The following is a 65,768-nucleotide window of genomic DNA, read 5'->3' as shown; positions in this document are numbered from 1 at the left end:
CTAAGGCAGGAGGATCACTTGAGGCCAGGAGTTCGACACCAGCCTGGGCAACCTAGCAAGACTCCATCTCTACAAAAAATAAAAAATTAGCTGGGTGTGGTGGCACACACCTGTAGTCCCAGTTAATGGGGAAGATGAGGTGGGAGGATCACTTGAGCCTGGGAGTCGGAGGTTGTAGTGAGCTATGATGACACCACTGCACCCCAGCCTGGGCAACAGAGTGAGACCCTGTCTAAAAAAAAAAAAAAAGAAAGAGTTTTCTATATATGCTGAATACAAGTCCTTAGTTGGATAGGTGATTTGTGAATAGTTTCTCCTCATCTTCAGCTTGTCTTTTCATTGTTTTGACAATTTCTTTGGCAGATAAAAAGTTTTTAATATTGATAAAGTCAAATGTGTCAACTTTTCTTTTATGGGTTATGCCTCTGTTGTCATGTCTAAGGACTCTTTGCCAAATGCCAGGTCACAAAGATATCTTTCCGTTTTCTTCCAAACATTTTATAGTTTTATATTTATATATGATCTACTTTGAGTTAATTGTATAAGGGGTGAGGTTTAGGTCAAAGTTCAGCTTTTTGCTACAAATGACCAATTGTTCTGTCACGAGAAAGAACTATCCTTTCTTTGCTGACCAATTGTTCTGTCACCGTTGTTGCAACGACCACCCTTCGCCCCGATTGCTTTTGCACTGTTGTCGAAGCTCGCAGGGCCACACGTGCGGGTCTATTTCTGGACTCTGTTCTTATCACTGCTCTGTCTGCCCCTCTGCCAGCACCACGCTGTCTTGATTTGTTGTTGCTTTAAAATAAATGTTAAAACCGAGTGATGTGATTCATCCAGCTTTGTTCTTTTTTAAAAGATTGTTTTAGCTAGCTGCTTTACCCTTCATATAAATTTTACAATCTTTTTATGTATATCTGAAAAAGTCCTTCCGGGATTTTTTTTTTTGGAATTGTGTTAATTCAATATGTCACTTTGGGGGAGACTGGCACCTTGGTTGGCTAAGCGGAGGCTTCCAGTCCATGGGTGTATTGTGACCCACCATGCATGTAGGTCTTCTCTGATGTCTTTCATCAGCACGTAGTAGTTTTTAGCACGCAGATCCTATACATGTTTTGTTAGATTTATGCCTAAGTCTGCCCATCTGACTCCTCTCTCTTTCTCTCTCCCTCTCTTTCTCCCTCTCTACCCCCACCTTCTGTCTTTTAAGGGGGATATTGTGTTTTTAATTTCAGTTTCCACGTTTTTTATTGCTTGTATATAGTAATAAAACTGATTGCTGCATGTTGTCCTGTGATTATGTTAAACTAACTTAGCTCTTAGGAGGGTCTTTGCTCTGGCTGCTGTTGTTTGAGATTAGTCTGGTATTTTCTACATGGCCAGTCATGTAGTCTGTGAATAGGGAAATTTTGTATCTCCCCTTTCAACCTAAATTATTTTTATTTCCTTTTCTTGCTCTATTGCACTGGTTAGGAATTCCAGTACTATGTTGAATAGGAGCAGTGAGAGGTGATAGCTTTGCCTTGTTCCTGATCTTAGGGGGGAAAGTGCTCAGCATTTCATCATTAATCATTACACAGTTCTGCGTGTGTTAAAATTCATTGACTATACATAACTAAAAGAAAAAATCTATTTTAGGCTGGGCACGGTGGCTCACACCTATAATCTTAGCACTCTGGGAGGCCAAGGTGGGAGGGTCGCTCAAGGTCAGGAGTTCAAAACCAGCCTGAGTAAGAGCAAGACCCCGTCTCTACTATAAATAGAAAGAAATTAATTGGCCAACTAAAAATTTATAGAAAAAATTAGCCGGGCGTAGTGGTGCATGCCTGTAGTCCCATACTCAGGAGGCTGAGGCAGCAGGATTGCTTGAGCCCAGGAGATTGAGGTTGCTGTGAGCTAGGCTGATGCCATGGCACTCTAGTCCAGGCAACAAAGTGAGACTCTGTCTCAGAAAAAAAAAAAAAGAAAAAGAAAAAATCAATTTTAGCATATAATTTAAAAAAGAAATTTAAAATATAATATTTGTGTTTTTTCAAGCTATTAAAAAATTAAAATTAAACACAACAACCAGCAATGAACAATTGGAATTTGAAATGAAAAATACAATATCATTTACATTAGCACAAAAAAGAAATGAAATACTTAGGTATAAGTCTAATAAAATATGTACAAAATCTATTAGAAGAACAATATAAAACTCTGATGGAAGAAATCAAAGAAGAGCCAAGTAAACGCAGAGATATCACATATTCGCAGATAGGAAGACTCAACATTGTCAAGAGGTCAAGATTGTTCCCAACTTGTACTGTGGTTTCCACAGGATCTCAATAAAAACCATAGCAAGTGAGTTCATGGGTGTCGACAGGCTGGTTCTGAGGTTTGTAAGGAGGCAAAAGACCCAAATGGCCAGCACAGCCTTGAAGGGAGGAACCAAGCTGGAGGGCTGATGCCCCCTGCCCTCAGGACTCACTGCAGTGCTCGGGACATAAGGACCAGATAGAGAGCACAGGTGCAGCCAGCTGATCGCTACAGGGCAGCAAAGGCAGTTCAGTGGAGAAGAGAGAGTCTTTAAAACAAACTGTGCTGGAATAACAGGACGGTCACATGCAAAAAAAAAATGGTTTTTTTAAAACTAGAAACATCTTACACTTTTCACACAAATTTAGTCAAAATGATCATATTCCTAAATGTAAAACACAAACGATAAAATTCGTAAAAGATAACACAGGAGAAAATCTAGGTGGCCTTGGGTCTGGTGATGACTTCTTAGATACAACACCAAAAGCATGATCCATGAAAGAAAAAAATTGATCAATTGGACTTCATTAAAACTAAACGTGCTTGCTTTGTAAAAGACACTGTTAAGAGATTGAAAAGGCAAGCCACAGGCTGAGAGAAAATGTTTTCAAATCATATATATGATAAAGTCCTGGTAGCCGAAATATACAAAAACTCTTAAAACTGAATAGTAAGAAAACAACCCAATGAGAAAATGGGCAAAATTTTTGCATAGACAGCTCTCCAAAGAAATACAGATGGCAAATGAGCAGATGAAAAGATGCACAGCGTCATGTCATTAGGGATTTGCAAATTGAAGTAACAAGAAACCACTACACGCCTATTAGAACAGCTAAACTCCAGTCGCTGGCACCCCAGATGCTGGAGGGGACCTGCAGCAGCAGGAGCCTCGTCCTTGCTGGCGGGAATGCAAAATGGGACGCTTTGGAAGAGAGCTGGGAAGTATCTTACAGAATTAGACATCCTCGGGCGGGCGCGGTGGCTCACGCCTGTAATCCTAGCACTCTGGGAGGCTGAGGCGGGCGGATTGCTCGAGGTCAGGAGTTCAAAACCAGCCTGAGCAAGAGCGAGACCCCGTCTCTACTATAAATAGGAAGAAATTAATTGGCCAACTAAAAATTTATAGAAAAAATTAGCCGGGCATGGTGGCGCATGCCTGTAGTCCCAGCTACTCGGGAGGCTGAGGCAGCAGGATTGCTTGAGCCCAGGAGTTTGAGGTTGCTGTGAGCTAGGCTGATGCCACAGTACTCTAGCCCGGGCAACAAAGTGAGACTCTGTCTCAAAAAAACAAAAAACAAAAAAATGAAAAACAAAACAAAACAGAATTAGACATCCGCTTACCATACAATCCAGCAATCACACTCCTTGGTATATACCCAAAAGGGAGGAAAACTTATGATTCACACAAAACATTTATAAAAAACTGTAAGTAGCAGCTTTATAGTTGTTATTTATAGTTATCAAAACCTGGAAGCAGCTAAGATGTCCTTCAACAGGTAAGTGGATAAACAAATGGTGGCGCATCCAGGCAATGGAATATTATGCAGCAATAAAAAAAATGAGCCACCAAGCCATGAAAAGACATGGTGGAACCTTAAATGCATATTGCTAAGTGAAAAAAGCCAATAGAAAAAAGCTATAAATGGTATGATTCCAATTACATGATATTTTGGAAAAGGCAAAACTGTGGAGACAGTACAACATTCCTGGTTTCCATGGTTGGCGGGAGGGCAGTGACACTGCTCTGTTGACACTGTAATGGTAGATACATGTCATTAGACATTTGCCTAAACTGGTAGCATGTATAGCACCAAGAGTGAACCCTAATTTAAACTATGGACTTTAGTTGACAATAATGTATCAAATTGGCTCAGTTGTAACAAATGTGCTACACTAATGCAAGATGTTAGTTAATAACACAGAAAACTAACTGGCATGGGGGGGAATGAGGGTGCATATACAGGAACTCTGTACTTTCAGCTCAATTTTTCTGTAAATGTAAAACTGCTTAAAAAATCAACTCTAGGGCCAGGTGTGGTGGCTCACGCCTGTAATCCTAGCATTCTCGGAGGCTGAGGCGGGAGGATTGCTCAAGGTCAGGAGTTCGAAACCAGCCTGAGCAAGAGTGAGACCCTGTCTCTACTAAAAATAGAAATTAATTAGCCAACTAAAAATATATAGAAAAAAATTAGCCCGGCATGGTGGCACATGCCTGTAGTCCCAGCTACTTGGGAGGCTGAGGAAGGAGGATCGCTTAAACCCAGGAGTTGGAGGTTGCTGTGAGCTAGGCTGACACCAAGGCACTCTAGCCTGGGCAACAGAGTGAGACTATGACTCAAAATTTAAAAAAAACATCAACTATATTATAATTTTCAAAAAAAGACAACAGCCCAACTTTTAAATTGGACAAGAGATTTGAGCAGATGCTTCTGAAAGGAAGACACACGATGCCCCACAAGCACATGAAAAAGTGTCCAACTTCGTTAGTCATCAGGAAAATGCAAATTAAACCCACAATGGATACAGGTACAAACTCACCAGGATGACTGAAATGTTAGAGACTGACACCGCGTGGTGGGCAGGTGCTGCGCGCTCGGTCACATATTGCTGGCACAACCACTTTGGAAAACGGTTTCTTGCAAAGCTCGGCGCACACCAACTTGTGAGCCAGCAACCCACAGCGAGGTGTCACATGCACCCGAGGGGAATGGAAACGAAGGTCCCTGGGAGACTTTGAACAGAAAATGGCCCAGGGCCCACGACAAGGGCCGGGTCACACACATCGGTGCTGACTCGGCGGAGCACTGGGCGGGGAGCTCTCGGAAACTGCCTAGCGGAGTGTGCAAAGGACGACACGCTGCACAGCCCTTTGATACGAAGTCGAAGAACAGGAAGACTAACTGGTGACAGGAATCACAACAGCAGTGGCTCCTGAGGGGGAGTTAGGACTTTCTGGGGTGATGGGAATGTTCCACGTCTTGACAAAAGTCTGGGTAACATGAGTTTTATCAAAATCCACCAAACTATACGCTTACACTCTGTGCATATTTCCGTACAGAAATTCTTGTTCGATTGTTAAAAAGCATCAAATCAATGAAACTACAACAACATGATGTTCCAGTGTGTGGCAAGCCCCTGAGTCTCTGTGACATTCTCCCATCCTCCAGCATGTGTGTCTCACCAAGACGTCCAGAGTGCCCCTCCCCTTGTCGCGGGTCTGTCTGATGTGATGTCCTCCCTGCGCGGCCGGAGCGATGTTCTGCAGCGCCAGCTGACCCGGGCCTGCCCCAGACCTCACCGTAGCAGAGAGGCGAGCTCACGCTCACCAGCATACGCCCCGGGCGCAGGCGGCCCCAAGCTGCTCCAGGGGACGCACGCCGCCTCTGGCCCCTTCCTGGCAGGCGTTGAAGAGAATGCATTCACCAGATCGACAGCTGCACCCAGTGCCAGCAGCCACGCTGGTCTCTGCCAGCGAAGAGGCCACATCCAGCTCAGAAGGTCCCTGGGTTATGCCACTGTCACCTGCTCTGTGAGGATCTGGTGAAGAGTCCGAGTCTGGAGGGTCCTGCCCCCTTCCCCATAGGCTTCCCGCACTCTCCCATCATCTCCGCGGACCCCACAGGCCACCTTCCACGGCAGCCCCTACCGTGGACTCTGGCCACCCACGGGTATCTCCAGGATGCCGACACCCTCGTCCCCAGCCCCCTCGTTCACTGAAGGCCGTGTCCTCAGGCTCTCCTGAGGGGCACGGGCGGGGCAGGTTCTGCAGCTTTGCGTCTTAACCCAGTCCAGCACTCTCGCCTCTCCCAGCCCGGGAGCCGTTCCTCGGTGTCCGGGGAGGCAGTTCCTGGGGAGGCAGTTCCAGCGTCTCTGTCTTGTCTATAGCAGTACCTTAATTTTTTCACACAAATTCGAGGTGTCCATCCACACTGCGGGACTGGCTCCCAGAGTCCTTCCAGTACTGAAATCTGGGCGACCCGGAGGAGTGCCTGCACCAATAGGCTCCTCGTCTGCACATACGCCCCCGCCCCGTCCGGCGCCCTCGGGACCCCTCCCAGGCCCTCCTGGCTCCTGCTGATGCACATTCAGTCGGTCCTGCCGCTTATCATGACCCTACCTACTGGGCTAGCAGCCACGAGAAGGGGGACAGCCATGGCTGGGCGAGGGCCACCTTGTGTCCCATCCACCCTGTGGCTCCAGGCAGAGGGAAACCCCGTTCTCTGGCAGAGGAGGGGCTGCTTCTTCATGTCTTCTGCAGGGGCGTCGAAGGGGTCTGGTCACGTGTTCCATCCAGACACTTCCATCTGGTTCTCCAGGTGAGATTCTCCCAGATCAGGACCTGGGAGGGGCCTGCTAGGCTGCTCCCACAGCCCAGGCTGGTGGCATCCGGCCCTGGGCTCCAGCTACAGAAGGGGAGAGACTGCCTGAGGCCTCCTGGCTGTCACAGCAGCCCCATCCTTGTCTCCCTTCAGGATGTTGGTGGCACCAACAGCAATCAGCTGACCATGTGTCCTCACCGTTGTACACTGCATGAGCTGGTGTCCCTCCTGACTGGCCACAGTGACAGAGGTAGTCAGTCGTTGGGTACCATCGCATGCCAGGGGTCACTTTCCCACCTACCACACTGGCCCTGGGTCCCTGCCGCCACCTGGCTAGTGAGCAATTGATTTCAGGTCCCGTCCCCAGGGCCTGCTTCCCTAGACCACTTTCGCTGTGAACTGCCTTCACTCGTGGTGCCCCAGAAGTCTCCCCAAAGACAAAGGCGGGTGCCCACATCCTTTACCTGGAGGTGCAGGGACCGCCTAGTAAGGGATGGGAAGCAGGACGTGACTCGGGGCAGGAGGGCAGTGAGTGAAAGAGAGACCAGCAGCCCTGCCTTCTGGGAGCTGGCTGGCACCCTGGCTAGAGCTGGTGCTCCTCTGTTGAATGAGGACAGTTTCCCAGAACCCTGTCACCAGACACAGTGCTCTGTGGTCCTCATAGATCAAGACGGAAACAAGAGCATGTTGTGACCATGTCTGGACACAGCCAAAGTGTGAACGTCATCTGAGCCACAAAAATGAACAGACGTCCCCTGTCCTGGCTAACCAGAATGGCAGGAGCAGCCCTAGCTTGGCTCTAGGCTCCTCCCCTCTGGAAAAGACACAATATAAGGTCCAGTTGCTATAAGGTCCAGTGACCTAACCTTTTGGAGGCTTCAGGTGCAGATGACAACACTTGTCCTCGCTGGGCCTCAGTCCTCTGCCCGCGCCCGTGGAGCCCGATCGCGTCGACTGACCAGAGTCCGAGAATTCTCCGCTCCAATCCCATCTGGACTGTCCCCACCCCAGCTTTCTATTCTTTGAAAACAGAATAATGTCCCTGCATCAGTTTTTATAAGTTATAAGAATAATGTCCCTGCATCAGTTTTTACTAGAGCCAATCACCCGTCATGCCTGGAACAGGGATCGTACTCAAATTGCCCTTAGCCCCAATAATCATGAAGTGCACATCTATAAGAAAAATGGGAGCCCGTGGGTGAAAGCTCATGAACTCGAGGAGCACAACGGACACATCACAGGTCTTGACTGGGCTCCCCAGAGCGACCGCATCGTCACTTGTGGGGCAGACCGCAATGCCTGTGTCTGGAGTCAGAAAGATGGTGTCTGGAAGCCAACCCTGGTGATCCTGAGAATTCATGGTGCAGCCACTTTTGTGAAGTGGTCCCCCCTAGAGAACAAATTTGCTGTGGGAAGTGGAGCACGGCTCATTTCTGTTACTTCGAGTCTGAAAATGACCGGTGGGTAAGCAAGCACATTAAAAAGCCAGTTCGCTCCACAGTCCTCAGCTTGGATTGGCATCCCAACAATGTTTTGCTGGCAGCAGGATCATGTGACTTCAAATGCAGAGTGTTTTCTGCCTATATTAAAGAAGTGGATGAAAAGCCAGCCAGTACGCCCTGGGGCAGCGGATGCCTTTTGGTCAGCTGATGTCAGAGTGTGGGGGCACAGGCGGCTGGGTCCGTGGGGTCAGCTTCTCCGCCAGTGGGAGCCGCCTGGCCTGGGTCAGTCACGACAGCACCGTATCTGTTGCTGATGCCTCGAAAAGCGTGCAGGTCTCAACTCTGAAAACAGAATTCCTGCCACTGCTGAGCGTATCGTTTGTCTCCGAGATAGTGTTGTGGCTGCTGGCCATGACTGCTGCCCAGTGCTCTTTAACTATGATGACCGCGCTGCTTGACCTTTGTCTCCAAGTTAGACATTCCAAAACAGAGCGTCCAGCGCAACATATCTGCCAGGGAACGTTTCCGCACCACGGACAAGAGGGCCACAACCGAAGACCGCAATACAGCCTTGGAGACGCTGCACCAGAATAGCATCACTCAAGTGTCTATTTATGAGGTGGACAAGCAAGATTGTCGCAAATTTTGCACTACTGGCATCGATGGAGCCATGACAATTTGGGATTTCAAGACCTTAGAGTCTTCTATCCAGGGCCTCCGGATAATGTGAAGCTGAGTGAGCCTCTGCCATCCAGCACGACAAACAGTGGCTGAACACAGCTCTGCCATGGGATGGTGAGCAAAGCCAGCCCCAAGGAAACACTGAAAACACATATCGTGCAAATAGTGTGTGGTTTTGTTTGAGTAGAAAATTGGTGAAAGTGTTGTTTTTGGTTTTTTTTGAGGCAGAGTCTCGCTTTGTCGCCCAGATTAGAGTGAGTGCCGTGGTGTCAGCCTAGCTCACAGCAACCTCAAACTCCTGGGCTCAAGTGATCCTCCTGCCTCAGCCTTCTGAGTAGCTGAGACTACAGGCATGCGCCACCATGCCCGGCTAATTTTTTCTATATATATTAGTTGGCCAATTAATTTCTTTCGATTTATAGTAGAGATGGGGTCTTGCTCTTGCTCAGGCTGGTTTCGAACTCCTGACCTAGAGCAATCCTCCCGCCTCGGCCTCCCAGAGTGCTAGGATTACAGGCGTGAGCCACTGCGCCTGGCAAAGTGTTGGTTTTTTAAAAGCAGCAGTGATTTTTTTTTTTTTTTGGCTATTTCATTCCATTCTTGACCAAAGCTTCTCTTTAAGTAGTTTATTATGGAAAATTGTCACACTAACTTAAAGGAAAGGGTGAGGGAGATATGTAAATTGTCCACTAGAAAATTAAATTAAAATGCTGAATGTGGAAAAAAAAAAAACACTTGTCCTGGAGCCTCCCCAAAGCTCCCCGCACAGCCCGAAGCCCGTATGAGGCCCGTGCTCACTGACACACCAGCAGTTCCCAGGAGCCCACTCTTTCGCCCGATGCGTGGCCAGCCCAGCGTGTTCCACTGCGGTGTTCCTGATGTCTGTGGCTGGCGGACGTGGACACAGAAGGGGTGCCCCGAGCCAGCCTCTCAGCTGGCCGCGGGCAAGCTGTATTGGGCAAATGCACGCCTTGGGAGTGTCCCACTCTTTTCTATTCCAGGGTCAAGATTAACCACCAGTCTGGTCCATCACTGGCCAAGGACCAGCCCCAAGGGCCCCCTGGGATCTCTGCCACTCACAGGAGCAGAGCAGTTCTGGGCAGAGGCCTCAGGAGGAGAGGCAGGTACCGGCACCAGGAAGGGACAGGTGACCGAAGCCATGAGCCCCAGGCACAGGCAGTGCTGACTGTGCCTGCGGTGATCACAAATGGCACTGGACGTACAGAAACTTTATTTCGCCACCTTCTTTGGACTTTCTGTTTGCTTCCCTTTCCCCCTCATGCCCTAGAGATGAATCACGTTTCCCTCATTCCTCTATTCTTCTGCCAGTTTGTGAGTTGTGCATACATATTTATATTCTATTCTTTCAATGATCACTGTTCATTTTTCAACCAATTTATAATGATTTATACTAAACAGACTGTAACTGCACTAGTCCAGTCTGGCTCAACTCTTATGTAACAAAGTCATGAGTTGATTTTCAGTTGCTGTGGAGCCCCAGGTTGAGGTCTCCAGCCTGTCTGTGCCCAGAAGAACCAAGCATGCAACCATGGGCAGAACCTAAGTGCTGGGAACGAGGAGCAGGGACTGAATCAAGAGGTGGACGTCACATGGCAGGATACAGGATCCAATCAGATCAAGCCCTGGTGTCATCCCATGGCCAAATCCAGAACACACTTCATTAGCCATGCTTATAACACCCAACCCAGTCCCCAGCTCGGGGGACAGCTCTGAGTGTGGCCTCCTGTGTCCTTGCCATTTGACTTGCAGTAAAGCTTTTCTTTTCTCCAAGGCCAGTGCCACGGCATTGGCCTCTATGTGTATCGGGCATCGAGCCCACGGCCTGCTTGGTAACAATACAGCAGTCCATGTTGATTTCTTCTCTGCCCCACGGATGATTAATGAGTTTAATTTCCAAACATATGAAGGTTTTCCGATTACCTTTGCTGTTGGTCCCCAGACTAGCTACCCTAGGGGCTGGACGGCACAACCTGTCTTATCCTGATCACACGGAGTTTGGCAGGACTGGTTTATGGTCCAATCAGCAGTGTTTTTTTGGTAAATATTCATAGGAACTTGAAACGGTTGTGTACTTTGCAGCCGAGTACAGAGTTTTATGTACATCCAGCAGATCCAGTTTGCTAATTGTTTGGTTTGAAGCTTCTGCATCTTGTCCTGACTTTGGCCACATGTTCTATGTATCACCGAAGAGATGTATTAAGTGCTCTCCGCTGAAATTGCATCTCCTTGAGTCACGCTTTCTTTCTCTCAGAACTCTGAATCCCACTGCATGAATGTTCTCACCATGCTCTGTTGTTTCCAAGCAGGGCCCTCTGACCATGTTTGCGCTCAGTGCCGCGTTTGGTCGCCTTTCTGGTCGTCTGGTTCTTTCGTTTTCTTCATGCTTGGATACCTCTGTTCAGAATTGCGCTCCAGCCTACAGCATTGTGAATTGTGACAACTCTTTTTCCGCCATTTCTGAGACAAATTTACTGTTTCTTCTGCTTTGGGTAGGAAGGCCTAGGCTTTGGGGGAGTCTCGCACTTCTCTGTGGCCTGAGCGTTTGGCCCTGGGCTGGGGATGCTCAGCTGGACCCCCATCGGCTCTCCCTGCGCTTGGCTGAGATGGTGTCAGGCAGCCTGGCCCGGTCACGCCACAAAGCGGCACTGGTGAGCAGGTGCTCTTCGTCACTCCTGGGTGCCCTCCAACCCCTAAGACGTCAGCCCGCTGTTCTCTGTCCGCACCTACCCTGTTTCCCACAGCAGTCAGAAGGGGAGGGATCCAGGAGAAGCCCAGTCTGTCCATCCTGGGGGGGGGGACTTTGGGCTCTGCTGGTACGGACTGCTTAGGGGCTGTCTTCCTCTCTCCTGTGTCTTGCATTAGCTGCTGATTTTAATATTAATTAAATTGGACCATCCTTTTCCAGGTGGTGAATTTTTTAAGGAAACATTTAATTTTTAGAACAGTTTTAGATTTGCAGAAAAATCGCCAAGACAATACAGCATCCCTACATACCTGCACAACTTCCCCTATGCCTAACATCTTACTTTAGTGTGACACACTTGTCACAATGAATGAACCCACACTGATGTGTTATTGTTAACCAAAGTCCACACTTTATTCAGATTTCCTTAGTTTTCACCTGGTGTCCTTTTCTGTCCCAGGACCTTTCCCCACCCCAGGATCCCCCATGACATTTCCTTACCACATCTCCGTAGGATGCTCTTGGCTATGACAGTTTCTCAGACTTTCCTTGTTTTCGATGACCTGGACAGTTTAAGGAGTGCAGGTCATTTGTTTGCAGTTGGGGTTGGTCTGATGCTTTCTAATGATTAGACCGCAGTGAATGGGCTTTGGAAGGTCACAGAGGTGAGGGCCCTTCTCGTCCCATCACGTCAAGGGTATACGCTGTCAGCAGGACTTACCACTGTTGGTGTTGACCTTGGTCACTGGCTGGGTGTGTTGGCCACAGGTGTCTCCTCTGTGAGGTTAGTCTTTCCCCCCTTTATTAAAAAGGGCACAAATCAGGACATCAGTGAGATTGGGAGGGGGCTTAAAAAGGTCAAAATAAAGCCGTAAAGATCTGAACCATTTCCATTCCAGATTTTCTCTCACAGAATGTTATTTGACACCTCAGTGGAGAGACGGATTTCCTGGTTCTTCTCAACAGCATCCCAGGCCACCAGCCACCTCTGCTGGGGCAGCACCTTGCAGCCCTGGGAGCCTGTGCCTTTCACACACTTCCGATTGTCTAGTTTGCGTCTGTCTGTTTGTTTGGTTTGTTGCTATTGCTGTTGCTGTTGCTGTTTGAGACAGGGTCTCAGGGAAGATTCCAACTCCTGAGCTCGAGATCCCCTGTCTCAGTCTCCTGAGTAGCTGGGACTACAGGTGCCACCACTGTGCCCAGCTTATTCAGTCATTTACTGGTATCACATGGACTGAGGACATCTCCTTCCCACTGTGGGTTATGGTCCAACTCAACTTTGTTCTGTTGCTTGAGTCACTCTAGCTTTGGTCATTGAGACATCTGTCTGTGGCTACCTTTCACATACCCATCATCGTGGGTTTATTTATTTATAAAGTTTTTATTTTAAGCATTTCCTTACTTCCAGGCTCACTGCATATATTTCCTGCCCCAGCCCTAGGTGAATCTCTCCTGGTTGGTGAGTTTTGATTATTTCTTTATTTCTGCTCATTGTATTAGGAATTGAAGGAGAGAGACTCTGAGCTGGAGTGTCAATGTGCTTTTTACCTGGAGTCCCAGCCTGGTGGCCACTCTGTTCCCAGCTCCAGTCCTGGGTGGCTGAGGGGAGGGCAGCTGAGGGGCCCAGGAGATTCGATGGGACATGCCCCCACCTCTCGGGGCCCCCAGCCTGGGCCCAATAGACATGTGTGGACAGAGGCTGACAAACTCTGTGGGAAAACTGAGACTTTGGCTGCCAGACAAAGGGCGCAGGCACCCCTGTGGGCTGCTCCCTCTGTGGCTGCACAGGGAGGGGACAGCTCTTGTGGTCACCCACAGACCCTCAGCAAAGGGCAGTGCTTGGAAAGCCTGGAGAGGAGCGGCCTCCCTGTGCCCATGCCTCCCGCAGGGACAGCAGACCCTCCCTGCCCCCGCATGTCTGCCAGGCCCCTCCTCAAGCGAAGTCCTTTGCTCTCTGTGCAGCTTAAATTTCAATGGACCCACTCAAGGGGACAAAGTCTTCTCTTTTGTTGAAATCAACTAAATTTCAATTCTGATGCTGGGTCCTCTGGGGCCTGCAAGAAGTCATCCTGAGCCCCACTGGGGCCTGGCGGGCTGGGCAGGGAGGCCAGGGGACCTGGGTACAGGGGGGCCCTAGGGCCTGGGGACTGGGGTGGGGGAGCACTGCGACCTTCCAGCATCCGGGACAAGCAGTGTGGTGGGCACAGCACTCTGACACCTGGCCATGGGTCTTCCCCAAACTTCAGCCCCCACCAACCAACTGATATAGCACTGATGGCAGAGTTAAGTGCCGCTACCAGAGCCTGCCCTGCCCTGCATAGCCCTTCTGCTTGGCTGACTCAGGGTCCACACTGAGCCTCACAGCCCGACATGAGCCTAGGGTGATCAGCCCAGCCAGGCCCTCTACGCTCGTTCCCACCACCAGTAGTGGGTGCCTGACTGTGTCCTTAGGAAAAGCCTGTCCCAGCCCAGGAGGAGCGCCCCTCAGCAGGGTATAATGGTGACAATGGAAAAGAAGCCAAACTCTGTATAATAATTTAAAGAGGTTTATTTTGAGCCAAATTTGAGGACCACAGCCGGGAGCCACGCCCAAGGAGCCTTGAGCAAGTGGACTACTTGTGGCCGGGTTACAGTTTGGTTTTATACATTTCAGGGAGACACGGATTACAGTTCAAGTCATAAATCAATACATGGAGGCATACATCTCAAAGTGGGGGTTTTCAGGTTTCAGGTGGGTTTAGAGACTCTTTGGTTTGTAATTGAGGGAGTCTATTCAGTCAGCAGGGGGAGCTTAAGAGTTTGGCTTCTTTTCCGTTGTCAAGGGAAACGCAGCAAGGCCTGTCCGTCCAGGTTCTTCCCGCCTCCGGGTCTGGGGCGGACCCTCCGGAAAGGGGTCGCACGACTGAAGTCAGACAAGGCAGGTCGGAGAGAGGCGCGAAGGTTACAGTATTTCCAGGTTTACCGGCGGCCCGGGGCCGGCTGAGGAGGGCAGAAGGCCTGGGAGAGAACTGCTTCCGGGCCTTCACGGCGGCGGGTCGCTGAGCCCCAACCCCAGGCCGCTCGTGGGCTACAGCCGAGGGGGGCGGGACGAGACACCGGCCCAAAGGCGAGGAGGGTTCACGACCTGCGGGAAGGGCCTGGGCAGCGGGGCCGGCGAGGCAAACCGGGAGAGGCCAGCATGGGGGCGGGGCCTGGCGAGGGCAGGCGGGGCGCGCGGAGAAGCTGAGCCGCAGCGGGCGGAGACGCGCACGCGGCGGCCGGGGCGCGGCCACGTGGGAGGGGGCGGGCCGACTGGGGTGTGTCGCCAGTTCAGCCTCCCGCAATGGCGTCTCTCTGGCTCTGATTGGCCAGACATCCCACGTGGCCTTCTCAGAGCCAATCGCGGCGGCCTCCTCTGGCACGCGGTGATTGGCTCCGCCGGGCTGCACGGCAGAGGACGGAACTGGGGGGGCGGGCGTTGTTCCGCGCTGCCTGGCCTGAGCGCAGGGGTCTTCCTACCCTGAGGCCCCTGCCATCCTCGGGGCGACGTAGGTGGGGCTGCGTCGGGCTGGGTACAAGCATCCGTCCCGGCTCCTGGGTCGGGGCACCACGCTCTCACCCACACCGTCCCAGCTTTCAGACCTGACAGCGAACCCGCTGACCACAGGAGTGGGGCCGTTTCCACGTTGTGCGGGCAGGTGGCCCAGACCCGGAGTTCACTGGCCCCCGCTGACTTCGTGGTGGACAGCAGCATTTGCCTAGCTGCGCATTAGCACAGCTAGGCAAAATGGTCCTTAGTTGCTGGACCTTTAAAAATCTCTCCTGAGAGCCCGGATGGTTAAGTGGCTCAGCAGGTGCAGGTCACTGGAGAGGAGGGTAGAAAAGAAATCAAAGCAGAGCCTGGCCGGCCCATGTGGGGCTGGCTGCCTGCAGGGCCCAGGGAGAGGCGGCAATCAGAGCCAGGAGACTGAGGGACCTCCCTGCCTGGGCAGTGTGGGATGTCTCTGGAGCATCCGGAGCTGGAAAGCATGCTCTACTTTGTTCAAATACAGTTAAAGTTCCAGAAAGTAAGGAGACTCAGCGAAGAGGGTGGTCCTCAAGCAAGCACCTGTGGCAAGGCCACATCAGATGGACTTTGTCACCACTCTGCAATGTGCAGGGCAGCTTTGCCTCCCAGAACTTGCATGGCTGTTTCTCTCTGCCTGGAATCTCTACCACCAGACACCCACAGGGCTTCCACCTCCCTTCAGGTCTCTGCTAGTCACCCTCACAGAGGGGCCCCCTGACCATTCATGAAATAGTAACCCCTCACCATCCCTCTCTCATCAATTTTCCTGCAAAGCAGAAATCACCATGTAACTTATATGTTTATTATCTGTTTCCCATCACTAGAAAAATCAGTTCCAGGGTAGGGACCTCAATTATCCTCGGTGCCTAGAACAGAGTGCCGTGTGTGTGTGTGTGGGTGTGTGTGTGTGTGTGTGTGTGTGTATGTATAGTAGGGGCTCAGTAAACATCAAGTGAATGGTATGTCTCTTTGGAGGCCTCACACCCCATCACCTGAGGGTGAGGGATGGGTCCAGGGTGGGCTCAGGTCTGCCCCATCAGTTGCTGGAGGAAGGGCTGGCCAAGTTTCTGAGGAAAGGCTGTCTGGGTCATGACCTAGCACTGCCAGGTTCCCCCTCAGGGCTGACAGGGATCCAGAGGGCTATGTGGTTGGGGTGGTGGGTGGGGGAAGAATGAAGGCTGAGCAGTGGGTGGACTTTGGGGAGCCCTTCTAAGAGCAGCCATGCTAGGGGCAGCATGCAGCGGCCAAAACTGCACAAATGGCTGCAAAGACTGAGTTGCAGCTCCAAGTGTGAACTAAAATAAAATCTTGGCTGGACACCGTGGCTCACGCCTGTAATCCTAGCACTCTGGGAGTCCAAGGCAGGAGGATTGCTTGAGGCCAAGAGTTTGAGACCAGCCTGAGCAACATATTGAGACCCCCGTCTCTATAAAAAATAGAAAAATTAGCCAAGTATGATGGCGCATGCCTGTAGTCCCAGCTACTCGGGATGCTGAGGCAGGAGGCTTGCTTGAGCCCAGGGGTTTAAGGTTGCAGTGAGCTATGCACTCTAGCCTCAGTGACAGAATAAAAGAATAAAATCTTAAGCCCCACAGCTGACTGAATTGACCCCCCTCTTGGCCAAGAGGATCCCAGAAAACCCTAAAGTTGAGTCACTGGCCATGAGAAGGGAGGTCAGATACACCTGGTCATGCCTCTTCCTTCTTGGCAAGGTCCTCTGTAACTCATTAACAGGCCTAAGGCTATGCAGGACAAAGCTTAAACCATACTGGCAAGCCTTCAATTTACTCAACAGATCACTTGTGTTTGTGTAAATGTCTGGTGGCTTATCTCTAATTAACAGGCATCCTTAAGTTATTAATAAAACATTCCAAGCTTTTAGACAAAGTTTTATTTCTTTAACCAATTATAAATCAAAGAATCTTTAAACCCACCTATAATCTTTAATGCCCTGCTTCTAGATGTCACGCCTTTTCAGGCCAAACCAATGTATACCTTCCATGTATTGATTTATAGCTTTCCCTGTAATTTCTGTCTCCCTGAAATGTATAAAATCAAACTGTAACCCAACCACAGTGAGACCACTTGCTTAAGGCTTCTTGCGTGTGGCTCTCCGGCCCATGGTCACACATACTTAGCTCAGAACAAACATCTTTATTTTACAGAGTTTGGGTTCTTTTCCGTTGACAAGGGGAACAGGAGACACTCCTCCATGTCCTTGGGAGACAGCACTCTCCCTGCTGGCCCCACCTGGCGTTCAGGAGGGTTCTGGAGGGCCCCCGCATGCAGGCAGGACACATGTGGCCTTTCCGCCCACTGAGGCCTGGCAGGTTTTGCTGGAAGCTCTGCTGTGCATTCCCAGCCATCAATGTTGGGTCACAGGAGACCCAGATAGGCCACTTCCCCGGAGGGGGCCCTGACAACGATTCTTCACTTGGTCAAACTGTAGTCAGGCTTTTGAATCTTCTGCTAGGTCCATTTGTGTACTTCCTTGTAAAATCCAGTTTTAGCAAAGAGCCCTGCTTAGTTAGTTTAATAAGAACTGCCCCTATCCTGGGTATCTGATCACCTTCCATATCTGACCAGGTGACATCTGGGACTCTGGCCCGTCTTAAGCTAGAACCTCCCTGACCCTGAAGTGTCCTCTTAGTAATTTTCCAACCCGACACCCACCCTGCTCCTGGGCTACACGTTCGCACTTGCCCATTCTGTTGGGAGTTGAGCCCAATCTCTCCCCCACACTGTAAGACCCCACAGCACCTAGGGGTGTGGCTGAGCATCTTGGGTCGACTGGAGTGGGAAGGACATGGAGGACCCCCAGAAGGGAGGCAGAGGGCTGTCCTCTGGGCTGGGGTCAGAATGGGAGGTCCGGTCCCAGGCCAGGAAGCCAGCAAGTCCAACCAGCAGCTCCTCTGGCCTCAGCCTAGATGGGCAGCATTCCCTGCAGGGTGTGGAACACAGCTGCAGTGGGGGCACAGGAGGATGGCCCCCAGGATAAGAATGCCTGGGGACACCTGAGCTAGGGCAGCAGTGTGAAATGGGCTGGGTCCCCAGGGCCTGGTAGAGTTGGGGGGATGGAAAGGCTAAAACTGGGGTCTGGGGGCAGGGGTAGGGGCCTGGAGCCCTGAAGGGGCAGGTCTGCATTTAAATGGAGACTACTCAGGCTAGGGATGCCTGGGGAGAATGGGTGAGAGGGGAGAACCTGGGTCAGGAGAGGGGAGAGAGCCTGGGGGGTTCCAGTGAGAGGGCAAGGTGCTTCCTGCCAGGCAGGGCAGGCCGTTCCACCCGCAGGCGGGCAGGGCGCACATCTCTGAGGGCCACCCTGGCAGAACGGAACTGCGGATGGAAGAGCCACGCGGTGTGAAATCACTGTAGTGTTTATTGGCTGTGATTCCATCCAGAGAGAACACACGCGAGGGCCCCCGACATGCAGGAGGGCGCAGGGACGGACGGACAGACAACATCCACGGTCTAGCTAAGCTCGGCGGCCCCGGGCGCCCCAAGGCTGGGAACGGGATGGCGGTTTCTGCGAGAGGACGCCCTGTCTGCGAGCTGGCTTTTTAAAGTGTGAAAACAGGCATTTAAAAAAGACGCGGACCCGGAGGAGTGGGAGCGGGCGCAGGGCGAGCGGGCGCAGGGCGGGCGTCGGTGGTCAGTATTGCAGTCTGGTGTTATGGCTTCTCTACAGCTATGTAAGGTTGTGAGGGTCGATGCCGAGCCGCGCCCCTGGCCCGCAACGCGCGGACACTGAGTGCGTTTTCCATGTGGACAGAAAGGGCCGGGAACCAGGCGGGGGCCTTTCCGTCAGGACAAAACTCATCAAAAACAGAAGACCTCATTTACCTGAGATTCAACATATTGTGATGCAAATTAACACGGACAGAGGAGGAGGGCGCGAGGGGTGGGGGCGCTCGCGGGCTTCTGCGGGACTCTGCGCCGGGACACTCGGGGGCCAGCCGAGGGCCTGCGAGCCTCAGACACCAAAGAGCCTGCGGGGAGGGCGCGGGGCGGCCCGGGCGGGCCCCGAGCCCCGCAGGCCTCCAGACCACCGCACGCACCCCGAGGGCCCTGGTTTCTCAGGCCTCTCCAGCTCCTGCCGAAAGCGTGGGCGCTCAGAGGTGAGGGCAGCCTCCCCGGTGGGGAAGAGGGGACCTCTCCGCCCGTCCCGGACGCCCCCTGAGCTCCCCAGCCCCACGCTCTGCCCCTGGTCCAGAGAACGCGGCTCCGGCGTCCTAAGAAGCAACACCTTCCAGAGGAGTGAGGGGAGGAGGCAGAGGTGGACCAAGAGTGTGAGGGGTGCCGATGGAGGTGGGCCGTGAGGACCGGAAGACGCCGAGAAGCTCCATCAGCAACCGGGGTGCCAGCGCGGAGGAGGGTGACGACAAGCTGACGGGGCCGGGCACGGGACAGAGGGTGGGGGTGCAGGGTGCGGGGCGGGCACGGGACAGAGGGTGGGGGCGGGGGGCCGGGCTCCCGCTGCGCGCCGCAGCCCACCCCCCGCCCCTATGGCTGTGCTCCTAAGTTGGGCCGGCCCACTGGGCGCCCGACGCGGGGCGGCTCCGGGCGCGCGGGCGGTGAACGGTCAGAGCAGTAAGGGGCGTCCCAGGCGTGGGGGCCCCAAGCCCCGCGGGCAGAGGAGCACTGGGCCGATCCCGGGCCGCGGCGGCTGCAGGGGTCCGGGGGTCGGGCGCCCCGGGCCGGTGGGGGGTGGTGGTGCTGGAGAAGTGGGCGGAGGCTCCCGAGGCGTGGGGGGCGCGGGAAGGACAGACCTAGGGCTATGGCTTATATCGGCGTGGGGGCTGCAATGGGCTCCCGACATCCCTTCGGGGTCTCCGCGGAGGGTCTCAGGGGGCGGGCGGGCGGGGACGGGGGCTCCGGGGTCCCGCGGCTGCGGCGCCGCGCGTTACTTCTTGAATATGTCCTGCAGCGGCCCGGGCAGGTACTTGATCACCGTGTCCAGGATGCTCTCATCCTCCTCCTCCGGCTCGTCCCCGCAGCCCGGGGGGATGGCCTTCTTGGGCCGCGTCAGGCTGCCCTCCGCGTTGGCCTCCATGGCGGCCTGGGCCTCCGCCTCGCGCTCCTCCTTCTTCTTGATGCCGTACTGCGGGGAGAGGGCGGGGTGGGGGCGCGCACTCCCCAGGGCTCCGGAGAGGCACCGCCAGCCCGAGAGGCGCGACAGCACCGACGGCCCCCAGGAATCCGGCCCCCAGGAATTGGGAAGAAGGGACCCCACCCTGGAGAGGGCCTGGGGGGTGTGAGACCCCACGGAGAATGGGGGGGCGTGTGAGAGCCCACTGACCATGCGTCTTGATGGGGGAAAGTGGGAGGGGGGGCTCGCATCTTCCTGGGGGTAGTCAGTGCTGCGACCCCACCCTGGGCTCCCCCTGCCCCTGGCTGTGGTCCTGCCTTCCAGGACGCCTGTCCCTGGGGCAAGAAGGGGCATTGATGGCAAGAGCCCAGATGTTGGTGGCAGACTCTCCTGCCCAGCTCCCTGGTTCCTGGCCCATGGTCCCTGGATGCCGCCCTGCCCCAGTCCCTGGCAGGCTACGCTTCAACTCCAGGGGTGGGGAATCTGCAGCCTCACGGCCACATGTGGCCATCCAGATCCCCTAGTGTAGCCCCTTGACCAAATCCAAACTTAACAGAGATGGACTTTGGGACCTTCTCGGGATTTGTTCTGTAAAATTTGGATTTCGTCAAAAGGCCACATTCAAGGATCCAGAAGGCCACATGTAGCCCCAAGGCCACAGGCTCCCTAGATCTTCCTGGATGTTAATTAAGATAAGGATGGAGATGAGGTCATCCTGGATTTGAAGGGCCTCAATCCAGGAGAGCGTCCTTGTCTGAAACAGAAAGGGACACCCAGACACAGAAGAGAAGGTGGTGTGGAAATGGATTAGACTAGAGTGGTGTCACGCCCTCCCTTTTGGAGTTACTCTTTGTAATAGTACCATGAACAGGGCCTAAGTCCAAGCGAGAGAAAGGGCACATCTGCAGGTTCTCAGTTTACTTAACAGATCACTTGAGTCCCAGTAAATGCCCAGTGGCTTGTCTCTGATTATCTTAAAATAATGGGAGCCTTTGGACAAAGCTTCATTTCTTTAACCAATTACAAATCAAAGAATCTTTAAGCCCATCTATAACCTGTTAGTCCCCTCCCCTTTAATATGTCCTGCCTTTTGGGACCAAACCAACATACAACTTCCATGTATTGATTTATTCTTGTCTCTGTGAATGTGTAAAACCAATCTGTAATGTGGCCGCCTGGGACACAGGACCTCTTGAGGCCATTTGGTCTGGTCAGTTGGTCACACACATTCAGCTCAAAATAAATCTCTTTAGATTATTTTAGAGTTTAATTTTTTTTCTGCTAACAAACAACCTGCTGCCTTGGGGCTGGTGGGAACAGGGTGGGGCTGGGCTGGGGGCTGGTGCATCTAGGGGTAGAGGGCCCCCCCCCCGCCCGGTCCAAGGTTCTGGGCTGCAGATTTAGGGTGGCAGCAGAGCAGAGGTGGGGCACTGGCAGGGGCATTGAGTGGGGAGCATCTAGGAGAGCATGCCAGCAATGTGTGAGATCAAGGACTTCAAAGTCCTACGGAAGAGCACACCCCTCCCCCGCCCATCCCCCATTTCTGGCTTATTTCTTTTCTCCTCACCAGCCCCTCCCAAGGGAAGGGGTTGGCTCTGCTCCTGCGCCTGGTGCCTAACCTAGGTCTCCAAGGAGACCCCCCTCCAGATGGGAGCTACCTGTTAGCCCCCACCCCTCAGGGTAGCCTCAGCAGCTGTCCCCTGCCCTGGGGCTGTGGTGGCTTCAGGTATGGGGGAGGCAAAGGTACTTTCAGCCACTATGCTCCCAGCCCACCTGTGACCAGAGTGCCTGGGGGCACTGGCAAGAGGCCATTCATGGGCTTGCCTCAGTGCCCTCTGCACGGGGAATGGGGGAGATGGCAGGAACATCTGGGCAGGGGTGGGCATGTCACTCAGAGGGCCCTGTTAGCACAGAGCCAGAGCACTCACACATCAGCAGGAAGAGAGGACCAGGCACCCCCTGGGCACTGTCCCCAGGGGGTGCCCCACCAGCAAGAAGAGCCAGGTCCTTGTCCTGGGCCATGATGATGGTGTCCCTCCTGGGACAGCCTCACTGGGACAGGCAGCAGCCCCAGGCATGGAAGGGGAGGGAGGAGCATGTACTCTGTGTCCTGTGGGCGGTGCATGGGCTGGTGAGAGAGATGCCACCAGGAAATGGGGCAGGCCAGAGAAAGCTTCCTCCAGCCAGCACGGGATCTACAGCGGGAGGGCATCTGTCCACACGGCAGCAACACGTGTGCTGTGGTGAGGACTGCGGGCCTGACCCAGGAGGCCGTGCTCCCGAGGTGTACACTCACAGCAGAGGTGCTCAGCAACGTGCTTGTCACTGCAAGAGCATGCGGTGTGTGGTTGAGCAAAGAGACCTCCTTGACTGGGGAAGCGGCCTCAGGAAGGTGAGGGTCTAGCAAGAGACCTCAGGCCCTGCCACCGATTCATGGGTCCTTCTGAGCTTGGCCAGAAGTGCCAGTCACTCCTCTGAGGTTCAAGATCATTCTGAGGCTGAGGCTACTCTGGGCTAGACCTGAGGGTTAGGGTTACTCTGTCCGGGGCTCAGGGCTCCTGACCTGGGTGGCTTCCATGTGGTCTGCCTGAGACCTGATTCGGAGGTTCTGAGCTCCAGAGACCAACGGCCCACCGCACCGGGGCAGCTGGCCACCATTTGTTGTGCTGGGCAGCGGCCCTGCAGGAACAATGCCCCAAGACAGGACCACTAGAAACCACACCCTTGGTGCTGGCCACTTGGAGGGGAGCTCAGGGTGGACCTGACATATAGGAGGAGACACTAAATCCTGAAAACACTGTGCTGTTGAGAAAACACAGCAACGGGTGCTAAACAGTACTGAGAACCAATAATGTGACCAGACAACTAGCAGTCAGCTGTCAGCAGCTCATCAACACCTGTTACCAGCGGTGCACACTGGGATCTGGCCTAAAGCAAGCCCAGGATGGGGGTTAGGGGGTGAGCCAGGTGGGGCTCAGACCTGCCAGCTTCTTGCCTGGGCCCCAGACTGAAGGTTCTGGCTCAGCTGCCAAACGAGGGTGGCTGGAAGCACATGCAAATCCGGCGGTGCACACCCAGACAGGCTGGGGGTGCAAACCGCGCACAGGGGCCAGTCTCCCCTTCTGGCCTGGCTGTACCCAGATGGCCTCATGCTGGGAGGCAGGTGCAAGGTGCTCCTCTGGAAACGGTACCCCCCGAGATGAAAAGTCCCAGGCTGTAGGCTGCCTGGGGAGCCTGGCACTCCAGAGGACAGATCACCCAGGCCCAGCCCTTTGGTCCCCATCTGCAGAGAAACCTTGGATAGAGTGACTGGTGTGAACTAAAATAAAATCTTAAGGCTCACCCCCCGCCCACTGGCTGACTGAATGGACCCCTATTGGCCAAAAGAATATCTTAAAACTAAATTGCCTGCCAAGAGGAGGGAGGTCAGACATGCCTCATCATGTCCCCTCCCTTCTTGGGGACATCCTTTTTAACGCACTAACAGGCCTAAGGGTATGCAAGACAAACCTGCAGGTCCTCAATTTACACAACAAATATATATCTTCTCTGATTAACAGACCTCCTTAATCTTAAAACATTCCAAGCCTTTAGAAAAAGCTTCCTGTCTTTAACCAATTACAAGTCAAAGAATATTTAAACCCTTCTGTAACCTGTAAGCCCCCCATTCAAGATGGCCCACCCTTTTAGGCCAATCCAGTGTGTGCCTCCCACATATTGATTTATGACTTTACCTGTAACCCCCGTCTCCCTGAAATGTATAAAACCAAACTATAACCCAGCCACTGTGAGTCCACTTGCTCAAGGCTTCTTGGGCATGGCTCTGGGTCATGGTCCTCAAATTTTGCTCAGAATAAATCTCTTTAAAATTATTTCACAGAGTTTGGTTTCTTCCATTGACACTGGGCCCCCCTGCTCTGACCAGCCCCCAACACACCTTGGGGGCATACACAGTCAGAGAGCTGGAGGAAGCCCGGCCAGCGGGACCACCAGGCACCACACCTGAGGGCAGGGTTTCCACCTGTGGGGAACAGGGAAGGCGGCGGGGTTGGGGTACCACCAGCAAAGGCCTGAGTGGCAGAGGGCCCTGCAGAACTGGTGTGGACATGGGGTCTGGGGTGTCGGGTACAACCGGGCCTTCAATGCAGGGAGGCTGCTACTTCCAGGACCTGTGGGGTGGGTGAGCATCCCAAGAAAGCTGTTCTTATGAACAGGTGTGAGGCCTCAAGTCTTTGTGAGCTCTCACACCCTGCTGGGCCCAGACCAAATCCAGAGAGACAGGCTGGTGCCAGGACAGCAGGGCCCAGCCCCTCCCCCTGTAGGTGTTGGTATTCCTGGGGCTTGGATCCCTTCGGAATCCTGGCGTAACCCCAATAGCTACCCTCCTCATCTGGGCTGCATCCGATTTTTAGAAATAGCTTTCTTTTTGAGACAAGGTCTCACTGTATTGCCCAGGCTAGAATGCAGTGGCGTCATCTCACTGCAACCTCAAACTCCTGGGTTCAAGTGATCCTCCCACCTCAGCCTCCTGAGTAGCTGGGACTACAGGCACATGCCACTGTGCCCAGCTAATTTTTCTATTTTTATTAATAGTAGAGATGGGGTCTCACTTTTGCTCAGGCTGGTCTTGAACTCCTGACCTCAAGCAATCTCACTCCCCCAAGAGTGCTAGGATTACAGGTGTGAGCCACTACACCCAGCCTAGAGAGTCCTATCTTGAGGTTTAACCTTGATATTTCCCTATTTCTCTTCCCCATATCCAGACTGCTAAAGGTTTGTTGAATTTGCTGGGAATATGAATTTCTTCACAATTTCCAGGAAAATAAGAGAAAACAGTAGTGAAGGTGAGTTTCAGGGGCCTTTCTTTGGACTTTCTGGAAGGCTGAGGGCAGGCAGGCAGCAGGTGGGTGCGGCCTCCCGGCCTGGGCAGGATGGAGGTGGGCTGGGCCACCTGGACAGAAGAGCCGGTGGCCTCCAAACCTGCACCCAAGAGCCTCCCACCAGCCTCCAGCTCTGGACCCCCATACAGCAGCTGCGGAGGTGCTGCCCCGAGACCTGTCCTGAACCCACCCGGGGTGCCCTGTGGGCCCACAATCATCTCGCTCTCTGCTCTGGCCCCCTGGTGAGGGTGTCAATCCTCCACCTCCCCCAGGTGTGGCCCATTCCCTGTGAGGGGCCAAGTGCCACATGTAGGCCGAGCCACCCAGTGTCTGACCTCTGCTACCCTATCCCCACAGCCCTTGGGACCTGGCCAGGAGCACTCTGTGCCTGCCCCATCCTGATTCTGGGGACCTCACAGAATAAGGTGGGCCTGGGACAGCCCTAAGCCCCTCAGGTGGCCAGGTCTGCCTTCTCACTGTGACACAGACAGGCGGACACACATGGCTTCCCAGCCTAAGCAAGCTCCCAGCCCATGCCTGTCAGTGTCTCCCCTCAGCTCTGCTTGGGGGGCTTGGCTCTCAGCTCGTTCTTTCTCGCTGCTCCCTGTCTCTCTGCCTCTGTTGCTATCTGGGTCTCTGCCTATCTCTGCCTCTCCCTGTCTCTGTCTCTTTGTCTCTCTGTCTCTAGCTCCCTCTGTCTCTCTGTCTCAGTTTCTTTCTCTCCCTATCTCTCTCTCTCTGTATCTCTGTCTCTCCTTATCTCTGTCTTTCTGTCTCTCCCTATCTCTGTCTCTCTCTGCCTCTCCCTGTCTCTGTCCTCTGACCCCCACTCTCCCTTCTGCTCCCGTCCCAGCCCTTGTTCCGGACACCTGCGTCTCTGGGCACAGCCTACATGAAGCCTGGCTGCTCTGCTGTGGTCTGGCCAATGGGGCGTTTTCCCAACTTCCCCACTGCCCTGAGCCTGGGCTCGCACTGAGGCAGGGTGGGGTCTGCTTGGGGAGTGGGGAGGCCGTGAGCTGCTGCCACAGCAGAGTCAGAGGAGCTTTCTGCAGCACCCCCAGGGGATGCATCCAGTGGCCCCTGGCGTGGCGCTGGGGTGCACGGCCCCCATCCTGGGCACTCTACCCTCCGTGGTGCATGGGGGAGAGGTGGGGGGAGGGGCACCGCTACACAGGCCTTTGTAGGCTCAAAGAGCTGGGTGAGCCCCACCTGTGTGGCCCACTGCCCTCCCCAGCACTGCCCTCTGTCCACCCTGGGAGGTCCCCTTGAGGCCCACCAGAGCCAGCCCTCCCTGCTCAGCTGACAAATGGAAACAGCTTCTCTTTCTGCTCAGGGTGCCACCAGCAGCACGGAGGACCCCGGGGTCTGAGCCTTCCCACCCTGCACCCAGGGCACCTCAGCAGTCCAGGTCCAGCGACCCCCTTGGGGACACCACTCCCCCCACCAGACCCGCTGCGGCCCCACCCTCAGAGCCACGCACCAGAACCCCGGCCGCACCTCCATCTGCCCACGGTCCTGCCCTCACCCACCCAAGGTCCTGTCTCCTGCCAGGCCCAGCCAGCTGGCCCACTGAGGGCGCCCATGGACCAGGCCGAAGCAGCTGCCCTGACTGCCTCCCCAGCCTCTACCTGGCCGCTGAAGGACAGATTTGTCACTGTGCTTGGCGCCTGGGCCCGGCTGCAAACTCAGCCTCGCACTGGGCTCTTGCTCCGGGCCTTGGTGTCCTCGTCTGACGGGCATGGTGCTCTCTGGCTGCCCCACTCCTGAGGGAAGTGGGCGCTGCCGCGGCCAGCTGGGTGCCCCGGCCTTGTGCATCCCAGGAGGTATGGGCCCCTCCCTGAGGGGTGTCCCCACAAGCCTCAGAAGCGTCTTCTGGCCAGGTGGTTGTGGCCTGGGCGGCCTGGCCCCACCTCTTCCTGCAAGGACTCCCCTTGGAGTCCGAGGCCCAGAGATGCCATGGGGACTGGCCAGCCTGCCATGAGGAGCAGGAAGGCCTCACAGAGCGAACCCCCCCCCGGGGAGTCACCCCACTGTCCTGCCTCCCCCACATCTGACCCCCTCCCCAAAGCTCCAAGGGTGTGTTCTGAGACCCTGATAGAAGGCCTTGCCCTCTCCCCGGGGACTCCCTCCACTCCAGGCGGCATCCGGGCCCCACCGAGCCATCTTTCCGGCAGGCGATGCTCCTGCAGTGCCCGGCCCTGGTGCCCACCTTGTCTCGGATGCCCTGCCGCATGACCTCTCGCTCGGCCTCCATCTTGGCATACTTGGCTTTGCGCTCTTCCTCCTCCTGGCGCAGGGCCTCCTGGCGCTCCTCCTCTTTCTTGGCCGCATCTGGGTCCTTCTCCTCGTCACCCCCGAGCATCTTCCCCATGTCCTTGGTGGCCCCTGGGACAGAAAGGCATCAAGTCAGGCAGCCGCGTTCAGACACTGTGTCCAGGGCTGGGCTGGCCTCCCGGCCACTCCCTGACCCTTCAGCCCCCACCCTGGGCTCTGACTGTCCATCCCCTCAAGGCAAGGGCGCTCCTGTGGGAGGGGTGCAGGTGCAGCTGTGCAGATTTGCAAGAGGTGGGCCGTGTGCTCTGTCTGCATGCATGTGTGGCTGTGTCTATACGCGTGGCTGTGCGCGTTCATGCATGCATGTGTGGCTGTGTTGTGGTGGTGTGTTTGTGTAATGTACTCGTGGCTCTGTGTGTGTGTCTGTGTGAGCTCCTGGGGGGCTGGTGTGTGTCTCCTCTGGGTCCTGTGTCCAGCAGAGGCGATGGGAGAAATAGCCGGCCATGCAGATGCATAGTTGGGGAGCAGGGCCGGACACCTGTCCAGGGGGCAAGGCCTCCAGCTCTGACTGCCACGACGAGCGCTGGTGCAGGGGCTGGCAGTGGCTCTGGCCCGGGCTGCAGGTGGCTGCCTGCGCTGGCACTGAGGCCCTAATTTCTCCGTTGTGCAAGCCACCACTTTTCTCATGAGCTCCTGAATCACAGGCCCCACAAACACCTCCCTGAACGCCTTCTGTGACTCGGCCCACAGGACAGAGACATGTAATTACAGCCTCTGAACATGGCAGGCACCATGGTGAGCCCTGGCCCTTCAGTGGCTCCAAGGAGCAGAGCAGCCAGTCTCAGCCACGAGCGGCCAGTCCCAGCGCTGCTGGGTGTCAGGGGCTGGCTGGTCTGGGGCCCCCCAACTTGTGTTCACAAACCACAGCCAGCAGGAACAAAGCCAGTCATCCCTGTCACCTCTGCACGGGTGGACTGGGACCAGCCTCATTTGTGAGGGGACTGCAGCCACAGGGCTGCCCCATGTCAGCCACTCTTTTCCCAGGAGGGCAGACAGGGACCAGCAACTGCCATCCCCCTCCCCAGCCTCGGAGCTCTGGCCTTGAAGTCAGACCTCCTGAGGACTGCCCCTGGATGGGCAGGAATGTGTCTGAGTGGCCAGGGCTGGCACCCCCTTGCCCCTGTGGCCCGATGTGACCCCCAGCCCCTCTCTCTGACTGCAGCAAGTCTGTGCTCTGGTTCTACATTGTTATGTCCCTGGCGATCCTGATACCGCCCTCCCGTCTGGTACCGAAAGGTCCTTGGGATATGGAACCTAGGAGGTGCCCTTTCCTGCAGATATCTGTGCCACGTGCTGCCTCTGCTGCCCTCTCAGAGTGACCGCTGTCTCCTGCAGGCAGAGGGAAGGCCATCAGCTGTTGGTGAGAACAGCTTTTTGGTTGTATGTTCTGGACTGAAAACTGCGTGCCCTCAGGCTGGGCCACACCTACAACACGTCAGCCTCCCCACCCCGATAATTCTGGCTGTCCAAAACTTTAACATAGGTGGTGGGGCGTGGCGGACCAATGCCATCTTGTTGCCCTTGTCACTGTGGGGACAGAGAGCCGGCCTATGCCAGGTACTTGGCCAATGGCACGGATCTGGACTCTAATAGAAAACTAAGGGCCTTGCGGTCAGCTTTCAGTCTCATCTGCAAAATTTGCAAAGCAGATTTTATGCCAATAACTCAAGGGAAACTGGGTCATAGAGTAGAATTGCTTCTAGATTCCAACAGTTCCCCCAGATAATCAGACCGGACTCTCTGTCTCCGTGCTGCATCTCTGGCACGTGTGTGGGGAGGCAAGGACAAAACCCCTCGCCAGCACTGCTCTTGTGCAAGTCTTACCCCGCTGGGACAAGCTCATTCACACCAAAGTGAGAGCGACCCCACAGCTCCTTCTCCCTCCTGGAAAGTACTGGCCTCTTAAAGCGGACGTGGGTGGACCTGGTCTCCCAGCCTCACCTCGCTCCTGGGAGGAAAGGTTCGAGGTAGGGCTGGAGGGGCTGTCTGCCTCAGTGGGCCAGTCCCCAGCCTGCCCCTCCAGGGGCGCACAGGCCTAGGACTGAAGCAGGCACTTACTGGGCACCGGCTGTGTCGAGCGGTGAGCCCTGCTGCAGAGTGCCTGCTGGGGGCTTGCCCTGGGCCCTGCCCTGAGTGTCAGTGCCCCCACTCGAGCCCCGGCCTGGTCCACTTGGCCAAAGGGGCCTCGGGAAGGACCCCTTTTAAAGAGGAGCTAGCCCTGATGTCAGGGACAGCTCCAGGAGGCTGGGTGACCTCCCCAGCCAGGGGAGCCAGCTGCAAAGCCACTATGTGTCAGAGGGGACCTGCTCTGGGGGTGCCTACAGCATGACCTCGAGAGTGCCACAGTGGCACCCAAGCGCCTCCCATTACTGCACAAACTGCTTCCACAACTGCTGCCAAAAGCTGGGAATTAGGCGCCACCAGGACGGCAGCAGAAACTGCAGGCAGTTTGTTCCTGGCACGGAATCCCAATGTGCCATTTGCTCTCCTGGCACCAATACAGCAGTAGAGGCTGGCGCGGCCCACAGTCCTGAGTGCTGCTGCAGGGTGGGAGTGGGGCCTGGGGTCCTCGACCCCTGCCACCTGCCTGGCACCCCGTACCCCATGGAGGTGAGCCTGGCCCACTCAAGATAGGAGCCTCTGCACCTCCAGTGCGTGGGCTGCGGTTTGTGCAGGTCCTCAGTCCACCCACAGCCCCTGGGAAGAAGGTGCTGGACATCACCCAGTGACGGCACAGGAGCTCCCACAGAGGGCTCAGGTTGGCACACCCTGCCAGCCCCGCCCTGGCGCACACCCACCCCAGGTCTCTGGCTGCAGGACTCGGGGTGGAATACGAGGCAGGGCACAGCCCAGGCCTCCCACACCCTTCCCTGTGCCCACTCCGTGAGAAGTGCGGTCGGTGCCCACAAGGCTGGCGAACCTCCAGCGCCCAAGCGGACTTGCAGCAAGGGAAGGTGAGCATGGGCCCCGTACCTCGGGGTGCAGAAATCCAACCACAGCAAGAGGCGGCCCTTGCCAGCGCCTGGCGTTCCTGAGGGGTTGCAGTATGGGGTGCAGGCGAGGCCAGGACGGGCTCAACCGCGCTGGGGGCTACCAGACACACCCTGGACAAACAGGGCCCTTCCCTTGCTGCCCGCATGCCGCCCTCAGAGTTGTCCATCCCCTCTGCCTCCCAGCCCCCACCCCTGGTCTTCCTCCTGCTCGTACCTGGCTCTGGGAAACGTGTGCTGGCAGAGCTGAGGCCTGGGGACAGGGCATGCGCTCGGCCCTCGGTGTCCCCATCTGGGCCTGTGCCCTCGGGAGCCTGTGCACCTGCGTTCTTCCCCAGGGAGCCCAGTTCCCAGAGCTCTGCCGGACTGGCTCCCACACCCCGGTGTCTTCCTGGGCATGTTTTGGGGGACTCCTTATGTACAGTAGCCATCCCTGGTCAAAGCCCTACTCCTGGTATCTGCTTATAGTGTGGGTATGCACTTCCACTGGGTGCATTCGATTTGTTACACATACACATAATTGTGGGGTTTTTTCTTTCCTTTTTTTTTTTTTTTTAGATAAAATCTTACTCAGTTGCCCAGCTTGGAGTGCAATGGTGTCACCATAGCTCACAGCAACCTCAAACTCCTGGCTCAAGTGATCTTCCTGTCTCAGCCTCCTGCTCCCAGAGTGCTAGCATTACAGGTGTGAGCCACCTGTGCCAGGCTTATATTTCTTTTTAAATAAATATTTTAATAATACATAAGTGAAAGTTGAATCTTTTAAACTTTATTTTGAAATAACTTTAGACTTACAGAAGAGTCACAAAAATCCTATACAGGGCCGGTGCAGAAACGGGATGCAGAGTCAGCCGACACAGCACTCAACAAGGCCAAAGCCTGGACGTCGTGCTCATCCTCACCCTACTGCAACTCCACTTGGAAGCCACCACTTTTCCATGAATGTCTTTTTCTGTTCCAAGATACTAATTTGGGACTACAGGCCAGCAACACGATGCCTGGCTAATTTTTCTATTTAGTAGAAACAGGGTCTCACTCTTGCTCAGAGCACTCCCAAAGTGCTAAGATTACAGGTGTAAGCCACGGTGCCTGGCCTTAAAGTCAGTTTTTAAAAAGTGAATAATATTTTTAAATTTTAAATAAAATCATGTGAGGCCAAGGTGGGAGGATCACTTGAGATCAGGAGTTCAAGACCAGCCTGAGCAAGAATAAGAATTTTAAAATGTAAGCGCTATTTATCATGTGCTCAGCCACAAACAAACCTTAACAAACCCTGTAACTAACATAATAGTCCATGGGGAAATGGAAGCGTTTCCCGTAGGCTCAGTAACAATACTCATTCTCATGGCTCCTGTTTCCCTTTCTACCAGAGGACCCAGCGACTGCACTAAGACAAGAAAAACAAAAGGAATGAAGATTGATAAGGAAGAAGTAAAACTGTCTTTATGAACAAACGACAGGATCATCTGTGTGGAAAATCCCAAAGAATCTGCAAAACTATGACTACAACTAATAAGTGAATTTAGCAAGGTTATAAGATATGAAATTAACAAACAGCAAGCAAATGGCTTTTTATATACTAGAAGCAAACAATTGGAAAGTGAAGTTTAAAAAGAATTCTGTTAACAATATTGCCAAAAACATAAAATAATCTACGACAATATTTTTTAAGACCACTTTACTAAAAACTACAGAATAGCTGGGAGAAATTTAAAAATACCTAAATAGAAACCAGCCTGAGCAAGAGCAAGACCAAGAGCCTGTCTCTACTATAAATAGAAATTAATTGGCCAACTAATATATATAGAAAAAATTAGCCAGGCATGGTGGCGCATGCCTGTAGTCCCAGCTACTCAGGAGGCTTAGGCAGTAGGATCGCTTGAGCTCAGGAGTTTGAGGTTGCTGTGAGCTAGGCTGACACCACGACACTCACTCTAGCCTGGACAACAAAGCGAGACTCTGTCTCAAAAAAAAAAAAAAAAACCTAAATTAATATATAGAGATATACCACATTCATGAACTCAATACTATTACAGTGTCAGTTTTCCTAGATTGCTCTACAGATTCAATGTAATCCCAAGCAAATGCAAGTTGACGTTTTTAGAAAAATTTACCAGCTGATTCTAAAATTCGTCTGAATATGAGAAAAGACCTAGAATAGATAAAACAATTTTGCAAAAGAAGAAAAACTCTGGAGGACTTATGCCTGATTTTACTTACGATAATCAAGGCAGTATGGTATAAACAAAAGAAGAGACACACAGATCAATGGAACAGAATAAGGAATCCAGAAATAGAACCACACGTATATGGTCAATGGATTTTTGACAAAGCTGCCAAGGAAATTCAGAGGAAAGAACAGTCCTTTCATAATGGCACTGGATCAATTAGATATCCATGTGTAAAATAAACAAACATGTAAATGTCTTCTCTTACCTCATACCCTATATAAACATGAACTCATGATCAATCATAGACCTAAATACAAAAACTAAAATTATAAAACTTCCAGAAGAAACATGAAACTCTGTGTGACTTTGGCTTAGGGAAAGATTTCTTATATAGATGACAGCATCAATTGTAAAAGAAAAAAATGATAACTTGGACTTCATCAACATTAAAAACTTCAAAAGACACTATTAAAAAAAGTAAAAAGGGGCCGGGCGTGGTGGCTCACGCCTGTAATCCTACCTAGCACTCTGGGAGGCTGAGGCGGGCGGATTGCTCAAGGTCAGGAGTTCAAAACCAGCCTGAGCAAGAGCGAGACCCCATCTCTACTATAAATAGAAAGAAATGAATTGGCCAACTAATATATATAGAAAAAAATTAGCCGGGCATGGTGGCGCATGCCTGTAGTCCCAGCTACTAGGGAGGCTGAGGCAGGAGGATTGCTTGAGCCCAGGAGTTTGAGGTTGCTGTGAGCTAGGCTGACGCCACGGCACTCACTGTAGCCTGGGCAACAAAGTGAGACTCTGTCTAAAAAAAAAAAAAAAAAAAAAAAAAGTAAAAAGGCAAGGCACAGACTGAGAGAATGTATTTGCAAACCATACATTTGATAAAGGTCTTGTATCCAGAATGCATAAAGAACTATTAGGACTCAGTAACAAGAACACAAACAACTTGATTTTAAAAATGGACAAAACACTTGAACAGACATTTTACCAAAGAAGAGCTACAGATGGCAAATAAATACTGTCATGTGTCACTGTTTTGGTCAATGACAGACTGTGTATATGATGGTGGTCCCATAAGATTATGACAGCAGTGAAAAATTCCTAGTGCCTAGTGACATCGTAGCCACTGTAAGGTTGTAGTGCAACATATTATTACCTTTTCTATGTTCAGATATATTTAGATACCCAAATACTTACAACTGCCTGCAGCGTTCAGTACCATAACACACTGTACAGGTGTGTAGCCAAGGAGTAACAGGCTCTACCAGGTAGCCCAGGTGTGTAGTAGGCTGTCCCATCTAGGTGTGTGAGAGTAAACCCTATGACATTTGCACAGTGACGAAGTAGCCCAATGGCACACTTCTTAGATCATATCTCTGTTGTTGAGTGACACATGCCTGTACGTGAAAAGATATCCTTGGCTATTACAAATACAGCTGATACGCTGATCAACATGATCAGTCACAGGGGAACTCAAACTTAAATCACAAAGAGAGACCTCTGCGGACCTGCTCACATGTCTAGAATTAAAAAGACTGACCATACTAAGTGTTGTTGGAGGAACTGACTCTCATACACTGCTCATGGGACTGTAAATGGTATAGCCACTTTGAAAATCAATTTAGCAGTTTCTTTTCTTTTTTAGTAACAGTGGAGGCCGGGCACAGTGGCTCACGGCTGTAATCCTAGCACTCTGGAAGGCCGAGGCAGGAGAATCGCTCAAGGTCAGAAGTTTGAAACCAGCCTGAGCAAGAGCGAGACCACGTCTCTACTGAAAAAATAGAAAGAAATTAATTGGCCAACTAAAAGTATATAGAAAAAATGAGCCGGGCATGGTGGTGCATACCTGTAGTCCCAGCTACTTGGGAGGTTTGAGGTTGCTGTGAGTTAGGCTAACACAACGGCACTCTAGCCCGGGCAACAGAGTGAGACTCTGTCTCAAAAAAATAAATAAATAAAATAAAAAAAAACAATGGAGACAGGGTCTCCCTCTGTCAAGCAGACTGGAGTGCAGTGGTGTGGACCTCAAACTCCTGGGCTCAAGTGATCCTCCCGCCTTGGCCTCCCAAAGTGCTGGGATTACAGGTGTGAGCCACCATACTTGGCCAGCAGTTCTTTAGAAAATTAAATACACCTATCATATGATCCAGAAATTCCACTCCTAGATATTTACCCAAAAGAAGTGAAAACTTAAGTTCACACAAAGAAAGGAACAGGAATGTTCACAACGGTTTTATTTGTAATAGCCAAAAACTAGAACCGACTCAAATATCTATCAATGGGTGAATGAACAAATAAAATGTGGTACATCCACAGAAGGAGACACTTTTATAACTTAGCAATAAAAAAAGAGAACTGCAGATATACCCAACCACATGAAAGAATCCTCAAAATCTTTATGCTGGGTGAAAAAAGCCAGGTACAAAGTATATTATTTCATTTATGTAAAAGAAAGTGCAAACTAATCTGTACTGGCAGAGAAGGTCAGGATTGCCCGGGTCTGGTGGAGGAAGGACAGACTTTGAGGATGACAACCACGGCCATGGTGCCAACTCGTCGGAAAGTGCCCTTTCGTGGGCAGCACAGAGTGAACTAAACTGCAGCAAAACCACCTTGATCTCAAGCCCTGACAAATTAAAAACTAGAGATGTCAGACGCCATCTTCCATGTCCATAATCTAATCAAGTTAGAAATACTAGAAACATAATGAAACCCATAACTATAAAAATTCAAATTTTAGAAACATGTACCCAATTAACCCTTCAATTGAAGGGGAAATAAAAACTTCAGAAAACTCTAGAAAGCAGTGAAAAATAAACATTATATGTCTAAACTTAGGGTCCATGACTAAACTGTTTTGGGAGGAAAAATTATAGCCTTTCATTTTCAAGAAGAGAAGTATAGGAACTTTAGTATCACCTTAAGAAATGTGAGAGAAACCAAAATACCCCCAAATAAGAGAAGCAGAGAGAATTAACAGGAGAAAAGGGCAACAGAAGTGGAACAGGCCGCAGCGCTGGTTCCTCTGCTCACACCGGAACTAAGAGCACAATACATGTGCCCGCTGTGGGGGTCCACACGGTTTGGGAGGCCCTGCTGAATGTCACAAGGACCATGTGATGAGAAGGACACACTGCATGTGTGACGGTGGTCCCGTGAGATTAGAGTCTGTGTCCCACGGTGCCCCGCCTGCGTTTACACGTGTCCAGCTGCGCGCATTCCGCCGCGCCAGGCTGGCCGCAGCATCGGCTACCGGAACCGGCCGCGCAGGTCAGCGGCCGGGAGCAGCAGGCCACACCTGGAGGCTGGGCGCTCCACCTAGCTCTGTGTAGGTGCACTCTGTGGCCACAGTGACAAAATCGCTCCATGGCACATCTCTCAGAAGGTAGGCGTGTCGTTAACTGACGCAGGGCCGCCGTGCGTGTCACATCGTGAAAGACCTCGCTGAGGACAGGACCCCGCACCCGGGAGACTGAAGACGTTCCAGCGACAGCCCACCAGCACTCGTCGCAGAGAGTGGTAGGGGCCGACACAGCCCTTATACCTAAGCAGTAGAGGTTTTGCCCCCTGGTTTCAGTGACAAGCTAGAAACAGGGAGGACCATGTTCCATTCACACGGACACGTTAACTGCCACGTGAGCTGTATTTAGCTCACTCTAGTTTTAAGCCCAGGGCCTTGGAAAGCGTATGTAACTCACATGTCTCTGCACCTTTGGAACCATGTGAACTGTTTTTCAAGTTGCATGTAAGTCACCCACAGAAAACAATAAAAAATAGCAAATTTTTCATTAAATTAGAAAGGATCATTTTGTTTTTGAAGTTCCCGTTCTATTTTCATAATGAAACATCATGGCCCCAAGGAAGAATGTTTTTTTTCTAACGTGGCAGTCAATATGTTAATTATGAAAATATGAACTACTTAGGAATAAATTTCACAAAGAAATCCATAAAAACTATATTAAAAAAACTGTCATCTATTTACATTTTATGGCTTTGGAAAGACAGGTCAGATTCTTGGTGGGCAGGCTTAATGTCATGTCAGTTATACCAAAATTAACACGTAATTGTATGTAACCTGGATCGCATATCCCATTTAAACTGCAAAAAATGTTTCGGGGGGGATTGGATAAAATTAAGGTTTATATACCAGAATAAATGTCAGAGAAGATTCCATCCAAGTGCCATAAGGGAGTGAAAAGGCACCCCTTGTTGGGGTCCAGAAATGTCAGCGTAGTAAGAGTGACAGCTCTGGAGACTTTTCTTTTTCTTCCCAGAGTCCTGCTCTGTTGCCCAGGTAGAGTGTCGTGGCATCATCACAGTTCACAGCAACTTCAAACTGCTGGGCTCAAGTGATCTTCTTTCCTCAGCCTCCGAAGTTGCTGGGACTACAGGCGTGTGCCCAGCTGTACACCTGGCTAATTTTTCTATTTTTAGTAGAGATGGAGGTTGATTTTGCTCAGGCTGGACTCGAACTCCTGGCCTCAAGCAGTCCTCCTGCCTTGGCCTCCTGGAGTGCTAGGATTATAGGTATGAGCCACTGCACCTGGCCTCTGGAGATATTTTATTTTATTTTATTTTATTTTTTGAGAAACAGTCTCACTCTGTTGCCCAGGCTAGAGTGCTGTGGCATCAGCCTAGCTCACAGCAACCTCAAACTCCTGGGCTCAAGTAATCCTGCTGCCTCAGCCTCCCAGAAGCTGGGACTACAGGCATGCGCCCCCATGCCTGGCTAATTTTTTCTATATATTTCTAGTTGTCCAGCTGATTTTTCTATTTTTTTAGTAGAGACAGGGCCTCGCTCTTGCTCAGGCTGGTCTCCAACTCCTGAATTCAAACGATCCTCCCCCCTTGGCCTCCCAGAGTGCTAGGATTACAGGCGTGAGCCACTGCACCCAGCCTGGAGATCTTTTATATGTGATGATGTCTATTGCTGGGAGGGCATGAGAAAGGTGTGTGCTGAGATTCTGGTGGGAAGGCGAAGTTTTGGAAAGCAATCTGACACTTTTTTTTTGAGACAGAGTCTCACTCTGTTGCTCGGGCTAGAGTGCCGTGGCATCAGCCTAGCTCACAGCAACCTCAAACTCCTGGGCTCAAGCAATCCTGCTGCCTCAGCCTCCCGAGTAGCTGGGACTACAGGCATGTGCCACTATGCCTGGCTAATTTTTTCTATATACTTTTAGTTGGCCAATTATTTTCTTTCTATTTTTTCAGTAGAGACGGGGTTTCGCTCTTGCTCAGGCTGGTCTCGAACTCCTGAGCTCAAACTATCCGCCCGCCTCGGCCTGCCAGAGTGCTAGGATTACAGGCGCGAGCCACCACGCCGGCCTGCAATCTGACATGAAGCACAATAGAGTCCATCCACCCTTCAACACCCAGCCGCCTGCTCCTGGACAGCTGTCCCGTTAAAGCAAATGTTCCTCTGTGCAGGAACATGTGCCCCCCGTGTCCATGCACCCCGTGTGTTCCAGCTGCAGCCCTGGCAGATGGCTGAAGTGAGGTGATACCCCAGGCATGTGGCCACACTGCCACGGTGCCTCCACGGCACATGTGTCCACGGCAGGGAACCCTCGGTGGCCAGAAGGACGGAGGGGCTGGCGCGGTGTGCCAGGGGAAAGCCACATGCAGACGAGTGCTTCACAGATCTCATTTTTGGAAAGCAAGGAGAAAAAAAGTATGAATATACACCTATGTTTTTATGATTAGCTGAAGACAGAAAAAGGATTGGAGGATCACACTCCAGGTTGGGACAAAACCCAAACCGTGCAGAAAGTAGCGCATGGACGCTCACACGGATCGAACGTTCGTCTACCCCACAGTGAGATGCCACCGCAACCCATCAGAATGGCTATTACTAAAACCAGAAAGTAACAAGTGTTGGCAAAGATGTGAAGAAATTGGAACCCTTGTGCCTTGATGGTGGGAATGGAAGACAGTGCAGCTGCTACGGAAAACAGTCTGGCAGTTTCTCAAAAACTAAACGTAGCATTACCATATGATCCAGCAATTCCATTTCTGGGTTACCTAAGAGATCGAAAGCAGGGACTCCAACAGATGTCCGTGCACCGTGGCCGTGGCAGCATTATTCCCAATAACTAAAAGGTGAAAACAACCCAAATGTCCACTGACAGCTCCGTGGATAAACAAAATGTGGTGTGTACACACATGGAATATTATTCACCCTTAAAAGGGAATTAAATTCTGACACACACTACAACACGCATGACCCCCGAGGACATCATGCTATGTGAAATATGCCAGCCACAAAGGATAAGCGCTGTGCGATCCCCTCAGATGAGGGCCTGCGGTCACCAGATTCGTGGAGACAGAGAGCAGGACGGCGGGGGCGGGGGCCGGGGGGGGACGGGGACGGGAGTTGGTGTTTGCCAGGGACAGAACTTCAGGTGGGATGACGGAAAAGTTCTGGAAATAGAAGTGATAGTTGTACAACGTTGTGATGTACTTAATGCCACTGCACCATACACTTAAAATGATTAAAACGGCAAATTTTATGTTATGTGCGGTTTACCACAATAACAGAAAAGAGAAGCATACATTTCAAATGGCTTAGAGTCCTATCTCTCAAAACAAATGTTAGGCCACAGAGACAATCTCAATACGTCTTTCAAAGTAGAAATAAAGTCGCATCCTCTGGCTCGAGCTGCAACAGGGTCGACAACAGATACACGACTAGGAGGAATCAAAAGTCCTCCCAGGCCCAACTAACGTGCTAGAAAACATTGTTAAAGCCACACGTGCTGGAACCAGAGGTGACTCTAGCTAAAGTCCAATGGTCACCCAAAACTCGAACACCCTTAAACGCTCCCCTTCCTCAGCAAACAAGGACAACAAAACACACTCTGCTTCAAACCTCTAGAGAAAAACAGCCTTTTGAACCGAGGCAAGCAGGAGAGAGGAATTAGTAAAGCTAATGGCAAAATTAATATGCAGGGAAAGACAAATGTCAATGGAGTCAATAATCGGGACACTTAAACCTGACCGTCACAGCCTGACTCTCCTGCTGCCTCCCGAGCAGCCCCACAGCCCGCCCTGCTGGCGGCTGTCCCCCGCGGTCCCGCCTGGTCGGTCCCGCCTGGTCGGTCCCGCCTGGTCGGTCATGTGCGGCCTGGCGCTCCCAGCCCCGCCAGCAAAGCCAGTCTCTTCTCTTCTCTCTGCAGGTCCCGTCTTCAAGTCACCACTACGAAGCCTTTCTGGGCTCAGCACCCCACTCTTCCATCGTTTTGGCCAATGGAAGTGGCTGCCGCAGCCTCTGTGCCCAGTCACCTGTGCAGGTCTCCAGCATGACACCGCGACGCGTGCCCCGCCACGGTCACGTGCTGCCCCCTAGTCTGCGAGCTCCCCGAAAGAAGAGACCGCGTCTTACCTAGCTCTGTGCCCCTCGGGCTGCAGGAGCCCGCGAGTCGGGCGCGCCGGGCCTTAGCAGCCCCTTCGCCATCTGTGCGCCCGCTCCCCGTCAGCGCAGAGTGGTGTCCCTGGCATTGTTCAATGCTTGGGCCTAAACTCAACGAGGCTTAGTACATTGGGATAAACTGATGGACGAATAAATGAAAAAAAAAAACAAAATGGAACAGTCTGGGAGCTGTGTCTTGAAACACCCGCGCAGCAGGCGCTGTGCAGACAGGACAGAGAGCAGGAGGCCACGGGGTGGGGACACGGTCGAGACGCGGCCGCAGAGAAAGGAAATCAAAATGGTCAAATAATATATTGTACATTCGACCCTAACACAGTTGAAAACTTGAATGAATTAGATTTTCTTTAAAAAATGTAAAAAACTGAGAACTATGTCTAAGAATTCACACAGATGGATTCTTTAAACATTCAAGAAACAAGATAATTCCAATGATATTTAGAATGTTCTTGGAATGGAGAAAAAGAAGGAAATCCTCTGTGCTATTTTTGTGAAATTAACATAAAAGCAATGCCAAAAATTGGCCGAGAGAGAGAACCACGCACCCACATGAATGTCAGTGCAGAGTGCTAACGTGGAGAGGGGAAGTCTGGCATTTCTTAGAGAATTCTATGGGGAAGTGGAATGCGCAGGCAGCGGGCTCGTGCTCGGAAAGCAGAGATGGTTCAACGTCAGAGCAGTGTCACCATCCTGACGCGGTCCGTGAGCACAGCTGGCAACTGCGAATCGCAGGTCCGGCTGCTGCCCTTGGCCCCAGCACCTCCCTGCCTTCCTCTCCTAGGGACAGCAGGAGCTGCCCGTTTCCCGAGCTCCTGGGTGGGGCAGGGGTGTGCAGGGCGGGGCTCAGTGGCTGCGGAGACCCTCTGCTCTGCTCTGCTCTGCCCACCTCCTGCTGCCTTGAACAGGGACGGTGGCCCGAGGGGGTGGGAGGGGTGGGCCTCTGGCCGTGGGGCCCACACTCATGCCCACGTCACCACCATGGCACACCAAGGCAGACGTCCCCCATGACACTCAGAACCCAATCTTAAAACAGGGGTATGGAGGCGAGATCGACACACTACAAATCGCACAGTTCTGACACGTATGCTCCCTGCAACCATCACCACGATCTAGAACTGAACACATCCAGCCCCCAAAGGTTCCGGGTGCTCCCTGGGACCCCCGCCCACTGCCCCAGACGGCCACTGATCTGCTTCCTCTCTCCGAAGCCTGCCGCACACCCTCTGGGATGTCACACACATGGAAAGTACGTGTCACACCCGGTGCTTTCTTTGACCTGGCTCCTTCCTGTGAGCAGGATGCTTCACGGGGAGACGGCGCGCTGGCGCGTCACCACCCGGGCCTCTGCTGCCGAGCAGGAGCCCGCTACCCACCCACCCGTGCTGGACACGGCCTGTTTCCACGTGCAGGTCTGTGCGGACAGGCGCTGCCACTTCTCCTGGGCTGCCTCGGTAGGAGTGGGCTTGCCGAGTTGTGCAGTAAATTTCTATGTCACTCCTTAGGAAACCGCCAAACCGGTTTCCAGAAGGGCTGCACCTTTCCAAAGTCCCCCAGCAGCGCACGGGGTGGTTTCTCCACACACCCGACAACGGACGCTTGGTCTTGCTGCACTTTTTGATTCCAGCCATCCCAGCGGCTGTGAAGTGATCTCTCAATGTGGCTTTAGTTTGTCTCTCGGACTGATGATGCTGAGCATCTTTTTATGTTGCTTAATAGCTATACAAATCTTTTGCATGTTTTAAAATGTAAACTTTTTAGGTTTACAGAAAAATTTTAAAGAAAGGCAGTACAGAGAGTTTCCATACACCCGGCACCCAGTTTCTCCTGTTGAGAATGTGGTTCACTTGTCACAGTTAATGAGACCACACTGATTTGCCATCAGTAACTAAAGTCCACACTTTAATCAGACTTCCTCAGTTTTTCCTTAATGTCCTTTGTCTGTCCCAGGGTCCCATTCAGAATGACACATGACATTTAGTCGTCATGGCTCCTTGGACTCCTCTTGGCTGAGACACTTTCCCAAGCTGTCCTTGGGTTTGATGACCGTGAGAGTTGCAAGGGGTACTTTTGGGAAATTTTGTATACTGTCTCTCAATTAGGATTTGTGTGATGTTTTTCTCGTGATTAGGTTGGAGTTATGAATTTGGGGAGGAAGAGGTCACAAGTGCCCTTCTCATCACATCACATCAAGTGTCCCCTCACCGCTGTGTTGACCTCGGTCCCTCCACTGGGGGCCCCCTCCCCACACTGCTCTCAGGAGGGAATCTGCAGCACGGCCCCCCCTTGCGGCGGGCCATGATCTGTTCACCCTCCTGAGAGCAGAGCGTCTGCGCAGAGTACTTGGATCCTTCTGCACTGGGTTAGGGTCCACTTTCCTGAGTTTTTGTCCATTCTCGAGTTGGGTTGCTTGTGTCCTTATTATTCTAACTAAGAGTTCTTTGCATGTTCTAAATATAAATCCTTTATCAGACATGACTTACCAATATTTTGCCTCAGTTTGTGGCATGACTTGTTTTTTAATGGTGTCTTTTAAGAAATTCATTCTTTCATCAAAGTTGTCAGATTCATTGGCATGAAGCTGTTCCTAATACTCATTTATTATTCTTTCCTGTCGGTAAAATCTGTCATGATGCCGCCTCTCCCAGTCCCGGCACTGGCCGTTTGTATCTTCCCTCTTTCTCCTCGCCAGGCTGGTTGCAGGGTCATCAATTTTATGTATCATCTTACGGAATTAGCTCTTGGTGTCTTTTCTCCCCCCACTATTTTATTCATTTCCGCTCTGATCTTTATTTTTCCCTTTCTTCTGCTTACCTTGGGTTTCATTTGTTTTATTTTTTTCTAGCTTCTTATGGTAAAGCTAAAGTTAATTCTCTTTTTCCCTCCCAGGGTCTCGCTCTGTTGCCCAGGCTGGAGTGCAGTGGTGTCATCATAGTCATCCTAGCTCGCTATAACCTCCAACTCCTGGGCTCAAGTGATCCTCCTGCCTCAGCCTCCTGAGTAGCTGAGACTACAGATGTGTACCATGACGCCTGGCTAATTTTCCCATTTTTAGTGGAGACGGGAGCTCGCTCTTGCTCAGGATGTTCTTGAACTCCTGACCTCAAGCGATCCTCCCGCCTCAGCTTCCCAAACTGCTGGGATTACAGGTGTGAGCCAACGCACCCAGCCTTCTTCTTTTCTAATAGAGGTGTTTAGCAATGTAAATTTCTATCTAGACACCGCCTTGGCTAAATCTCACAAACTTTGATTTTTTTCATTTCCATTCAGTTCACAATACTTTCTAATTTCCATTCTGATTTCTTCTTTGACTCAGGGTTTATTTAGAAGTGTGTTATTCAGTTTTCAAATATTTGGGGGACTTTCCAGATACTGTCTGTTATTTATTTCTCATTTTATTCCATTGTGGTTGGAGAGTTATCTTTGCATGACTTGAAGCCTTTTACAGTTACCGAGACTTGTTTACGGCACAGAGTGTGCTCTATCTTGGCAAATGCTCTGCGGATGCTTGCAAAGAATGTATATGCTGCTGTTGTTTGAGTGTCTATAAATGTCAGTTAGGTTGAGCTGGTGGACAGTGTTGTCCAAGTCCTAGATGTCCTTATTACTCTTCTGTCTTTTGGTTCTATCGATTATTGACTTGACTATCCCCACCTCAATTTGTGGATTTGTTTATTTCTCCTTTAAGCTCTATCCGTTTTTGCTTACATATTTTGGAACTTGGTTATTAGGTGTAGAAACAGTTGGGACTGTGACATCCTCTTGATTAACTGATGTCTTCACTAGGAAATGACCTTCTTCCTCCCTGGTAACATTTCTTGCACTGAAATCTCCCTTGTCTGGTGTTAATGTAGCCACGTAAGCACCCTTTTAATTTATGTTATCATGGTTTATCTTTTACAATCTTTCCACTTTTACTTTGTTGTGTCTTTATTTTAAAACGAGTTTCTTGTATTTAGCACAGAGTTGGGTCTTGATGTTTTTAATTTTTATTTTTTTTACAGAATGGATCTCACTCTGTCACCCAGGCTGGAGTGTAGTGGCATTGTCATAGCACCTGCAACCTTGAATACTTGGGCTCAAGTGATCCTCCTGCCTCAACCTTCTGAGTAGCCCCAGCTATAGGTGTGCTACCACACCCAGCTAATTTTTTCTTATTTTTTCTAGAGATGGGGTCTTGCTGTGTTGCCCAGGCTGGTATTGAACTCCTGGGCTCAAGCAGGCCTCCTACATTAGCCTCCCAAGGTGTTGGAATTACAGGCATGAGCCACTGAGCCTGGCCTGGGTCTTGACTTTTCATCCAACCTGACAATCTCTGCCTTTTTAACTAGAGTGTTTCCAACAGAGAGAGAAAAAAGTCGTAAATCACAGGCATCAGTCAGAGTAATGAAAAGGGCACGAACTCGACTGTGGGGAAAAGCATCCTCAGACTAAATTCTGCGCTGATCCCACCTAATAAAGCCGAAAAACAAGACAGCGAATTGGCCACATCCAGAACAAAACTCAACAGTATATTCAGGAAAACAAAGCCAGCCCCCAGTGGGGTAAAATTCACACTGTCTGGCACCCAGTCAAAAATTACCAGGCACGGGAAAGAGGCAGGGACGCAAGCTGTAAGGAGAAAGCCACACCAGCCAGCCCTGCCGGGTCCGACTACGCAAACATGCACAGGAAGACACCTCGGGACATCGTGACGTCAAAGGGCAAGCGGCGCAGAGGGAAAGGCATTAGTGAACGACAGAAAATTCACCTGAAACATATAAATCATAAACAAACATGAATGGCAATTACTACCAGTTACTCAAAATTTTTACCGAGTGTATGAAAGTTGTCGAGTCACACTCTTACTCAAAAAATGTAACTAAAAATGAAATGAACTTTGTCCTTAGATCGGCAGTCATTGGCAAACCCTGTGTTTAGGGGTGTGTGACCGTATTGCGGTGTACTTTTGGGGAGGTAGAGTCACGTGACCTCTTTAGGGGGCAGCTTGGAAACGGGTGTCAGAGGAATTTTAGCTGTGGGCAGCCTTTGGCCAGAGTCCATCTTATAGACAAGTCAACAGGAATATAACGGTTCCTGAAAGACCCCCGGCCACGGCCACTGCAGTGCCCACCCCAGAGCAGACCCCCAAGGCCAGCCCCCGCCTGCTTAATTTCCCAAGCCGCGCTAATCACCACCTCCAGGTCCAGTGCTTCTTTACCTGTCTATTTTTATTTCTTTGGATGCGAGAAGAGCTTTTTTCTTAGAAGCCTGTGCAGGGTTACTTGTTTATTGCTGTCTCCCACACCCGAATGCACGCTTCCTCGGGACAGAGCCTGTCTCTATGTGTAGCTCAGAGAGAACTCAATAAACATTGAACAAATGACAGAATATAAGTGCAAGGGTACTTGTTACAACATTGCTTATGAGAGCCAAAGCCTGGAAGTGTGGTGCTGCTGCAGATTGAACGAGTCCTTCCAAATTCATGTGTTGACATCCTAACCCCCAGGGGATGGTGTTTAATATGAGGCAGTGGGGTATTTGGGGGTGATTAGGCCATGAGGTAGAGCCTCAGGAATGGGATCAGTGCCCTGGTAAAAGGGACCCCAGAGAGCTCCCTCACCCCTCTCGCCACGTGAGGACCAGGGAGAGAAGACAGCACCTACAAGCCAAGGAGAGAGGCCTCAGGGGGAACCAGCCCTGCCCACTCCTGGATCTCGTACTTCCAGCCTCCATAACTTTGAGAAATAAATTTCTATTGTTTAATACACTCGGTCTATGGTACTTCGTTGTGGCAGCCTGAAGTGACTAAGACAGACAGATGTACAACATTAAGTCTTGGTTAAGTCAGTGATGGTGAATTCATACAAGCCTCACGCCAGGCATTCTAATGCCAAACACCCTAACACCAGGTGTCCTAATGCATGTCTGCTGCTACAACCTGAAACAAGGTAATTTACAATGAACAGAAATGTATTGGGTCACAGTTCTGAAGACTGGGGGTCCAAGACTGAGGGTCAGACAACACTAGAGGGGGCTGAACTTGCCCATTTATAATGGCATCAATACCACCCATAAGGACGACGCCCTTATGACCTAATCACCTCTTAAATGTCCCACCTCTTAATACTGTTAAATTTCAATGACAAACATCTAAACCATAGCAGCATCCTAATGCTGGGCGTCCTACTGCTGGGCATCCTACTGCTGGGCGTCCTGATGCTGGGTGTCCTACTGCTGGGTGTCCTACTGCTGGGTGTCCTACTGCTGGGCGTCCTGATGCTGGGCGTCCTACTGCTGGGCGTCCTACTGCTGGGCGTCCTACTGCTGGGCGTCCTACTGCTGGGCGTCCTGATGCTGGGCGTCCTACTGCTGGGCGTCCTGATGCTGGGCGTCCTACTGCTGGGCGTCCTACTGCTGGGTGTCCTGATGCTGGGCGTCCTACTGCTGGGCGTGCTGATGCTGGGCGTCCTACTGCTGGGCGTCCTACTGCTGGGCATCCTACTGCTGGGCGTCCTGATGCTGGGCGTCCTACTGCTGGGCGTGCTGATGCTGGGCGTCCTACTGCTGGGCGTCCTACTGCTGGGCGTTCTACTGCTGGGTGTCCTACTGCTGGGCGTGCTGATGCTGGGCGTCCTACTGCTGGGCGTCCTACTGCTGGGCGTCCTGATGCTGGGCGTCCTACTGCTGGGCGTGCTGATGCTGGGCGTCCTACTGCTGGGCGTCCTACTGCTGGGCGTTCTACTGCTGGGCGTCCTACTGCTGGGCGTCCTGATGCTGGGCGTCCTACTGCTGGGTGTGCTGATGCTGGGTGTCCTACTGCTGGGCGTCCCACTGCTGGGCGTGCTGATGCTGGGTGTCCTACTGCTGGGCGGCCTACTGCTGGGTGTCCTACTGCTGGGTGTGCTGATGCTGGGTGTCCTACTGCTGGGTGTCCTGATGCTGGGCGTCCTACTGCTGGGCGTCCTACTGCTGGGCGTGCTGATGCTGGGCGTCCTGATGCTGGGCGTCCTACTGCTGGGCGTCCTACTGCTGGGCGTGCTGATGCTGGGCGTCCTACTGCTGGGCGTCCTACTGCTGGGTGTCCTACTGCTGGGCGTGCTGATGCTGGGTGTCCTACTGCTGGGCGTCCTACTGCTGGGTGTCCTACTGCTGGGTGTCCTGATGCTGGGCGTCCTACGGCTGGGCGTCCTACTGCTGGGCGTCCTACTGCTGGGTGTCCTACTGCTGGGTGTCCTGATGCTGGGCGTCCTACTGCTGGGTGTCCTGATGCTGGGCGTCCTACTGCTGGGCGTGCTGATGCTGGGCGTCCTACTGCTGGGCGTCCTACTGCTGGGCATCCTACTGCTGGGTGTGCTGATGCTGGGTGTCCTACTGCTGGGTGTGCTGATGCTGGGTGTCCTACTGCTGGGCGTCCTACTGCTGGGTGTCCTACTGCTGGGTGTCCTGATGCTGGGCATCCTACTGCTGGGCGTCCTACTGCTGGGCGTCCTGATGCTGGGCGTCCTACTGCTGGGCGTGCTGATGCTGGGCATCCTGATGCTGGGCGTCCTACTGCTGGGTGTGCTGATGCTGGGTGTCCTACTGCTGGGTGTCCTGATGCTGGGCGTCCTACTGCTGGGTGTGCTGATGCTGGGTGTCCTGATGCTGGGCGTCCTACTGCTGGGCGTCCTACTGCTGGGCGTGCTGATGCTGGGCGTCCTACTGCTGGGCGTCCTACTGCTGGGTGTCCTACTGCTGGGCGTGCTGATGCTGGGTGTCCTACTGCTGGGCGTCCTACTGCTGGGTGTCCTACTGCTGGGTGTCCTGATGCTGGGCGTCCTACTGCTGTGAGTCCTACTGCTGGGCGTCCTGATGCTGGGCGTCCTACTGCTGGGTGTGCTGATGCTGGGCGTCCTACTGCTGGGCGTCCTACTGCTGGGTGTGCTGATGCTGGGTGTCCTACTGCTGGGTGTCCTGATGCTGGGCGTCCTACTGCTGGGTGTGCTGATGCTGGGTGTCCTACTGCTGGGTGTGCTGATGCTGGGTGTCCTACTGCTGGGTGTCCTGATGCTGGGCGTCCTACTGCTGGGCGTCCTACTGCTGGGTGTGCTGATGCTGGGTGTCCTGATGCTGGGCGTCCTACTGCTGGGCGTCCTACTGCTGGGCGTGCTGATGCTGGGCGTCCTACTGCTGGGCGTCCTACTGCTGGGTGTCCTACTGCTGGGCGTGCTGATGCTGGGCGTCCTACTGCTGGGCGTCCTACTGCTGGGCGTCCTAGTGCTGGGCGTCCTACTGCTGGGTGTCCTACTGCTGGGCGTCCTACTGCTGGGCGTCCTGATGCTGGGTGTCCTACTGCTGTGAGTCCTACTGCTGGGCGTCCTACTGCTGTGAGTCCTACTGCTGGGCGTCCTACTGCTGGGCGTCCTACTGCTGGGCGTCCTACTGCTGGGTGTCCTACTGCTGGGTGTCCTACTGCTGGGCGTCCTGATGCTGGGCGTCCTACTGCTGGGTGTCCTGATGCTGGGCGTGCTGATGCTGGGCGTCCTACTGCTGTGAGTCCTACTGCTGGGTGTCCTGATGCTGGGCGTCCTACTGCTGGGTGTCCTACTGCTGGGCGTCCTGATGCTGGGCGTCCTACTGCTGGGTGTCCTGATGCTGGGCGTGCTGATGCTGGGCGTCCTACTGCTGGGCGTCCTACTGCTGGGTGTCCTGATGCTGGGCGTCCTGATGCTGGGCGTCCTACTGCTGGGTGTCCTGATGCTGGGCGTCCTACTGCTGGGTGTCCTGATGCTGGGCGTGCTGATGCTGGGCGTCCTACTGCTGGGCGTCCTACTGCTGGGTGTCCTGATGCTGGGCGTCCTGATGCTGGGCGTCCTACTGCTGGGTGTCCTGATGCTGGGCGTCCTGATGCTGGGCGTCCTACTGCTGGGTGTCCTGATGCTGGGCGTGCTGATGCTGGGCGTCCTACTGCTGGGCGTCCTACTGCTGGGCGTCCTACTGCTGGGTGTCCTGATGCTGGGCGTCCTGATGCTGGGCGTCCTACTGCTGGGTGTCCTGATGCTGGGCGTGCTGATGCTGGGCGTCCTACTGCTGGGCGTCCTACTGCTGGGTGTCCTGATGCTGGGCGTCCTGATGCTGGGGGTCCTACTGCTGGGCGTGCTGATGCTGGGCGTCCTGATGCTGGGCGTCCTACTGCTGGGCGTCCTACTGCTGGGTGTCCTGATGCTGGGCGTCCTGATGCTGGGCGTCCTGATGCTGGGCGTCCTACTGCTGGGTGTCCTACTGCTGGGTGTCCTACTGCTTGGCGTCCTGATGCTGGGCGTCCTACTGCTGGGCGTGCTGATGCTGGGCATCTTAATTCTGGGCACCCCAATACTAGGCGTCCTAATGCCAGGTGTCCTATTGCTAGACAGATGCGGGGATGGACCTGAGCACCCGCAGAGGGAGATGCTGCTGAGACTGACTTGCCTGGTGGATCCCCAGGAAGACTCTGGGGTTGCAGCCCCGGGTGCCATAAGGTGGGCAACAGCGAGAGGGTTGAGGTCCATATGAGGGGCATCTGGACCACCACCCCAGTCTTAGTGGGTATCAAGAAGTCATTTCCTTAGAGAAACTGAGCCAGAGGCCCCCCGACTGAGATCAATACTCAAGCACTGCAGAGGGCAGGTGGCGCATCCTCCTGAAAACTTGTCAGGGGGCTTATGCCACTGCCCGGCCCCAGACCCACCAACCAGCTGTGTGAGTGGACCCACACCCCACAAAAGGCCTAAAGCATTTGGGGATCCCCAGGCATGAAAGCCAGCTCACCCCATGTTTACCCCACAAGTAAGCCCAGAATTCACACACACACACACACGAGACTTTCACCGAGGCTTTTCATGACTCACTGAAATATGAATGTGCACGCGAGGAAAGCAGCACACTGAACACGCAGCCCAGGAGGGAGCTTGTCACGCGACCAGCGCACACAGTCTGCAGCCGCGCGGGGGTGGGGCACCACACTCACTCTAGGGCCAGCCACGAGAACTGAGAGGCATCTCCCCACTCAGCAGACTCAACTCCCTGCTTTTTCCACCGCTAACTTTATTTTTTTTGAGACAGAGTCTCACTCTGTTGCCTGGGCTAAAGTGCCGTGGCGTCAGCCTAGCTCACAGCAACCTCAAACTCCTGGGCTCAAGCAATCCTGCTGCCTCAGCCTCCCGAGTAGCTGGGACTACAGGCATGCACCACCATGCCCGGCTAATTTTTTCTATTTTTAGTTGTTTGGCTAATTTCTTCCTATTTATGGTAGAGACAGGGTCTCACACTTGCTCCGGCTGATCTCGAACTCCTGAGCTCAAGCAATCCTCCTGCCTCGGCCTCCCAAAGTGCTAGGATTACAGGCATGAGCCATTGCGCCCGGCCCCCACCGCTAACTTAAAATGGATCTTTCAGGCATTTGCCCAGAAACTTAAAGTGACCCCTGCCCCACTTCCTTATATAACGCTCTTCACCCCAGCCTCCCATGACGCAGACGGAGGACCACCCTCCCGTCTCTTGGCACTCTCTCTCCGCCCAGGATCTGCAGGGAATGCATGCTTGGTGTACCGAATTTGTACCTTCCCTGTGGAGAACCAGGGCCCGCCCCAGGCTGAGTTTTCCCAAGGATGCCGGTCAGGTTCCGAGCCTCGGAGCAATGGTCAGGCAGGTACAACCTGGACACAGGTCAGCCGAGAGACAGGATGGCGTCTGTCAGTGTGACCAAGTGTCCCGTGTGGGGACCCCTGGCCGTGGGAGGGACGGCTAGCCAGCAAGCTGTCTACCAGGTAAGCAGGCACCCGCAGCAAACATACTGGGAACACCACGCCCAGCCCCTGCACATCCTGCTAGGGCGGGGCTGCCACCTGCTCTGGCGCTGGGACCCCAAGTTATCTGGGGTCCCCAAGTTATCCCCCAAGTTTTTATCCCAAGACAGAGTTCAGAGGAAACAGACAACAAAGAGAACAGGGGAAAACTTGTAAAAAGAAGGAAAATTTACAAAATAGAAAAGAACTCTCGGAAATTAAAAATACAAATACAGAATTAAAAATTTAGTTGAAGGGTTATAAGATAAAATTAAGGAAATATCCCAGAGTAGAGCAAAAGATATGGAGAAGGTCAACAGATGAGAAAATACAGGAAAGCAGAGCCGGCGTGGGGACCCCAGCGAGTGAGTGGCTGGGGGGCAGGAGGAGACAGAATTCCAAAGAAGCAAGGCAAAAAACCTCCTGGAACTGAAAAACGCACCAGCAGGGCAGATGAAAGAAGACTTGAATTTTGAAATTTCAGGGTGCCAGGATCGAACAGGAAACTGTAAAAGCCTCCAGAGAGAAAATACAGGTCATATAAAAGGCGCTGGGAGTCAGGGTGGCTTCGCCTTTCCAACGGTAACATTAGAAGCTGGAACAACAGGCCAGGCGCGGTGGCTCACACCTGTAACCCCAGCACTGTGGGAGGCCAAGGGGAGGACTGCTTGAGGCCAAGGGTTCAAGACCAGCCTGAACAACACAGTGAGACCCCATCTCTACATAAAATAGAAAAAATTAGCCAGACGTGGTGGCGCATGCCTATATTCCCAGCTACTCAGGAGGCCGAGGCATGGATCACCTCATCCCAGGAGCCCAGGAATGAGCTATGACGATACCACTGCACTCCAGCCTGGGCAACAGAGCAAGACCCCGTCTCCAAAAAAAAAAAAAAAAAACCTGGAACAACAAAAAAATTCGCTTCAAAATTCTAACGAGAAACCTGTTTCAATCTAGAATTTTATACCCAGACTAACTACCAATCATGCAGAGTAATAAAGATACACAATTTACTTTCCACACACCCTTTCTCAGAAAGATGCTGCACGATCTAACCCAGGAGAGAAGATGAGGAAACTCCAGGGGCAGCGGTCTAGAAAGCAACCTGCCTAGAGCGCGCGGGGACAGCTGGCTTCCCCAGAGGAGAGAAACATGGCTAACCGTTCACAGGGTACGGTCGCCCGCCTGAAACACTGTGTTGAGGGGCTGCTGGATGGTGTGGGGAGATTCAGAGGGAGCATACAGCCATCTAGGCCACAGGAAAATTGACTGTAGAACAAGCAAAATGTTTTATAAGAAAGAAACGTGATCACAGCACACTGCGTGGCTCCAGGAACAGTATTTACATAGTCAAAAGACAGAAGCACCAACTGCTGATACACCCACGTGGGGACTGCGGGGAGCAGGTCTGTAAGTGCCAGGTGCCCCTGCACCGTTCGAGGAAACGATCAAATGGCGTCCGAGATGATCCTGTGCAGGCATGTTAGTGGGAAACAGGAGGGAATGGGTGTGTACAGCAGCCTGAGAAATAAATTATTATTATTATTATTATTTTGAGACAGGCTAGAGTGAGTGCCGTGGCGTCAGCCTAGCCCACAGCAATCTCAAACTCCTGGGCTCAAGCAATTCTACTGCCTCAGCCTCCCGAGTAGCTGGGACTACAGGCTCGCGCCACCGTGCCCGGCTAATTTTTTTCTATATATTTTTTAGTTGGTGAATTAATTTATTTCTATTTATAGTAGAGATGAGGTCTCGCTCTTGCTCAGGCTGGTTTCGAACTCCTGACCTTGAGTGATCCGCCTGCCTCGGCCTCCCAGAGTGCTAGGATTACAGGCGTGAGCCACCAAGGCCAGCCAGAAATAAATTATTAAGTTCCATATTCTCATATTCAGTCTTAATTAAAATTAACCAACTTCATAGGAACCAATCTCGACAGCACTTAATAAAACACCTTGCTAGGCTGTTGATACAACTGCAAACCCAGCGTCCACCCCGGGCCCGGGCAGGCGGGAGGACTCGGAGTTTGCCCACAGTCCTGGAGCCCCGAGTTCAGGCCCCGCTCCTTTGCACCTCATGCCCAGAAATGCGAGTTTCTGTCTAAATCTACAAAATTGACAAAGACTTTCGGGAAGTCCACAGTCCACAGATCTGTTGTTGTTTGTCCTTGAGATCACAAACACTTGTTATGGGAAATTATATTGGTTACAAGGTTTATTGCTGAACTATTTTACCCCATATTCCCCGGGCTGATTCTTCTCACCAACCGTGATGTTCGCGTGCTCAGGCCTCATAAATCAACAGCACCAAGGACCTGCAGAGTCTCTTTAAATCAGAAACGCATCTGAAGGCAGCCACTTGAAAAGTATGCTTAAATCAAGTAAGGAGGGATTTTTTAAAATGCAGCATATCAGTTTTCCATATCACTTGTGTGTTATTTTAATTCTCTACAATAAACATTCACTATTTTATATTTTAATGATAGGTATAAAAATATACTTTCAAGGTAAAAACAAATATTTATAAATATCATTTATAAAAGTGGATGGAAAGATCAAAATTTTTGTATATATTAAGAAAAGACAGAGTGTTAACTAGGCCAGTCCTCTAGATCTAAGTTACAAATAAAGACCAAAAGATGGGGGAGGAGGAGGAGGAATACAAAAGTGCGTGGAACTCCCGGAATGTGTTGGCAAGGACTCCCATACGCTGTGTCACACTCGACCCTGGCAGTTAGGTTTAAATAATGTTTTAAAAGGAATTGTAGGTTCCAAAGCACTGCAGACTGTTTTTAAAAGAAAATTTGGTTCATATGTTAAGATAAAATAAATGAGACAGCAGTGCATTTTTAAAAGGCAGCAGTTAAGATGGCAGACACTGCATCAAATGTGTCGCTTATAGTGACACACATTGAATGGATGTGCACACTCACTAAAGCAAGGGCTCTGGTTAGGCACAACAATGAAACCCAACTCTGTGTATTTCTGAACGGCAACCCAGTAAAGTGACAGAAATGCTAAGTAAGGCACAAGCAAGGACAAACTGGGTAAGTGCAAGAAAAATATCAAAGCAGAATTCTAGGCAAAGTCTCAAACAACACCCAGCATACCTGGGGTAATTTGATATTAATTAAGTACAGAGGAAATGTCAGAAATGCCCACGCACTGAATAACAGACGGCCTGCAGCCACAGCGGCCTCACTCGCCCTCCGCAGAGGGGCCTGCCACTCCGTCCCTGCTTCCCCATTCCCGCTGGAAATGCCCCTCATCAGACAGTCTCTCCGCGCAGTCCTGCCTGCGGGTTGGGCCCGGGCGCGGCACCCTGGGCCTGGAATGCCGGAGTGTCTTCTTCATCCCAGTCAGGGGATCTTCATCCCAGCCAGACTCAGATCCTGGCTTCCAAGGATCCGAGTCTCCAGCCTTGGCGTCTGAGCAGCTCACCAGCTGGCCTGGGGCTGGCTCGGCGCCCGCTTGTCTCCCCCCTGGCCGCCCGCCAAGGCCAGAAAACACCCCCGGGTGAATGTGGCGAAAGGTAACCTTGCTTTCCCTGCCCGTTCCTGCTGGCGCAGACACGCCCCACCCCTGCCGAGCCGGCCTGGCCCCCCAGCCAGCATGCAGGCAGCCCCCAGCAAGCCCAAGCTTGGGGGGAGGGAGTCACCGCGGCTCAGGAGGTGTTGGCGGGTGGGCTGTGCAGCCTGGCCTGGCCACCCTGCCCATCGCCATCCTGGAGGGCCCTAGCCCTGGGGAAGCTGGCCTGCCCATCTTCAAGAGGCTGACCTCGCTGCCTCCCGCGTCCCGGGCCCGTGTCCAGGGCACGCCCGTCACTGCCTTCGAGGGTCTTCCGGCTTTGCACCCTCTCTGAAGTGCCAAAACACCCTTTTCTCCTTGTCAACTCCGTGCACGGTTTTGCAGACTTTCTTATCTGGGCTGGGGTCAGAGGCTCTGCCCCCACTGTGCCGCTCGGGGAGGGCCCGGGGACCGGGAATGTGCCACAGGCACTGCCGTCCTGGCCCGCTGAGCTGGGTGCCAGGCGGAGTGTCTGATCTTGGCTTTCGGGAAAGGACAAACGGAGACAGAGGCGAGATGAAAATGCCAATTAGTGAACCCAAACAGAGCCAAGCTCGGTGACAGATGGCATGGCTGCCAGCCTCGAGGAGGCTATAGCCTCGCCCTCCATTCAGCCCGCCTGACGCTCAGCGCGCCCGCCTGCCACACAAACGGTGTGGACTGGGCACCAGGCACCCAGTGGCGATTGCTGTCCTGGGCAACTTGTCTGGTGATGGGGACGAGGCCAGGGTGTTGTGGGCCCAGAGGAGGCGCCTGCGAGAGCCGTCGTGCAGCCCGGGGGCTGGCCCAGCACTTGAGGGTCTGACATTTCCACCAGGGGAAGCTGCCGGTTCCCTCGGCAATGCTAGGCACAGACCGAGGCCCAGGAGCAGGCAGCAGAGCCAAGAAGACCCGTCACCTTGGACCAAGGAGCGCCAGTGTGGCCGTGGGCTCCTAGAGCCTCAGAACCCGGCTGCTCTGGCCGGGGCCGCGTGGCCCAGTCCTCAGCCTCCTGGGCCTCAGTCTGCGCGGCAACCACACTCACGTCCTGGGCCTCCTCTCGCGGGAGCCAAGGAGACCCGAGTGGGTGGGATGGGCTGTGCCCCCCGCCAGGCTGCCCTCCCTATGAGAAGGAAGCCAGAGGCCCTGGCCCACAAGGGCCCTGAGAGATGAGAAAAGTGCAGCCTGGAGACATCCCCAGATGTCCCCAAGGCCACCGACTGCTGAGCAAGGACAACACTGGCAACAGTAAACCGTGTGGAGTCTGTGGCACAGACGGGCCAGGTGAGGGTCTGCCGAGACTTTGGGCCACGCGAGGGCTTCCTGCCTCAGCCAGAGTCCGTCCTCCACTGTCCTCCCGGCGGAAGCGGGGTCCTCTGTCACTGCCAACAGCAGGAATCTCAGAAGGACCCTGTGCGCCTGCCCTTCGCCCACCTAGAGCAGGAGCCCGGCCCCCCGATGCCGGGGGATGGGCCCCCGCAGGCACCCGTGTTCCCCTTGTCTGACCCCCACTCAGACTTGGGTTCGGGTTTTACATGGCCCTGTTCTCTGGACTTGACGTGCACTGGGAAGTTTCCATTAATCCCTCATTCCGTTCGACGCCCAGCGTCAGGTGCACAACGCCCCCGAGCCAGCACCGCGGTGTCCGGCGTCAGTGAGGGTGACAGAGAGCCCGTCACACGGAAGCTATGAAAACAAATGCTTTAGTCCTGAACAGAACTTCTCGCCAACCCACAAGCCAAAAACATAAATGGCTTTATCAGTTGAAGTGCATTATATCCATTTTATTCCCAAGTTGGGGCTAAAGCATTTATAATTGAGTCGAGGCTTAATCAACCGAGAGCGTCCTCTCCTGAGGAAAGGGCTGCCCTCCGGGCTCTCGGGAGGAAAGGCAGTTTCTCTGAAGTGTCCTTCCAGCCTCCAAGAGGCCGGGTAAGAGGTGTCTCTGCAGAGCCCAGTGAAGTGACTTAGCCTTTTCTCAAACAAGCGTGGCATTTGTGAAGTCTGTCCTGAGCAAGTGTTGGTACTTTATCAAGGGTTTGTGGCTGCCTGTCGAGGACAAATCCTGTTTTGAGGGGTGAGGCAGGGACAGAGGACACTCCTCTAGGGGCTCATTGTTTAGGGCTTCCGCACTCCAAAATTTCCCAAGTCGGGTGTGAGTCAGGCACAGCAAGCTGCCCAGGCAATACCCCATCCCTTTGCTTGGAGGGTGATGTGCCCACCTTGGCCCTCACCTTCCCCTTCTAGCCCATGGCACCTAAATGGAAACCCTCCGTGAGATTCTACAAAGGTATGTGCTAAACAGATGAAGGAGTTGTCCTTTGGCTCCTCCCCTTCTTCTTTCCCTGACTGTGGATGTGATGCTGGAGCAGCAGCAGCTATTTTGAGACTGTGAGGAGCAGGCTGAGCACAAAAGCCCCACTGAGGATGAATGTGGCACTTGATGGTGCACCAGGTCCCCAGTGGTACTGCTGAATAGCTTGGCTACCTCCTGACACTGTGTCAAGTGTCTCCCAAGGTACTCTCCCTCTAGTTCTGTAACTTGCAGCCAAAAGCATTTTCCCCATGTGGAATTCAAGAGCTTCCCCTTTGATCTGCTACTTTCCCTGAAGCCCAGCTCAACCTGCAGCTTCACCATCCTCCCAGATTCCAGAAAACTTGGCCCTGCCAGTGTCCCAATGGGGCAGGAAATGGCAGGACCCCAAACTGCCTAGACCAGCAACAGCACATGAGAGGCCCCTAATAGACAGAGCTAGCCGAGTCCCAACCGGGCAAGAGCAGGGAGGGCTGGGCAGCCAGTGGGACCAGTCCTGCCCTCAGGACCTTGGCCCGGGATAGGACAGCCTTGGTGTACAGCCTGTGGGTGGACACTGGAAGTCAGGACAGAACCACTCAGGTCCCAGGCTTCCTCCATGGCCCTGACCTAAGGTTCTGGGAGGTGATGGAGGGTCCCAGATGGGGAGGGATAGAGCCCCAACTGGTGCCAGGTATAGAGGAAGAAGGTGCCCCAACCCCTGGGCCCCAGGAGGGATGGGGAGATGCTGGCACCAGCCACAGTGTGGCTGGGGGAAGGGCTTCCCTGCTGGGCTCCTGGCTCTGGTGGCCTTTGCTCACAGAGATCCTGCCCCACATCTCGAGCAGATGCTGTCACCGCCACACCTTTGGGGATGGATCCTCCACAAGCCCCTTGGGGTGTCCTGGCTGAGAGCTCACAGCCCCCCAGGCTCTGCCGCAGGGGGGACCCCGGCCTTCCTGCTGGACGTGTCTGTGAGACACTTCACTGTCCACCCTGGCCTGGGGGGCTGTGACACTCCTCTCATTCTCAACCCGCAAGCATGTCCGCACAGAGCTTTTCCCCCACTCACTCGTTTCTTCCCTCCCCCCAGGTGGGCCACAGGACCTGGCACCCGGCCTCTCAGTGGGTGCAGACCAGCTGGTCAGCCAGGCCCAGGTGGACTCTCTGCAGGACCCTGTCCCCACTGGCCAAGGCCCTGAAGTGGCAGAGGCCTGCCGGGCCGGGGCGGAGCAGGGCGTGCGTGAGGAGGCTGGGCTGGTGTGGGCCCTGCCGGGAGGCTGTCACCTTCCACTCGCCCTGCACAGCTTGTTCCTGCGTGGCCTGCAGCCCTCCAAGCTCCCTCCTCCTTGGAGCCCTCCCGCCCCTGAGCCGCCATCCCCGAGGACCTGAGCATGTTCCAGACAAGGAGCGTCACCCCAAGGTGGAAAGATAGGGAGCGGGCACTGACCGGGTCTTTCAGGCCACAGCATCCACCTCTGCCCAGTTTAGGATTTAGCCCGATAGCATCATCCCTGACTGCGCACACTCCCTCCAGGGTGTAAATACAGCTCAAGGCCATTTGTCACTGCCTGGCCCTGGGGAAACAGTTTCTTTAAATTGCACTCTAAGGACCCTGCCTCCCAAATCCCTGCAGATACACCTGGCCTGGAGGAGGAGCCACGGGTAATCCTCCTACTTCCCTCGGGCTGTTACCACTCAGCCTTCGCTTCCTCCCCCTGGGGGCCACACTGGCAAGATTGAAGTCTGGAGGCCGTCCAGGACCTGGTGAGCCCTCAGGGCATTCTCGGGAGAAGAACGAGTTGCTGCACACGCCTTCCTCCACAGTTTGGCCCCAGGAGTATTCTCCCCTCCTCCATGCCCCTCCCAGGGGTCCCTGGCCCCGTACATGGTGGGCACTCAACACATACCTGCAGAGTCAAAGGGGAGAATGACCCAGCCTGGCTTGTGCCTGGCAGGTCCTAAAGGTGCCTGCCGGTGGGCGGGGGCAGCTGTCCTGGCAGCGGCTGAGGGTGAACAGGTGTTCACCCAGCAAGGCAGCTTCGAGCGTTGAGGGATGAGAGGATGCCTGCGCAGCAGCCTGGTTATAGGGGACCAGCAGTCTGGATGGGGCAGCCATCCCTTCCCAGGGCCCTGGAATGCCCAAGCTACCAACATGGGGAGGGGCTGTGCCTGGCACGGCAGAGGTGGTGAGCAGAGGGGACACAGATGCCAGGAGGCCACCCATCCTTCCCTGTCCTGCCCCAGTGAGGCCCACGGCACTGGCTGGCTACTTTGCTCAGATTCCTGGACCCTGCAGCCAGGAGCCCAGACATCACATGAGTAACCCCTGAGACAACCGTGTGGGCCCAGACAAGACAGGGACCAGGTGTGGGGCCACAGGACGTGAGGAGGCAGGGGGACCCTGGCTGGGGGACCCTCCCTTCCCACCAACCCTGAAGGCTGGTGGGAAGGGGGTGGGGTCATCCAGATCAGTGCCTGCAGGCCAAGGCTGGGGCAGGAAGGAGGTACGTGCCCTGTGGCATGGGGGTGCGGGTGGGGAAGTCAGAGGTGGGGACAGATAAGGAAATGGGCCCAGAGCCTCTGCACAGGCCTGGACACTCTCCTGTCCACTAGGCACTCCCCTGCCCAGAAACAGGTCTGGCTGCACCTGCACCCAGAGCCTCAGAGGCAAGGCCCCCCAACCCCCAGCTACTGCCTCCCTCCACCTTCTCTTCCTGGGTGTAGCAGGTGACCCCAGGTCCTCGCCTTGCTCCCGGATTACCCATGGGGGGGGGAGCCTCAGCAGGCAGTAGAGCCGGAATACCGCCGGGAGCTGCAGAGACTGGACAGGGTCCAGGCGTCCACACTGGCCTGCTGGAAAGGCCTGGGGTCACCTAGAGCTCCTGGCCACCCCAGCTGGCAACCTGAGCTCCTTCCTGAACTGAATTCCAGGCCATTACTTGCCCACTGCATCAGATGCAGAGCCCTGCTGTCCTATTGCTCCTGGGGTCTCACCGAGGCCCTGCTGTGTGGGACGTCCCAGGAACTTGCTGCTCAGCAGGGGTGTGGGGGGGACTGCGAGGCAAGGGCTGCCCCTTACCGGCCAGCGCAGATGAGTGGAGGCTGCAGAGAGACCCAGGGCCAGATGTAGCCCAGGCTCCTCCCCTTGTCCCCTGAACCAGGCCAGGAGCCTCAGAGTGGTCACGCACCTGGGGAGCCAGGGACACCTGTCTACCCAACGTGAGATTCCTGAGTCCAGCATCCTTTTGTCCCCAGCACAGGCCGAGCGGAGGCTCAAGACACACGAGGACAGTCCTCGCCTCTCTCTCTCTCTCTCTCTCTCCCTGTGGCTCCCTCTCTCTCCCCCCTCTGCTGCAGCCTCTCTGTTTTCATCTCTGTCTGTTTCTTGCTGTGCTGAGTGCATTTCTGTCTCTGTCTCTCTCAGTCTCTGTTTCTGGGCTGTCATTTTCTTTCTCCAACTCGTTCTGGTCCCTGGTCCCTGTTTCTTGGTCCACCTTTCTCGGGCCCCCTTCCTGGGCCCCTTCTGCTCCCCTGCCTGTCGGTTTCTTCGCATCTGAGCCTTGGTCTGCCTCAGAATGCTTTTGCTGTCTCCCTGTCACTCACACCAAGAGTGACACAGCTCAGCCGGTGGAGAGCAGAGCTGGGGGCAGAAGCAAGGTCTCTGGGGAGTTGCCCTGACACTGGCACAGCGGCCTGGGTCACACGTACCAGGAGCTCCTCAGAGCAAATCTGGGGTGGTTTGGGCCGTACTGGGCCAGGGAGCCCCCGAGGTCCACTGGCCGCCCCCCAGCCCCCATGGAGCTCCCCCGTGCCCGCCCCACTGCCCATGCAGGGGAAACTTCAGGCAACGGGAAACAAAGAGGGAACTCAGGCTGGCAATTACCCCGCTAATTTCAGCCATGCAGACAGACAAATCAGATATTTCAGATTTCTTAAAAACCCACCTCAGGGCCTGAATTAGCCACCTAATTAATTGTCTGTGACAGCGGGGAGGAACCTAGTCCCTCCTGGTGCAGGATGCTGGCTTGTCCCGGAAACATGTCTTGGTGACGTAATCATTATAATTAGCCCCAACCTCCAGCCCAACCTTGACCATGAAGTCTCAGCGATGTGGCCCCAGGCCAGGCTCAAACAGCTTTTCATTTAATTTGTGTTGAGTGAAAGCACAGACGGCCTCCAGGAGACAGCCCAGGCCTGTGCGCCTGTCCGCCTGTCCTGGGGGCAGAGGCGCCCGCCCCTCTGTCTGCCCAGGCCCTGCACCACAGCCCCAGCCAGCTCCCCTCTCTGCAGAAACACTCCCAGGTGCAACCTGCTCACATGAGGCTGTGAATGGCGCCAGGTCAGAACGGTCCCCACAGAGGCCAAAGGGTCCAAGGGTGATGCTGCCCCGTGATGGGGTCAGACACTGGCTGCAGGCTCCCTTCATGGGAGCTCTGGGGACTGGTGCTGCATGGGGAAGCTGGGGTACACAGGATGGCTGGCTCTGGGCAGGCCTGAGACTTGCCCAGGACACTCCCAGGGCCTGCAGGCCTGAGCAGACCCACAGCTCTGCCGGACAAGTCTGTGCCACCATGGACCAGCCCCTCAGCCCTCTGCCCCACCCACCTCTAGCCCAGGGACCCAGCACTATCTTCAACTGCCATGCAGTCCTGGGCATGGTCTCTGTCCACAAAGATGACCATGGGCCAGGTAGAGACAGGATTCCCTTCAAATAGCAACCGGCAGGTTGAAAGAGACTGCACTGCCTCCTTGGGGGGCAGTCAGTCACAGAAGCTGTTCTGGACCCCTTCTTTTGTTCCTGTATTCAGCCAGCCCCACCTCCCTGTGGATGGTGCTGCCCCCCCCCCCTGGCCCAGGGGAAGCCCGCAGGGTCCTCACCAAACCGCCAGCGCTGCTCCCACCTGGCTTTCTGCTTCAGTCGCCTGCATCTCCTGCATTTGTGTGCCAGGCACCCCTCCCCACCTGCCTAGTCCTGCTTGCACCCTCACCACCCGAATGCTGGTCCAGGGGTGCTGCAGGACACAGTGCTGGCGTCCTGACTCCCTTGGGCTCATTCAGAGGGGGTGCAGGTGTGTTTACACAGGCTGTGTGTGGGGTCTGCAGGGGGTCGTGCTTGTGCTTCCTGGTGTGTGGGCTGAGCAGCAGTTAGGCCTGCCTGTCCTGAGGTCCAACCCATGGCCCCCTCCCCATCCCTTGCCCACTCCCTACCTCCCAGGGCCTGTTTCATCACGAACTCCATGACGATGGCTCCGACTTCTCAACGACTTCTCCAAGGGTCAGAACTCACATTCAAGTGTAGCCAGGAGTCCTCTTCCTGGGGGAGAGCAAAGTGGTCACTGGTCACCCCGACCAGGCCTGGGCTTCTTCCTGCCTCGGCCCAACCTCCTCCTGAGCCAAGGTTTGGGCCACAGGCACCGTCATTTGTCCCCTGCCCCCAACACCTTGCAGGCTGGACCCCTCCACTGGGAGGGGGTGCCTAGGAAATTCCCTATTGGGGAGGGGGTTGACCCCATACCCAGACCAGAATGTGCAGGCTCCAAGACCCCAGCAGAACCTGCAAAGTGGTCTCACCCAGCCCCTGGGGGGTTTGCAAGGGAAGTAGGAGAGTGCGCACCCCATGGGGGACACAGCTCAGAGGAGTCTGGCACCAGCCTGCCAGGAAGTGGGGGCGGGGCCCATGGGACGTTTGAAGGTGACTGCTCCTACTTTGCAGCCCAGAACCTGGCCTGCCGCCTCCATGGTGGCCCTGAGGCCGACCATGGAGAAGGCTTAGGGTGGGTGGGTCTTTGAGTGGGTGCCCTCCAGGGAAGACTCCTGTGGCCTCTGACCAAGGAGTACTGGGGGCTAGCCTCCACCCTTGAGGAGATTCCCGTGCCCCCAGCCCACAGCAGAAGAGATTAGGGTGGAGGCAAGAAACTCCTGGGGGCTCAACCCACAGGGAACAAATGAGCAGACCACCGTCCACCCGCCTCTGCTTCGGGTGGGCGCTGCAGGTCCTGAGTCCTCCTCCCAGGCAGGTGGGCCTCCTGTGTTTTGGGGGGACTTTCTGTAAAATCACAGCAGCTGCAGTGGCCTCCTTGGTGGGGTCTCTCCTGTCAGGGAAACCTGGGTCCCTGGAGATCCGCTGTTCTACAGTTTTTCCCTCCGCAGAGGAAGGAGACCCGCCCCGGGAGGGGTGGTGGGGCAGGGAGGGCCCCTTAGAGAGCTGGTGCACAGGGGAGCATTTGCCGCAAAGCAGATTTTCTTCCAAACTTCTCCCCTGGCTCCTAGGGCGGGAGGGAAGGAAGGCACGGCAGGGCCCTGCGCAGAGAGGCTCGGGTGCTGCGGGAGCTCCCGCAAGGGCCGAGACACCCCCAGCGCTCCCACCCCCGCCCTGGCCGGCTGGGGCTCCTGCGGCCGCCGCACCCCTAGGCTTTGCCGGCGAGCGCTCGGCTCTGCCCAACGGCTCTCAGCGGGAGCGCGCCGGGAGAAAGGGGGAAAAAAGACAGAGGACGAGGGAGGAGACCGGGAGACTGGGGAGAAGGAGCGAGAAAGAGCAGGTGCTGCCGGGGACCGCAGGGCCGCTTCAGCACCGCGCCCGCGGACAGCGCCCGCTTGGACCCAGAGCGCGGAGCCAGGAAGGGGAGCGGGGAGGGAGCCAGGGCAGAAGGGCCGGGGGGACGGGGGCCGGGGCCGGAGCCGGGGAAGGGGCGGACCGGGGAGCGGGCTGCGCGCGGGGACACAGGTTACCTTCCCAGGGCCGGGCGCGCAGTCAGTGGCGGAACGCGCTCGGGCCGGCCGGGTCCATGTGGCACCGCGCGAACTGCGGCGGCGGCTGAAGGGCACCGAGGGGAGGGCGCGTCACATGGAGGAGCTCCCCGCCCCCCGCCCGCGCTGGGCATGACGAGGAGGGCGGGGGAGGGGACGCCGAGGGGCGGGGCCGGAACCGCAGAGCCGCGCGCTTCTCGCCTTAGAACCCGGGCGAGATTCCCGGGACCGCGGGACGCCAGCTCTCCAAGCCTGCGGCTCGAAATCCCAAACACTGCCCCTACCACTTTCGGAGCCCCCAGTGTAGACCTGCCTTCCCCCCACACAAGTTCCTCACTGCCACCCCCTCTCGCTGTGCAAGGAGCCTCGTGGCGCTGGGCCCCCGCACGTGCGAACCCGCGAGTTGAAACAGTCCTTGCCAGCCTGGCGGAGGAGGTAGGGGCGGGGGTCGCCGGGCCTCCCATTCCGCTGGGCCCCGGCGTGTTTGGTAACTGCGCCCCCGGTCGCCTCCCGCACTCCCGACCCCCGCTGCCCCTTGCACCGCAGGGCGGGAGAAGGGCGTCCCCAGATCCCTGAACCCCCTCAACCAGCCCTTCGAGGGATGAGACCGGCAGACCGGCTTGGGGCTATTTTTCAGTGCAATAAAGTGTCGCCAAGAAAAGGAGAAACGCTGAATTTCATTTTAGTGAGACAAAGGCCCCTGGGGCGGTCGGGGCCTGGGAGGCTGCGACTGGGGTAGGGACCGCGGGAGGCGGCAGAGAGGTCGGTGTCTCAGGTGCCCAGGGCGGGCGCCAGGCCCGGACGCCAAAAGGTCACTGCGGGCCTAGGGCTCTGGGGGCCGTCGCCGCAGCTCCGCCCCGCGCGGCCGCCCCCTCCCCCGGCCTCCGGGATTTCCTCTGCGGAAGCTGCGCTGCGGGAGGGTGGGGACGCCGCAAGGTCGGCGCGCGGTCCACCCTCCTCGCCCTGCAGTCGCTGCACCGCGTCGGGCTGCGGGGAGGGGCGGTGGCTCGGCAGGGGTCGGGGGCGTCCCTAGGACTCCTAGAGCTGCTCGGGTTTAAAATGCTGCTTGGGCTGCCTGCCCAGCAGTGGACAATCTCGGCGGCCACTGCATTGCCTGGCCACTGTCCCTCCGGGCTGAGTCATGGGACTGCGCTGGGCCTGGTTGGATTCTGCCCCCCCAGCAGATTCCCCCCCGGGAAGACCACTTAGGGCAGGCTGCCATGCTAACCATCAGGGCCACATCTAAGGTCTGGGCTTCGGCACTGGACTCCGCAACCGTCCCACTCATTCCATAGCCCAGGCCCCTGGCGGAGCCCCACACGCTCCAGCCTGGGGCCCGTGAGTTACTGTTGGCTTGGGCACATGAGATAGAGACCCTCTGCTAGCCCACCAACCTGCCTATCTCTCTCAGGCCGGATCACTCGCTCCCTGCCTCCCTGTGTCTCTCTCTCTGTCTCTCTCCTTCTGTCTCTCTGTGTCTGTCTCTGTCTCTCTGTCCCTTTCTTTTTCCATCTTTCTCTCTCTGTCTCTCTGTGTCTGTCTCCCTCTTTCTGTCTCTCTGTCTCTGTCACTCTCTCTCTGTGTCTCTATCTCTGTGTCCCTCTGTCTCTCTCGCTCCCTGTCATGTTACCTCTCTTACAAGCAGACACGCATGGGGGGACCCATGTCAGTTCCCACATGTTCCCAGGCCCTGGGTGGGGGGCCCAGCCACGACTCAGACCCTCTGGGGGAAATAGACAAGGTCGATGACAGCCCCAGGTTGGAGTGGCCAGTGCCTGGGGAGGGAAGGTGGGCAGCTGCTGGAGCCTGAGAAGGACTTGGTGTCAGCTCGCTGTGTACGAGCTGGCTGACTGCCTGCCCAGCCTGGGGGAGGGTCCCAGGCCATGGCCACGAGCCATTCAGAGGTCTGTTCCTGTGGCAGGGAGAAGTGCAGAGGCAAATGACCTCTGCCTGGCCAACAAGCACTGGCCACCTGGTCACGCCCAGGGGCAGGCTGTGAGTGCCCAGAGGAGGCCCCAGGTCGTGGTGAATCGCCTCTCATCCTCTAAGCGGCTGGCAGGAGGCAAGAGCTTAGAGAGAGAAGCTATTGGCAGGTTGAAGATCAAGCTGAAGACCCAGGAAGTAAGTGTTTCATGGGACCTGGAGGCCTTGGATGTGCCCATCCAGGTTGATTCAGAAACTCGAAGGAGGTGGACAGGGGTCCCCCAAGGAGGAGAAGGGCCAGGAGGCCAGGCAGGCACAGGAAGGGCAGCTGGGCTGGGCTCCAGTGGGGCTTCCACCCAAGGGCAGCATATGTGTTCCCCAGCCCTGGCTGTGGGCCCACCACTGGCAGGTCAGGGGTGCAGCCCCCAGTTCAGCATCCCTCCGTGGGCTCCTCAGTCATTCAGCCCTCCAGAGAGCAGCCCCGGCAAGGCCAGGGGCCCCAGGAACACAAGATAGAGGGCTGTGTGCGGCCATGTGGTCTCCCCAGATGGCCCTGCTCAGCCCTCAGCCTCTCGGGAAGCCCCTCCCTCCAGGG

General features: G+C 54.2%; 1 protein-coding gene and 1 pseudogene across 1 annotated transcript; one reads left to right on the top strand and one right to left on the bottom strand.

Moving 5' to 3' along the window:
* Positions 1-7,729: 7,729 nt before the first annotated feature.
* Positions 7,730-8,904, top strand: LOC105881664 (actin-related protein 2/3 complex subunit 1A pseudogene; annotated as a pseudogene).
* Positions 8,905-18,339: 9,435 nt separating this feature from the next.
* Positions 18,340-63,337, bottom strand: CPLX1 (complexin 1). The gene is made up of 5 exons (XM_075992925.1): positions 63,233-63,337; positions 61,712-61,817; positions 27,170-27,345; positions 19,894-20,092; positions 18,340-18,710 (listed from the first exon to the last, which is right to left on the bottom strand). The coding sequence occupies exons 2-4, from the start codon at positions 61,740-61,742 to the stop codon at positions 19,895-19,897; spliced, it is 405 nt and encodes a 134-aa protein (XP_075849040.1). The 5' UTR covers positions 61,743-61,817; positions 63,233-63,337; the 3' UTR covers positions 18,340-18,710; position 19,894.
* Positions 63,338-65,768: the final 2,431 nt, after the last annotated feature.

Source organism: Microcebus murinus, chromosome 16 (genome assembly GCF_040939455.1).
Source record: "Microcebus murinus isolate Inina chromosome 16, M.murinus_Inina_mat1.0, whole genome shotgun sequence".
Classification (NCBI taxonomy): Eukaryota; Metazoa; Chordata; class Mammalia; order Primates; family Cheirogaleidae; genus Microcebus; species Microcebus murinus.
This window is presented reverse-complemented; position numbering and strand designations above follow the sequence as displayed.

Excerpts from the sequence above, each read along its gene's own strand:
- CPLX1 (XM_075992925.1), bottom strand. The coding sequence starts at position 61,742 with ATGGAGTTCGTGATGAAACAGGCCCTGGGAG. Across the intron at positions 27,346-61,711 it reads GATGAAACAGGCCCTGGGAG|GGGCCACCAAGGACATGGGG; the intron begins GTAGGGAGTGGG and ends TTTCTGTCCCAG. Across the intron at positions 20,093-27,169 it reads GGCAGGGCATCCGAGACAAG|TACGGCATCAAGAAGAAGGA; the intron begins GTGGGCACCAGG and ends CTCTCCCCGCAG.